Source organism: Arachis ipaensis, chromosome B5 (assembly GCF_059453495.1).
Source record: "Arachis ipaensis isolate K30076 ecotype BB chromosome B5, ASM5945349v1, whole genome shotgun sequence".
NCBI lineage: Eukaryota > Viridiplantae > Streptophyta > Magnoliopsida > Fabales > Fabaceae > Arachis > Arachis ipaensis.
Genome location: NC_142440.1, coordinates 14977748 through 15049836, shown reverse-complemented (window position 1 = coordinate 15049836; position 72089 = coordinate 14977748). Strand labels below are relative to the sequence as shown.

Below are 72089 nucleotides of genomic sequence, written 5' to 3'. Positions count from 1 at the left end.
AATTAAATTAATGGAAGATCAGATCAGATAGTGAAGCTTCTATGGGAGAAGTAAGGGGTGCTATGCCTCAGGATCCACCGGGCTCACCCCTTTATATACAACAAGGAAAGGGCCATAATGGAACAGTAGTATTATTCTTTTTATTATTATTATTATTGAATTTATGTTCCACCACCCTGCGCTTTAATTAACCCTACCTTACTTCTAGTTAATAATGATGACTGCCCATATAAATTTGTGAAAATGATAGTAATAATTTGATATAAGTATTAGTGCAATTGTTTTTATGTAATTTTAATATTTGAGTACTATTAGATAATAATTTAATTAAATATATTAAATTATTTAATGTTTTTTAATTATTTAAATTTATATAAAAATAACGTAAGTCTCTATCTTTAATATATTTGATAAAATTAATTATTTAATATAATATCTTTTATTTCTTAACTATAATTTTTATATAAAAATATTTGTATTGAATAATCAATTTATTTGTATTTCTACTATGGTGATAATAATTTATAAGAAGAGTTTTATATATATTGATATTCCAATTGTTTTAACGGTTAATCTAAATTATAAAAAATATATATAATATATATTAATTAAAATTAACGGTTAAAATAATTGAAATACCAATATTTTTAATACATTTATAATAACTTTCCTAACTTATATACAATTAGTTTTATATAAAATTAATAATTAAAAATTAATAAATAATAATTTAATTAAACATTTTAAATTATTTAACCATTTTTAACTATTAATTTTATACGAAAAAAACTCTATCTTAGTTTTCACCTTATATTATTTCTCTCTTTATGTTCCCACACGCTGCCTCCTTTCATTAGTTTCGCTTCTTCAATTTAACTATATTATTCTATAACTATTATATCCAATTTTCAAACTCCATCTATTTACGCTAATATATATTTCTCTTAAACAATAATAGTAATAATAAGGAGATAGACAAGAGCTAATAATGATTTCAGGAGGTGGCTTAGCTTACATATTCCCTTCAATCAAGTTGTGGGATTTCTTGATGACAACCATCAACTAACTGTGCAACGTAACATATAATAAATATATGTTAACTTCAGTAGATTTCCTTTTGTTGAATTTGTGTTTGGTAATAGTTTAATTTGTTTCTTTCAGTCAGAGAACCGATACAATTTGACATAAATTAATATGAAATATTTGAATAAATTGCTATAATTGTTGCTGAAAAAAGAAAAGAATGTATATGTACATACATATCAAGAAATTTTCAATTTTATATATCTTCATCTTGTAGTGACCTTCTTGTTTAATTTCCTACGCCCTCTTCTTTTCTTGTTGCACGTGACAACAACTAGGAAGAACTGTTGATCGAGACAAATTCCATGGCATAACGGAAGGTCTTAAAATATACATAGAAGATAGTGATTAGCATAATTTTTACCAATAATAATTTCCAAAACACTCTTATTTTCAATTGAATTTTTTAATATTTGTTTAATTTACACTAGGCAATTAGAGGAGAATAATGAATCAAATTTAAATAGCAAACACACACGTTGATGATTTCACCAATGTGGGAGTGGAAATGCAAAGTTGAGAACCTAATTAACTACTCATGCAAACGGGAGTTAATGTACCGAAATTTGAACTATTGCAAAGGTTTCCATATTATTCAAACTTAAATATTAGCAGAAGAGAGTAGCAGTTGCAGCTATAGTAAAACTAAATTTCATTACCTTCGTGGATTCATGTCTATTTAATATCCAAAATTTGGTTTGTGATAGATGGAAAAGTGAGAATTGGGTTATTTAATCTTGACTAGCTTTAGTCTTATATTTGTTAAGTTTAAATTAATTAAATAATTTTAATATTTTAAAAAATATTAGTTTCTATGAAAAATGACATATATGTCTAAACATTCTCTTTAACATTTTTAAACATAAAGAAAGTTTGGATATTTTTCTATGATTTTATAAATTAATAAATACATTTAAATTTAGTTTATTTAAAATTGAAAAAAGATGATTAAGAAAGCATATCATTATAAATGCATCTTTTATATATACCAACTTGACGGTTTTGTATTTACTGTGGCTTATTTCTATCTTTATCAACCACCTTATTTTTCTTGATTATGATGTACTAACAAGTAAGAATTGGCTAACCAATAACTTATAGTTCAAAATGATATAATTTTTTTAAGAAAAGTATAGGTAGACAATAAAAATATTAAACAATGTGAATAATGGATATATCGGATATTCATTTCTTTAAGTGTGTGGATGGTTATTCTAATATTAAGATTTAGGTGGATAATTTAAAAGTATAGTGTGTTTTGATTTAATTGGTGGTTATTCATGTTGTTCAAGAAAATTATTGGTTACCTAGCATTACCCATTTTTTTATATTCATCTAAAGGTTACGGATTTAAATCTCACTCCTAATTTTAGAAAAAAAAAAATGGTTACTTTTCTTATTTTTTTTTATCTCATTACTTATTACTAATTAACCATGCAAGTTAATTTTGACATTACTTTTAAACTTACATGTGATGCTTAATAATTTTTCTATAATCAGGTATAATTCTTTTAAATTCATTCGTATGCATGACCTTCTTATATCTGTTTAAATATTAAAAAATATTATACCGTGATATAAGAATAATAAAATGTACTCCAAGTTCAGTTTTGAAATTTTAGAATAATTCACATTCACAATGAGAAAATAAAAATAAAATTTGTTTTATTTTTTTGTCTTTGTGTTCTAATATTTGTTTTTATACCTGATAATCCATGACCATATCTTATAATTAGCGAAAAAAAAGAGTAAGAAGCGGTGTGGAAAACCATTCAAGTTATGACGCGCGTCTTCTTGCTGGTGGGAGTTAATTCGCACCACAACTTTATTCAAAAATATATTGATTGATTGATTGATACTAGTCATAGATAATATGTGTTCGTTGTCAATTTCTGTTTCATTATCATGCTATTTAAAAACCCTTTTTATAAAGGGAAAAAAAAAGTGAAAACGTTTATATATCGGAGTCGAATATTAACAAACAAAATACACTTTATTTGGATGGCGTTTGGCACCATATATCATTATTTGAATTTCATTTTTTTAAGGATTCTACAATTTTTTCACTAACTCAACATCTAATAAGGACTGACGTCAAACTCAATTTAGCAGATATATACAAAGTTTTAGCTAATAAATACTTGTAAAAGTTTAGAGCACTAGTAACTTTTTTTTAATTTTGGTCAGCATGTAATCAGTAAAAAAAAGTGAGCTATTGGATGAAATTTTACACTAATTTCACATCATTAAAATTATTATTGATGACTATTTAATGGATACAAATCACAAAAATTGCTGTCCCTAACACTCCTCTAAATACTTTGGACACTGTAAAGATGTTAAATATAATTTTTTTAAAAATAATAATAAATATGCTAAATTTTTAAAATATTTATTATATTAAATTTTACAAAAATATGAAAATACTTTAAATAAATAACTTTAATGAAAAAAGAACTCTAAGTACTTATAGGATACCAGTAAAATGCATGCTTTTCAGGGTTTATTTATATATATATATATATATATATATATATATATATATATATATATATATATATAAAAGTTATGCTACGTGTTTATTAAAATCAGCTACAAAAATTAACCATTCGTATAAAATGCATATTAGAATATAAATACACATTAAAAATAAATTAAACCACACATGTATTACATATAAATACATTATTGATGACTAATTTTAGTAACTAATTTTAATGTACAAATAGTATTTATATATATATATATATGCTTTTTGTGTGAATTAAAAATTATTAAGTTTTTTTGGATTTTACTAAAATATAGGGATAATTTGCAAAATAACAAAAATGTTAGTAATAATAATTTAATTTTAATGTATTAATGTGTAAAAGCACGTGTATCTAATTATGTATCACTATATAAATAAAAATAACTACTTTTAACAATCATGCATGAATGATCGTCTAAATGAATGAACATAATTGAAAGACAATGTTGCATCAAAATTAAATTTTTTATAAAAATAGTTAAAAATGAAAATGACTTTTTATTTGTTGAAAAATGAAATTATAAAAAGGTGACTAGTGATTTTTATTTTTTTAAATAAAAAAATTAAAAAATAAAATTTTTGTTGGCAATTTTACCAAAATACCGTATACTTATAAAATACTAAAATTACACTATTTTTCAAATAAACACCATTCTAACTATCTTAGAAAAAAAAAAGTTAATTCTCTAATATTTATTATTTAATGTCAATTTTTTTTTATCGAACTTACCTTTGATAGCAAACTTTAAATATTTGAAATTTATTAATTATTATTTTTAAATTCAATATTCACTCTTAATTTTTTTTTCCCGATTAACACCAAATCTTTAGCCCCATAATAAACACCCTAATAATTTGCGGCATATGAGAGTAAGGAAAAAACAAAACGGCATTAATACGTCAGAATTGTTCCTTGTACAAAGACGTCCAACCCTCTCTTCCTCAGAATTATCTGTAAGTGGCAGTTTTATTTCTATGAGAATGATTGTAATAAATAATCATTTTTAGTCAATAAATGACCTTTTTAGGAAGTCATAAATCGGCTTTTCGTGCAGTTCAAAGAGCCAATCCATTGATGACGTAACACGTGGTTCAATAATACACTTTAAAACTAGCATAATAAACTTCATCAACTTGTTTTATCAGTTAATCAAAATAAGAAAATTAAAAAGGACCATATAATGGAAGAGAGAGAAGTCTTACGTACCCACGCGTTAGATAACCTTAAGTTGGAAGGCACATGACATGATTAATTAAGTATAGAAAACATAATTAGGGCTGCCATCATCTTCTTTATATGATTGTTTAATCACAAAATTAATTTACAATAACATATGATTTTATCATAGACATTCTATACATTAAAGTCAATTAATGAGTGTTATATCATTTTCAATATACATTGATACACATGTATGTCTGTAACTTTGTATTTATATGAAAGTCTTATTTGATTATTGTAGGTATATGGCATGTATTCTATCTATATATACATGGGCGGCAAAAAACTTATTCCATATTATTAATTAGTTATCATATCAGAGACTTCAGCTTATTTCACTATTTATTTAAAAAAAAAATGCTTTGCAAATTGCAATGTTGAAATAAAAAGTGTCCATATTTATCTTTGATAAATTAATAATATATGGACATTCAGAAGAATATAATAATATATATGGACATTTGAAGTTTTGAACCTCTGACCAGGTATATGGTATTTTAAAAACAATAGAAAAGACTGCATAGGTGAAAATTGATTATCCAAAGTTGACTTCCGAATATGCAAATGATTCTAGCTATAATTTTTTGTCTTGAATAATTGTGAATTATTGCGTATATACTAGTATATACTAATGAAAGTATTATGGTGTGTGATGAGCGAGGGTCAATGGGTTTGGCCGACAACTACATACACCATGTTGCTTACTTGTAATGTGAAGCTTGAAGACGTGCTTTTGGATATACTCTATCCCTTTAACTAATAAGATGCATATTTTAAAAGATTAATATAATTATCCATTTTTATAAGTTAAATTAAGAAAGTGATTACTCACGTTATTAAGACGATATTTTTTTAAAAAAATAATAGTTAAAAATTGTTTTAATTTCATATATTTAATTAAATTATTTAATAAAAAACTGTTTTATGAGTTCTTTTTTTCTTTTTCCTTTGTTGTTTTACTAATCATATTATTGTATTAAAAAAGTTAACTTTATATGAAATCAGCTGCTTATAAATATGAAAAGATATCTTACATTTAAATTTAATAAGAAATTAAATCACATGTAGTGTACATTTAAAACAAAACATACAATAATTTTCTGTTTATTTATATTTTTGCCTAAATTTTTATATCTAAATTCTAAGTATTCTATATATTTCACGTTAAAGCTAAGACCAAGATATATAAAATATTCTGAAGTAGAAAAATGCATCTCATTATTAGCCCTAAAATATTTATAAACGCGGCGGATATATATTTGTATATATGAAGTAAAAAATAAAAAATTCAACTAGGCTTTTGATTTTTACTAGCAAATACTGCATGGATAATTAATTTAAATGTGAGAATTGCAAAAAATTGTCTTTTGAGATTGAAAGTTTCCAAATATACTAAACTAATTAAGAGTATATATATGTATATATTAAAAATTCATGTAGAAAGTCAACTATAATTTTTTGAGTTAATATTATCGAATTTTTTAAAATTATTTTTATTTAAATTCTAAATTTTAAATTCTAAATTTTAAATCTTCAATTATAATTTTAATTCCTAAATCTTTTAAAGAATAAAAATTAGAAAAATAATTTTACAATAAAAAATAACTAATATTAATTAATTAAAAATGAATTTCATATTCTTAAATAAGCATAAATTAATTGTTGATAGGCAGCGTTTGTGAATATTATTGTGACATGGATGGTTGAATGCGTCATTAATTAATTATTGTTTTCCCCTCAATTACTAAAAGCTAAGTGTAGGACAGATGCGGATGGAGGTGGCTTGGCATAAGGAAAATCTTTGTAGAATATACATTTGATACCATCATCATGTGGCTTCCCTCCATTTAGATTCTCAACAATTGGGGAAGTTCTCATCTAGTGTGGGGCCTTTCTTTTAGCATCTTCAAGTTCCACCGTAATAAAGCCAACTAATTTTTTTAAAGAAAATATCCACTGAACCTTGTCCATTGTCCCCCAAGGCTCCAACCCCTCTGCCTCGTAAACTTGATATCTTGGATTCCGGTTTTATTTCCATGCTCCTACTCCATAATGGAATTGGCAATATTTTTTAACATATTAAATAAATAAAATTAGAGTAGTGCTTAGGGAGCCAATGGCCTATACTATCTAGAATAACCATTCGGATACCAGGATAACCATCTCATATTATAAAAAGCTAATTTTGGGTTCACCAAGATTCGAACTCTTGACCTTCTAGATCTGGAACTCTAATACCATGTCTTGAAACCACTCATCCCAAAAGCGACAGAATAATGTAACACTAATAACCATATCTCTAATACTTTCTAAACCTTCATTGTACACATTGTACGCTTAGGTCATTGGCTTCCTATACTTTCTCATAAAATTAATATTTAATGTGATCACAAATCTTTTATTTTTGTTTATGGTTCTAAATTATCTTTCGTATTAACTAAAGTTGGTTTATGATGGCAAAGGTTTATTTTTAAAATTATTTTATTTAATTTAATAATTATAATTTTATATATATAATATTTAAATTATATATTTATTGAAAATAATTAATAAATATAAAATAAAATATTTTTGACTAATTTAAATTTATTTTTTAAATATTTCTGTTCAACTCTAAATGGATTGATTGAATTTAAAAGGTGATGTATATAATTTTTTACTCTAATTGTTATGGAAGGTCGATTATTTAGATGATTGATTTTAAAGGTTTTTTTTTTTTTTTGGGTCATGGATTGATTTTAAAGTTTAGCTATGAGCCCATGACTGTGGATTTAAACTGTGGGGATTACGTGGAATTTTGTTTTTCAATGATAGGCCAGATGTAGGTGTTGGCACTTACTTGTTTGTGTGTTTTTGGTCCGAGATTGGCATTTAATTTGTTACAACAATTTGTATGACCCATAAAAGAGAGATTGTTATTTAGCTTGGCTGATGTATATGTACACGTTCAATCCCTCAATGTGTTCCAACATAAGCAAGACCGATTCCTTTTCCAAATACATCAATAAATCAAACCTTGAAACTCATTCAATTCTTAATTATATGATCTTAAACCATAGACATTGTTACACTTTTTAACTATGAATAAAATAGAATTAGTGATTTCATCAATTATCTTGTATTCGATATTTTTAAAGATTACTATATAATCATTGTCACATAAATTGACTTATGCTAATGAGATTATGTGTTAATTTTTCAACAAAAAATATCTTGTCAATGCAAGATGAAAAATTTTTATCCATTTTTTTAATAGTTATGATTTTTTTTTACTATCATCTCCAAATGTTACAAATTTATCATCATATTATTTTTATTTAATTTGATAAAAAATGGGGAGTTTTCGATCATATACCTTGAACATTCATTAACAAAATACAACATGTCTTTGTTCTTCTTGAATACAAGACAAACTTACAAAATTTCATAAAGCTTTAGGTATTTAAACTAATTTAAATTCTTTGATGTTAATTTTTTTTTTGTTGTCCAAGTATATTATAATCACAAACAATATTATAAATATAATTGCTAATTTTTTTTTTTTTTGGGTAAATGAAGCATTAAGAAGAAGAATGATAAGATATGTTACAATTGAAACAAGTGTTGATTCTTAATGAAATTTTAGACTTGAAAGATGATTTCTTGTTATTGAAACAGGTGGCCCTTTAATTTTTAAACAAATATGGTTCGGCCTTTTTTTATTTGGAAGAGGAAGCTTTAAAATCATTTTCTAAAATAGGTTTTCTTTCATCCAAAAAGTCAAGGCCAGATTTTATAAAGAGAGGCATTTTATTAACAAAAACTTTGTCCAAGTTTTTGAAATTTTGGGTAAATTTCGCTAAATCTCAATGTTTCGGCTTTTAACTTTTTTTTTTTTTGTACTTTCTCATTTTCAACCAGAGCTTTACTTGTAGCAGCAGCGGAACATTTTAATTTTAATTCTTCTATTTTAGTTTTCTATAACTCATTTTCTTATTTCACAATGTTATGGGATTCATTTTTGCCTAATTGTTTTTTGAGTTTGGTATTCTCTAATTTCAAAGATTCAAGTTTTTTTTTTTTTTTTTTTTTGTATTTGCTATATTTTTCAAAAAGTTTAGATGATTTTTCAGTCAAGTATAGTCATCAATAATAATATGTAATTTATTAGTTAGGAGTTTAGTATAATCTACTTCTTCATTTTCGATTTTATTGGCCATAAGACAAAGTTGAACTTCATGGTCAGAATCATCATCTTCATTATCATTTTCGAGATCTTCTCATAATGTTATGGGAATCTTTTTCTTCTCTCTTTTATTATTGTTCTCTTTCTTTTTTTGTGGGTAGTCAAAATGGTAATGACTAGGTTCTCTGCAGTACTGGCAAATAACTTTGCTTTGATCTCTTTTAAAATTTCTTGAAGATGATCCCTTTTTCTTTTTTTTTTAGTATCTTATTATCCTTCTGAGCCTTCTAGTAAAGAACGCAAATTCATCGTCACTAAAATCATTTTTTGTTTCTTTTTCTTTGGAAGAGATCTTTGATTTCAGGGCCAAATCTTTTTTTTTTGGTTCATGCATGTTGGTTCGTATGTCAACAGTTTTTCTCTCATCCTGTCGTATGAGATATTTTTCAAATTGTTTCTTTTAGTGATAGCAATGCTATTATTTTTCCTTTCTTTGATGAGGTTTCTTAGAATCTTTCTTACAAGATATATTCTTCAGTATGTTTCTTTCCCATAACATCAAAATTGTTGATGATTATAAAGAATCTTTCAAACATCTCGTCTATGCCTTCACCTTTTTTTATGAGAAATATTTGGTACTCCTTCATAAGCTTGTTGATACGAGTTTTTCGAACCTGATTAGTTCTTTTGTGGGTGAGCTGTAAAACCCGGTTAATTAACGGCTAATTAACCCATAAATGAGAATTTATTCTAGAAAGCCAAAAATGTGATTTTTATGGCTAAAGATGATAGAGGATATTGAGACGAGAATTTCGGTACCAATTTTATAGAAATCGGACCAAGATTGGACCGAACGGGCCAAACCGGGCCAACCGGACCCAAAGTGGGCCCTTGGCCCAACTAAACTAAGCCAAAACCCTAGTTTTCAGCACTCTCTCTTAGGGATGTCAATGGGGCGGGGCGGGGGCGGGGGCGGGGGATGTCTCCCTGCTCCCCGTCCCCGCCCTCAAATTTTGTCCCCGTCCCCGCCCCATTCCCCGCCGTGGGGGGATAATTGCCCCCATCCCCATTCCCAACGTTCCCCGTGTTCCCCGCGGGTCCCCATTCCCCATCTGCTTATATTGAACATTTATATGAAAATTACCATAAAAAATTAAAAAAAAACATAGAAAAAACCACAAAATGAAAATTACAACACAAAATCAAGTTTAACATACTCCACAAAATGAAAATTACAACACAAAATCCAAGATTACAACTTACAAGTAAAGAAATATAAAATCAAGTTATCATAATCCATAAAATGAAATTTTAAAATATAACTTCCATTGTTAAAAAAAGCCATAAAACAAAGTCTTCAGCTTCCAACAAACAACTCCATATTCTCTGTTAAAATACGACACAAACATGAATATGTTAACATACATTATAAACAATACCATATATTTAATAAGAATTTGACATAATAAAAAAATAATTACCTAAACTCATAAATCTCCATATCCATCACATAGTCCCAAGGAATTGGAATTTTCGACCCTGATTTACCTATATTATATCAAAACCAACAATTCTAAGGATCTCACTTAGTATTTTTTGTTTTTCATAATCTCATTTTGGCCAGCTAACCTTTTAACCATTTCCAACTTCAGCTAATCAATCCAAATGCCAAGATAGCTTAATTTTGAGGAACCACTGGGAACAATATATTCCAATTTCAGAATTACAAGAAACAAAAAAAACCTATAGAGAAAATAATTAAAGACAAAACGCCCAAAAATAAAAAAAAAGATATGTGCTCTAACTTGGATTAAAACATAATTTCAAATTACTAATTACATCACTCTCAAAGATTGAAACTTATGTATTACTTTCTTCCAACCACATGCAATCAATCACATTTTGCACTGCAAGGGAAATTATTAGTCTGCAAAATTAAGCTAGTTTTCAATAGAAAATCCAAAACTGAAGTAGAACTGTAGAACCATTCATCTTCTACACCTGCAACAACCTCAAACTCCTTAAATCCTTCCAAACGTTTGTAAAAGGCCCTAGATTCCACTTAGTGAATCCTAATTGCAATCAAAACTCATAACTAACACTTACTACAACAAACAGAGAACCTGAAACTTGAGACCTGAAACACACTTAATCCTTGTACTAAAGTAGCTCAACCAATAAATTAAGCACAATAAGAAGGTGAATCAGCTTTATGTTTAGTCGATTCATGTATCACCGTTTTGGGTTATAATTCAATATATAAATGGTGCAGCAAATCAGAATTTTTCATTCTACAAAATATAAATTATTAATACAGAATAGCATAGCATAAACTCATCAACAGGCAACAACTAATAAAATCAGAATTCAGAATTAATGGAAAATAAAAAAAATTAAAGTATGAAAAAAATGAAAAAAAACAGCCACTAATTATCAGAAATTCATAGAACAAAATTCATGAAAAAAAGCAAAAACCTAAATTGAAATCCCAAAATACAAGAAGAAAAGGAGAGAGTAGTGAATCTTACCAGAGATAAGAGAGAAATGGCTGAAGAGGTCAGAAACGTCGGTGAAGAGAAGAGCAGCGAACGACAGGAAGAGAGCGAACGGAACAGGGCGCACGGGGCGGTGCGGTGATGATGCAGTGTGGGCCGGCTGAAACGGACAGTGACGAGTAGGGGTGTCGATGGTGGTCGGAGGTTGCTGGCTGGGACGACGGAGAGAATGCAGAGGAAGGGTGCAGAGAGAGACGAAGGGTTCGCGAGGAGAGGAGCACTGTTGAACAACAAATGCGGCGCTCAGTATTGGAAGTGGGAAGTGGGAACTGGGAAGAAGAGGGGTTAGGGTTAACTTTTCTATATATATATGCAAAGTGAAATTACTTAAAAACCAAAATAAAAATTAAATTCATAAGGATATTTAAGTAATTTACTATATTCGGGGATTATGGGGAATACGGGGATGGGGACGGGGATCCCCGCTCGGGTCCCCGCATCTGCTTCGAGGAAATTTTGTCCCCCATTCCCGTCCCCGCAGGGAAAATTCCCCGCTATCGGGGCCCCATTCGGGGCGGTCCCCGCGGGGATCCCCACTTCTTGGGGATTTTTGACTCTCTCTCCTCATTTGTTACACACACGCTGAAATGGAGTAAGGGAGGGGAAGAACACTCTCTCAAACTTCTATCTCTCACTTGATCTTCAAACCACCATAACTTTTGATCTACAGCTCCGATCGCCACACCATTTGCGGCCACACATTCATCACGGAGAGTTCTACAAAATCCATACAATCAATATTGATGTAAGCCACGTTTTTCTCTTCAAATTTCCAGCCTTGATTTCGAGTTTCATGAGCAAAAATGTTGAGATTTTGGACTCTTTGATGTTATAGGACCCAACTCTCTTGAAGGAGAAGGTTAATCTTGTCTCCTTGGACCTTGGGTGTGGTAAGATTCTCAAACATAGTGTAATTTTTTGTTCTATGATGTTTGGGTATTGAGATGTTGTGTATGGGTATGATGATTGTGGCTTAGGTTGTGTATATGTGAATATTGGAGCTTGATTGAGACATTGGAAAGCTTGAAAAGGAATTTGTGGTGGTAAAAATCTGTTCTTGGAGGTGTCGAGACCTAGAAGACTTGTGGACAAGTGATTTGGAAGTGCTCCGGTTGAGCTTGGGAAATCGGCTAAGATATGGTCTCGGTTTCTCGTATCTAATATGTAATGTGGTAGGAAATACTTAGGCTAGAGGCCCTAAGATAGGCATTGAATTGATGATGTTGTTGAATGGTTGAGATATATGATGTGATCATATATGTGATTATGAATATTGATGCCTTGATTGTGTGATATATGAGAAACTGCATGTTGTGATATATGCTTGATGAATGATTGAGGTTGAATTGGTGGGTGGTACCATGTTGATGGTGAGTATGATGATGATTATGTATAATGATGTTTGATTTGGAAATGGTATTATTGGAAATTGGGATGAGGAATGATGTGTGATATGATATTGTGTTTGCCCTGTAGCCATTTGATTGAGAAGTGTTAAAATGGTTGGACGGTGGTTTTGGAAATTTTGGTAAAGTGTCAATGTGTGAGTTGAGGATGGCTTGATGTTGATTTTGATACATTTTGATTGATTTCGAAAAAGGCGAAATTGGCATGTTTTGGTTGATTTTGAAAAGAGTTGAAAATGGTTTATTTTGAAAATAGCACCTTGTGGTTTTGTATGAAAATATGGTTTTCGGGCATGTTTTGACGGGACATAACATGGTCATGGACTACGGATCCCCGTTTTATACCAAACTTGTTTAGAAATAAAATTGGATCCGGGATGTCCACGCCGCTGGAAGAACGGGCAGAAAACGATTTAAAATGAGAAAATTATGTCCGTCGGAAGATTGGGGGTTGAATCTGTGAATTCTGCAGCTTTTAACTTAGAAAATTTTTAGCAGAATGACCCTCCGCGCGTAGGCACACTTGGCGCGTACGCACCGTTTTTCAAGAAAGCACCATCCACGCGTGCGCGTGGTGTGCGCGGGCGCGTCGATGCGCTGCACCAAATGCCCAGCTATTTTCCCGAGAGTTGTGCCAGAGTTGTGCCAGTTTTGTGCCTGGGGCGCAAGAGCACCCATGCGTACGCGTGGCTGACGCTTGCGCGTCGTTTGGCTATTTTTTAATCCGCGCGTATGACGCTTGCGCGTCGATGAGTTTTGTGGCCATCCACGCGTGCGCGTGGAGTGCGCGTACGCGTGGCCCTGTTTTCATCCCAAAGTTGATTTTTAGTTTTAAAGGCCAAATTTCATACTTCTAAGCCTCCGATCTCACCACTTATGTCTTAAATCATTATGATATGCCTAGCAATGAGACAAGGAGCTAGTGAATGTGGTAACTTGTGAGTGAAGCAAGGGAAAAATGAATGATCAATGAGGACCAAAGATGATTATGTGAGATGCGGAGGATGGCGGTGGAAGTGCTTGTTATGCCATGGGCCAAAGGGCCATAACTGTTAATGAATTGGCTGGTTATGGATTTAACTGTGAGCCGGATGGCTGGATCATTGCCGTGTTACGGCGGAGCCATGATTATGGCTAAGTATAAATGCATATATGCTATTGAATGAATTGTGAATGTTTGCACTTCCACTAGCGGAGATGAGGGTTTCCCTGGGAGTAAGCAGTGGCTAGCCACCACGTGCTCCAGGTTGAGACTCGAAGCTCTTTTGACCCTATGTCGTCAGGGTGGCCGGGCACTGTGAAAGCCCCGGATGAGCTCACCCCCATAAATATTCACCAGTGAGGGTGATGGATATGGATCATGATTATGATCATGATTTGTTGAGTATAACTTGAGTTGGGGAGACACGACAGAGGGATAGTCCAATAGTTAGCTACCAGGACTTGTCGGGTTGGTTCTATAACCGACAGATGATATCATCAGCCACTAGGGACAGTCATTCATCATATGCATATTATATGAATTGTTTGAGATTGCCTATTTGACTGCATATTACTTGCTAATTGTCTAAATGCCTTATATGTTCCTATTTGTATATCTCTTGTTTGATTTAGCTGTGTTTGCTACATTATACTCCTACTGGTGATTAGGAGGTCTGAAAGAATTGGAAAGGGAAGTATTAGTTAGACTGAAGGATCTTTAGTCAGTTGCCACTTATGGTTTAGCTTGTTTATAAGCTTTGATATTATCTGGAGGAAGTCCTAGGATTGCCTTCGGCTTTCCTCTATTATTACATGTTATATATGGGGAACTGTTACCATGCTGGGGACCTCTGGTTCTCACCCATGTAGATTTTGTGATTTTCAGATGCAGGACGCGAGGCTTCTCGTTGAGGCATGATGGAGACTTCTGGATTAGCGAAGATCCTTGTTCTCGGGACTCTGTTTTGATTTTATGATTTCTCTTAGATACTTTTATCTCCATTGAATAATACAAACTGTGATGACTCCTCTTAGAGGGGATTTTGGAGACTAGGTTCTCTGTTTTTGTGTTCCTTTGGGTTTCCTTTGGGGTTTCCTTATTTTATTATATGTATATATTACTATGCTCGGACCGGTTATCTTCGCATCCGGATTTGAGTTTTGATATTCCTGTTTTTGACACTCTTTTGTATATATATAATCTCGCGTTAGCTTATCCCTGTTCGTTACGTTATCGATCGGAGTGTTGCGCTTTCGAGTTACGGTTTTTGTTTACCCCTTTTTCTACAAAGGCTCCTAGTTATAATCAATCATTCATACTACTATACGTACTAAATTTTAATTCTAGAGGTCGTAATACCTTGCCATATCAGAATTATGACTTAAGCATAAGACTCTGTATGGTAGGGTGTTACATTATGGTATCAGAGCAGTTCGTTTCTGTAGAGCCTGAGGGACGGACTGACTATGCTTCTGTGCATTCTCTGTATGTGTGTTATGTGCTGTTAGTATATCTACTTGATACAGTTGGCATAAACATTCATGAGCATGCATTTGGGACTTTGAAGCACTAAACTTCCGATATTGAGACTGATCAACTTAATATCGATTGTTTGGTGTGTATAGGAACCAGATGGCGCCTCGTGGATGCGGTAGAGGCCGTGGGAGAGGTCACACGAACGCTCGTGCACCAGAGATTAACCCTAATGACCCGGTGAACTTTATGACTGCGTTGGAGAACATGACTGCTGCTATGCAAGCCACTGCTGAGGCTCTTGGTCAACAGATGAACAACCATGGTAATGACAGAGGTGGAGTTCAGGGCCCGATGACACTGGCAAACTTTTTGAAGGTTAATCCACCTAAGTTCAAGGGAACCACTAGCCCGACTGAGGCCGATACATGGTTTCAAGCCATGGAACGAGCACTGCAAGCGCAGGTGGTACTTGAAGGGCAGCGTGTGGAGTTTGCTACCTATTTGCTCACTGGGGAAGCGTCGCATTGGTGGCAAGGAATCCGACGCCTCCTGCAGCAGGGTGACGATTATATCACCTGGGATGTCTTCCAAGAGGAGTTCTATAAGAAGTACTTTTCAACTTCTGCTAGGACGGCCAAGGAGCTTGAATTATTGCAGCTGAAGCAGGGTACTATGTCCGTATCTGAGTATACTGACAAGTTTGAGGAGCTGTTCAGATTCTCTCGTATGTGTCAAGGGACTCCGGTGGAATATGAGGAATGGAAGTGCGTTAAGTATGAAGGAGGACTCCGGAGTGATATTTTTAGCTTAGTGGGACCAATGGAGATCAAAACTTTCTCCGAGTTGGTGAACAAGTGTAGAGTTGCTGAAGAGTGCGTGAAGAAGGCGGCTGCTGAGAGAGGGAGTCACAAAGAATCATTCCCACAAAACCGAGGGAAGAGCTTTGCACCTAGAGGTCCACCTTTCAAGAGGGGAGGTTCTTTTAGGAGGTCCAACAACAACAACTCCCAAGGAGAAAGGTTTGGGAAACAGCCTCAGAATGATCAAGCTTGTACTAGGTGTGGAAGTCACCATCCGGAAGCACCATGCAAGGCCGGATGAGGTTTGTGCTACAATTGTGGAAAGGCGGGGCATAAAGCCGCAAATTGTCCGGAGAAGCAGAAACAAGGTGCTGGGAAAGCACAGTAGACTGGTCGGGTGTTCACCACTTCAGCTATAGGTGCTGAGGGATCTGAGGCACTTATCCGAGGTAAATGTGAAATAGCTGGTCAAACTTTAAATGCTTTATTTGATTTGGGAGCATCGCATTCATTCATTGCATTTGAGAAAGCCCATGAGTTAGGATTGAAGATCGTAACCTTAGGTTATGACCTAAAAGTGTAAAATGCTACCCATGAGGCCATGGTAACTAGGCTAGGATGCCTGAAAGTTTTATTTAGGTTCAAGCAGCGTGATTTTGTCCATAATTTAATCTGCTTATCGATGATTGGTCTTGACCTTATCTTGGAATTGGACTGGTTATCTGAGAACCATGTCCTGCTTGATTGTTCTACAAAGTCGGTGTACTTTATGCCGAAAGATACATGAGGATCGGTCATGGTGAATAATTATTACTTGAATTCAATGATGGTGAACTGTTCCAGAATCAAATGTCAGGGTATCCTGTTGTTAACCGCGGGTGTTTCGAGTGATGATCAAAGGTTGGAAAAGATTCTGGTGGTGTGTGAGTTTCCGGAAGTGTTTTTCGATGACATTGATGAATTTCTACCTAACCGAGAGGTCGAGTTTGCTATTGAATTGGTGCCTGGGGCGGGACCAATCTCAAGTGCTCCTTATAGAATGTCACCGTTAGAGATGGCCGAGCTAAAGTCTCAGTTAGAGGATTTGTTGGGTAAGAACTTTATCCGACCAAGTGTTTCCCCGTGGGATGCTCCAGTGTTACTGGTAAAGAAGAAAGATGGGAGTATGCGGCTCTGTGTGGATTACAGGTAGCTGAACAAGGTCACGATAAAGAATAAGTGCCCATTTCCGAGAATTGATGATCTCATGGATCAGTTACAAGGAGCTGGGATTTTCTCCAAGATCGATTTGCGATCCGGTTATCACCAGATAAGGGTGAGAGGTGAGGATATCCCTAAGACCGCCTTCAGGACTCGTTATGGTCATTACGAGTACACTGTAATGTCTTTTGGGTTGACGAACGCTCCTGTAGTATTCATGGATTATATGAACAGAGTGTTCCGTCCGTTTCTGGATAAATTCGTTGTTGTCTTCATTGACGACATACTAATTTATTCCAAGACTAAAGAAGAGCATGCGGAACACTTGAGGATCGTGTTGCAGATCCTAAGGGAGAAGAAACTCTATGCGAAACTGTCTAAGTGTGAGTTTTGGCAGAGTGAGGTGAAGTTTTTGGGTCACGTGGTGAGTAAGAAGGGGATAGCTGTAGATCCAGCTAAGGTGGAGGCTGTGATAGATTGGAAGCAACCAACCACAGTAACTGAGATAAGGAGTTTTTTGGGCTTAGCTGGCTATTATCGAAGGTTCATCAAAGGCTTTTCACAATTAGCCTTGCTGTTGACAAAGTTAACCTACAAAGACACTCCATTTGTTTGGACTCCTGAGTGCGAGGAGAGCTTTCAGGCATTGAAGAAAAAGTTGACCACTGCACCTGTGTTAGTGTTACCTGAGCCGAACGAGCCTTTTGAGGTGTACTGTGATGCCTTATTAAAGGGTCTAGGGTGCGTGCTGATGCAGCATCATAATGTGGTGGCGTATGCCTCACGACAGTTGAGACCTCATGAAGTTAGTTACCCTACGCACGATTTGGAACTCGCTGCGATCGTGTTTGCCTTGAAGGTGTGGAGGCATTATCTCTATGGGGTTAAGTTCCAAGTCTTCTCCGATCACAAGAGCTTGAAATATCTCTTTGATCAGAAAGAGCTTAATATGAGGCAGAGAAAGTGGATGGAATTATTGAAGGACTATGATTTTGAGTTGAATTACCATCCGGGAAAGGCGAATGTAGCGGTGGATGCGTTAAGTCAGAAGTCGTTATATGCGGCTTGGATGATGCTTCAAGAGGAGAAGTTGCTCAAGGGATTCGAGAGTCTAAACATTGGTGCTCAAGAAGTATCTGGAACTTTGTGTTTGAGCCGATTAGAAGTCTCAAGTGACTTTAAGTCCGAACTCCTAAGGGCCCATGAGAATGATGAAGCGTTATGGAAGGTGTTACCGGCTATTGAGCAAGGGAAACAGTGGAGAGTGTCGGAAGAAAAAAATGGGTTATGGAGATTCAAGGGTAAGATCATTGTGCCGGATATTGGCACTTTGAGGCAAGATATCTTAAAGGAGGCACACAAAAGCGGATTCTCTATTCACCCGGGAAGTACTAAGATGTACCATGATTTAAAGGCGATGTTTTGGTGGCTGGGTATGAAGAATGATGTGGTGGAACATGTTTCAAAGTGCTTAACCTGTCAAAAGGTAAAGATTGAACATCAAAGACCTTCCAGAATGTTGCAACCTTTAGAGGTTCCGCAATGGAAGTGGGAAAGTATTGCAATGGACTTTGTGTCAGGATTGCCAAGGACTAGGACTGGTTTCGATGCTATCTGGGTGATTGTGGACCGACTGACGAAATCAGCCCACTTTTTACCCATTCGGATGACTTACACCCTTGAGGAACTAGCACGGTTGTACATAAAGGAGATTGTGAGACTTCATGGCGTACCGGCTACTATAATCTCTGATAGAGATCCTCGCTTCACTTCGAGGTTTTGGGGTGCATTTCAGAAAGCTTTCGGAACCCGACTAAGCTTGAGTACGACTTACCATCCTCAAACAGATGGTCAATCCGAGAGGACAATCCAAACACTAGAGGATATGTTGAGAGCTTGTGTTCTGGACCAGCCGGCGAGTTGGGATCGATATATGCCGTTAGTGGAGTTTGCATACAATAATAGTTACCATGCGAGTATCGGAATGGCTTCGTATGAGGCTTTGTATGGGAGAAAATGTCAATCTCCGCTATGTTGGTATGAATCTGGAGAGAAAGGCTTGTTGGGGCCGGAGATGATAGCTGAGACCACTGAACAAGTCAAGAAAATCCGAGATAGGATGCTTACGGCGCAGAGTCGCTAGAAGAGTTACACCGATCAGAGGTGGAAGCCCTTGGAATTTGAGGAAGGAGATCATGTTTTCCTTAAGGTTACTCCAACCACGGGAGTAGGTAGGGCGATTAAAGCAAATAAGTTGAATCCTCGGTACATCGGTCCATTTCAGATCCTGGAAAGGGTTGGACTGGTGGCATATCGGATGGCTCTACCACCTCATCTTTCGAACCTGCACGACGTGTTTCGCGTGTTGCATCTTCGGAAGTACACTCCTGATGATAGCCATGTGTTAGAACCTGAATTGGTTCAGTTAAGGGAAGATTTGACGCTTCCAGTGGCTTCAGTCAGAATTAATGATACTAGTATCAAACGGTTGCGTGGAAAAGAGGTTTCATTAGTCAAAGTGGCATGGAGTCAAAGCGGGGTTAAGGAACACACTTTGGAACTTGAGTCGGAGATGCGATCGGATTATCCGCACTTATTCTCAGGTAATTGAATTTGAATTTTGTGGGCAAAATTTCCAATTAGGTGGGTAGAATGTAAAACCCGGTTAATTAACGGCTAATTAACCCATAAATAAGAATTTATTCTAGAAATCCAAAAATGTGATTTTTATGGCTAAATATGATAGAGGAGATTGAGACGAGAATTTCGGTACCAATTTTATAGAAATCCGACCAAGATTGGACCGAACGGGCCAAACCGGGCCAACCGGACCCAAAGTGGGCCCTTGGCCCAACTAAACTAAGCCAAAACCCTAGTTTTCAGCACTCTCTCTCCTCATTTGTTATACACACACGCTGAAATGGAGTAAGGGAGGGGAAGAACACTCTCTCAAACTTCTATCTCTCACTTGATCTTCAAACCACCATAACTTTTGATCTACAGCTCCGATCGCCACACCATTTGCGGCCACACATTCATCACGGAGAGTTCTACAAAATCCATACAATCAATATTGATGTAAGCCACGTTTTTCTCTTCAAATTTCCAGCCTTGATTTCGAGTTTCATGAGCAAAAATGTTGAGATTTTGGACTCTTTGATGTTATAGGACCCAACTCTCTTGAAGGAGAAGGTTAATCTTGTCTCCTTGGACCTTGGGTGTGGTAAGATTCTCAAACATAGTGTAATTTTTTGTTCTATGATGTTTGGGTATTGAGATGTTGTGTATGGGTATGATGATTGTGGCTTAGGTTGTGTATATGTGAATATTGGAGCTTGATTGAGACATTGGAAAGCTTGAAAAGGAATTTGTGGTGGTAAAAATCTGTTCTTGGAGGTGTCGAGACCTAGAAGACTTGTGGACAAGTGATTTGGAAGTGCTCCGGTTGAGCTTGGGAAATCGGCTAAGATATGGTCTCGGTTTCTCGTATCTAATATGTAATGTGGTAGGAAATACTTAGGCTAGAGGCCCTAAGATAGGCATTGAATTGATGATGTTGTTGAATGGTTGAGATATATGATGTGATCATATATGTGATTATGAATATTGATGCCTTGATTGTGTGATATATGAGAAACTGCATGTTGTGATATATGCTTGATGAATGATTGAGGTTGAATTGGTGGGTGGTACCATGTTGATGGTGAGTATGATGATGATTATGTATAATGATGTTTGATTTGGAAATGGTATTATCGGAAATTGGGATGAGGAAGGATGTGTGATATGATATTGTGTTTGCCCTGTAGCCATTTGATTGAGAAGTGTTAAAATGATTGGACGGTGGTTTTGAAAATTTTGGTAAAGTGTCAATGTGTGAGTTGAGGATGGCTTGATGTTGATTTTGATACATTTTGATTGATTTCGAAAAAGGCGAAATTGACATATTTTGGTTGATTTTGAAAAGAGTTGAAAATGGTTTGTTTTGAAAATGGCACATTGTGGTTTTGTATGAAAACATGGTTTTTGGGCATGTTTTGACGGGACATAACTTGGACTACGGATCCCGATTTTGTACCAAACTTATTTAGAAATGAAATTGGATCCGGGATGTCCACGCCGCTGGAAGAACGGGTGGAAAATGATTTAAAATGAGAAAGTTATGTCCGTCGGAAGATTGGGGGTTGAATTTGTGAATTCTGCAGCGTTTAACTTAGAAAATTTTTAGCAGAATGACCCTCCGCGCGTAGGCGCACTTGGCGCGTACGCGCCGTTCTTCAAGAAAGCACCATCCACGCGTGCGCGTAGTGTGCGCGGGTGCGTCGATGCGCTGCACCAAATGCCCAGCTATTTTCCCGAGAGTTGTGCCAGTTTTGTGCCTGGGGCGCAAGAGCACCCACGCGTACGCGTGGCTGACGCTTGCGCGTCGTTTGGCTATTTTTCAATCCGCGCGTCCGCGCGTATGACGCTTGCGGGTCGATGAGTTTTGTGGCCATCCACGCGTGCGCGTGGAGTGCGCGTACGCGTGGCCCTGTTTTCATCCCAAAGTTGATTTTTGAGTTTTAAAGGCCAAATTTCATACTTCTAAGCCTCCGATCTCACCACTTATGCTTAAATCATTATGATATGCCTAGCAATGAGACAAGGAGCTAGTGAATGTGGTAATTTGCGAGTGAAGCAAGGGAAAAATGAATGATCATTGAGGATCAAAGATGATTATGTGAGATGCGGAGGATGGCGGTGGAAGTGCTTGTTATGCCATGGGCCGAAGGGCTGTAATTGTTAATGAATTGGCTGGTTATGGATTTAACCGTGAGCCGGATGGCTGGATCATTGCCGTGTTACGGCGGAGCCATGATTATGGCTAAGTATAAATGCATATATGTTGTTGAATGAATTGTGAATGTTTGCACTTCCACTATCGGAGATGAGGGTTTCCCTGGGAGGAAGCAGTGGCTAGCCACCACGTGCTCCAGGTTGAGATTCGAAGCTCTTTTGACCCTATGTCGTCAGAGTGGCCGGGCACTGTGAAAGCCCCGGATGAGCTCACCCCCATAAATATTCACCAGTGAGGGTGATGGATATGGATCATGATTATGATCACGATTTGTTGAGTATAACTCGAGTTGGGGAGACACGACAGAGGGACAGTCCAATGGTTAGCTACCAGGACTTGTCGGGTTAGCTCTATAACCGATAGATGATATCATCAGCCACTAGGGACAAGCATTCATCATATGCATACTATATGAATTGTTTGAGATTGCCTATTTGATTGCATATTACTTGCTAATTGTCTAAATGCCTTATCTGTTCCTATTTGTATATCTCTTGTTTGATTTAGCTGTGTTTGCTACATTATACTCCTGCTGGTGATTGGGAGGTCTGAAGGAATTAGAAAGGAAAGTATTAGTTAGACTGAATGATCTTTAGTCAGTTGCCACTTATGGTTTAGCTTGTTTATAAGCTTTGATATTATCTGGAGGAAGTCCTAGGATTGCCTTCGGCTTTCCTCTATTATTACATGTTATATATGGGGAACTGTTACCATGCTGGGGACCTCTGGTTCTCACCCATGCAGATTTTGTGGTTTTCAGATGCAGGATGCGAGGCTTCTCGTTGAGGCATGCTGGAGACTTCTGGATTAGCGAAGATCCTTGTTCTCGGGACTCTGTTTTGATTTTATGATTTCTCTTAGATACTTTTATCTCCATTGAATAATACAAACTGTGATGACTCCTCTTAGAGGGGATTTTGGAGACTAGGTTCTCTGTTTTTGTGTCCCTTTGGGTTTCCTTATTTTATTATATTTATATATTGCTATGCTCGGACCGGTTATCTTCGCATCCGGATTTGAGTTTTGATATTCCCGTTTTTGACACTCTTTTGTATATATATATATATATATATATATATATATATATATATATATATATATATATAATCTCGCGTTAGCTTATCTCTGTTCGTTACGTTATCGATCGGAGTGTTGCGCTTTCGAGTTACGATTTTTGTTTACCCTTTTTTCTACAAAGGCTCCTAGTTATAATCAATCATTCATACTACTATACGTACTAAATTTTAATTCTAGAGGTCGTAATACCTTGCCATCTCGGAATTATGACTTAAGCATAAGACTCTGTATGGTAGGGTATTACATGAGCAGTAGTCTATCCCATATTTCTTTTGTAATTTTGCACTTTGAGACATTTTTGAATTTTTCAAAATTAATTGCGCAATGCATTAAATTGATGGCTTTAGCATTTAGCTCTATTTTCTTTTTGTCTTTATCGTTCCACTCAATATCTTCTTTTGGAACAACATCTCCTTTCTCCTTGAGTTTGGTAGGAATGTTTGGTCCATTGAGAATGATTTTTCAGATATTGTAATCAATGAATTGCACGAAAATTATTATCATTTCTTTCCAATAGGCATAGTTAGTACCATTGAAGAATGGCGGCCTATTGTTGGATTGTCCTTCCGTCAAAGTAAATGCAACAATATTGTTTGTCATGGATCGTTAACTCCAAGCTGTAAAACTTGCTCCTTAAACCTAAACTCTGATGCCAATTAAAAGTTTCCAAGTGAATTGAGAAGGGAGATTGAATTAAGGAACCATTTTTAATGCTAAAAACAAATTGTGCACAAATTTGATTTTAGGAGATAGTATGTGATTTTGTCTCGTGTTTAGCAGAATAAAATATGAAGAGAGTAGAAAGAAAGAAGATTAGGACTATAATAATGATGATATATCTTGGTTCTGCCACAAAGTATAATATGACCTTGTCTAATTTTCACCACAACTATAATAAAATTTTACTATAATTAAATTGAATTACAAACACTAATACCAAGAATTTCACACTTTTGTAAGTTCACCTAAGCAAATCAAAACTTAGTCACTCATTTAAATGCTAATCCAACTTAATTAAGAAAAACTTAGTACACTTAATCTAGTACACCTTTTTGGAAATCAGACCTTCAATCAGAAAATAAATTGGCTTTTGTATGTTTTTTTTTTTTTGTCTTTTGTATCACTCAAAGAAGCTTAATTTTAGACAAAAATGAATAAAAACACATAAAATAAAAGAATAATGATAGAATGTATCAGATCTGATGTGATTTTAAATTCCTGCCCTTCCTTTCATCTGAACTCCTTTTATATTTCTTGATATGCTTTCTTCAAGTAGAAAAAAATTTTCTTTTGTGTTTAACTAGCCGTTGCACTCATCAAGGTTCTCAATCTTAGCTATCAATGAAAAAACTTTCCTTCTTTGTTCTTTGAACTTTTGTGCAACAGCTCTCCAAAAGATGGATAAGATATGCTATACATTGATTAGGAGAGAAGGAATCTTTTCTTCTTTAAATAAAAATATACATCATTTATTCAATCTTTTACTATTGAAAAGCATGTATATTTTCTTGATATGCAATATCTTTTCTATCTTGATATGATCATCCTTAATTGATTCTTATAATGTTTTATTATAAAGTTAATTATAATAGAAAATAGTTAAATATATTTATCATCATAAGGTACAACTCAAATCGTAAATCAACAGGAACCGTAAAAATAGATATGTTCATAGTTTAGAAAAGCTTATGCCAATTTTTTTTTAAAATTGTGAGTAAAATTAATTAGTAAAAGTTAAAACAACTAAATTTAAGTATTCCCTTCTTAAGAATCTTAATGATGTAATATCAATGATGAGAGTGACTTGTTTGAGGTATTATGACCCTTGGACTTAAAATATAGGTTGTTGATCGATTGGAGATAAAGTAATTTAGAGAGTATATTTATTTAGTTAAAATTAAAGGGGACTAATTTGACAATTAGTTTATACCCATACTTAGAGTAAAACTAAACTTACAATTTGATGTTCGAAATATATATTTTTATTGATTTGGCAACTAAATTATAATATAGTTATATTGTTTCAGTAGACATAATAGGTAATAGAAATGTCACAAGTTGATTTCGTGGTTGAGATAGAGAGAGGATAACTATCAGGATTCATAATGATTAGGATTTTGTTTTGTTTTATTTTATTATATCTTATTTATTTGACTTTTGATTCTGTATTTAATAAAATTTTTATTTAATTTTTATTATATATTTAAAATTTGATTACTAATTGTATTAAAAAAATTTAAAAATAAAAAAGTTGAATTTATTGTTGGATTTATTGAAAAAAATCTCTGACGATAAATCAGCGTGAAATAATATAGTGTGGCGCTAAAGTCATCGGTAAAATTTTTCGCCAATAATCACCTTTTTTAGCTACTCTCTCTACACAATCCATTGTAGAATTTAATGGTAATAAATTTATCAGCAGATTTTTTTTTGTTATTTTACTGATAAATTCAATAATATTCTGTATTTTTTTAAGTGTATGATCATCACAAATTTTTTATTTTTGTTTATGATCCTAAATTTTCTTTCGTATTAGTTAAAGTTGGTTATGATGGCTAAATTTTATTCTTAAAATTATTTTATTTAATTTAATAATTATAATTTTATATATATAATATTTAAAATAATATATTTATTATATATAATATTATATATTTTTTAAAAATAATTAATAAATATAAAATAAAATATTTTTGACTAATTTAAACTTATTTTTATTGGTTTTGTTCTTGTATGGATACCTAGAGGGAGAGCTCGGTCTCTGGGAATCGACGCCGAGTTGTTATCTTCGGTGCCGGCCTTTGAGCTTTGTGGTAATCCGAGCTTTACTCCAAGAGGATGTCCAATCGCGTAGAGCTTTGAGCAAGAAACAGGGGGGAGTGTACCTGCAAAGGCACCCCGAAGCTTTAGTCAGTATTGAGAATTCAATGTATTCTTTGACGATAAAATATCATACCTTTATAGGTGAGATAAAATAGGTCGGTTACGTTTCTATTGATCATCTGAATTGAAGAGCAATTAATAGATTTTAATAAGTGATAATGTCTGGTCGGACGTTTTTATTCCAGGATGTAGTCCGTTGAATCTGATTGTAACGTATAACGCCGAGTTATAACGTAAAGTGCCGAGTTATAGTGCATAATGCCGAGTTATTGTATATAATGCTGAATTATGACATCAGATTTGTAACGGCTGTATCATAGCCCCCAAGCTTAGCCTGACTATATTTTGATAAAGCAGGTTGAGCTTTTTTAATTATAACTCGGCGATTTGAGTTATAGGTATGGAGCCCCCAGATCAACTTACTTTATTAAAATAATGAATACTTTGAATTTCAGACGTGATTTGAAGTTAACGTGTATTGGAAAGTGTAGTAGTCTTGTTATTGATTGTGCCTTTGATTTTTTCAATGTAATTTTGAACCGTTGATTGAATAGATGCAACGGTTGGATTTTTTCATGGAACTGAATAGTTAATTTGAATAGTTGCTGAGGAGATTTTGATAAAAGTGAATTGGTTGGGCGAGAATATTGAGTTAGTTCACCGTTGTTTGGTGATTTGATTGAGTTTGATTGCGCATGTGTAAATGGTGCGACTTTGAATTGAAGAATTGTCGCGAATGGATCAGTGTTTGTACTTGTATGATATGGGATTGAGTTTGTTGACTGTTGATAGTCATAGTTCGGAATTGAAGATTGAGTTTGATTGCGCATGTGTAAACGATGCGACTATGAATTGAAGAATTATCGCGAATGGATAATTGATTAAAGATTGTGTTTGATTGCGCATGTGTAAACGATGCGACTTTGAATTGAAGAATTATCGCGAATGGATAATTGATTGAAGATCGTTGATATAGATCTGATGATAGTTGATATAGATTTGACAATGACTGATAATGATTGATATAGCTCGGATAATGATTGATATAAATCTGAAAACTGAGATAATAGATATAGACTTGAAAATAGAAAAACAGATATAGGTCGGCAAATAGAAATAACAGATATAGGTTAGCAAATAGAGATGACAGATATAGATCGGCAAATAGAGATAACATGTAGATCGACAAATAGAGATAACAGATATAAATATAGAAATAGAGATTACAGATATAGATCGGCAAATAGATATAACAGATGTAGATCGAAAAATCAGATATAGATCGGCAAATAGAGATATCAGATATAATTTGGCAAATAGAGATAACTGATAAAGATCGACAAATAGAGATAACTGATAAAGATCGGCAAATAGAGATAACTGATATAAATTGGAAAGTAGAGATGATAGATATAGATCAGCAAATAGATATAACAGATGTAGATCGAAAAATCAGATATAGATCGGCAAATAGAGATATCAGATATAAATTGGCAACTAGAGATAACTGATAAAGATCGGCAAATAGAGATAACATATGTAAATCAGAAAGTAGAGATGACAGACATAGATCAGAAAATCAGATAACAGATATAGATTGGCAAATAGGGATAACAGATATAAGTTGAAAAATAGAGATGACAGATATAGATCGGAAAAATAGATATATCATATATAAGTTAAAAAATAGATATGACAGATATAGATCGGTAAATAGATATAACAGATATAGATTGGCAAATAGGGATAACAGATATAAATCGGAATATTGAGATGATTGATATAAATCGGAAAATAGAGATGACTAATATAAATCAGATAATAGAGATGACTGTTATAGATCGGCGAATAGAGATTTTTTATATAAATCGGCAGTTAGAGATGATTGATATAAATCGGAAAATAGAGATGACTGATATAAATAGGATAATAGAGGTGACTGTTATAGATCGACGAATAGAGATTTTTTATATAAATCGGCAGTTAGAGATGATTTTTATAAGTCGGACAATAGATATAACTGATATAAATTGGCAAATACGGATAACAAATATAAATCGGAATATAGAGATGATTGATATAAATCAGAAAATAGAGATGACTGATATAAATCGGATAATAGAGATGACTGTTATAGATCAGCGAATAGAGATTTTTTTTATATAAATCAGCAGTTAGAGATGATTGATATTAATCGGAAAATAGAGATGACTGATATAAATCGGATAATAGAGATTTTTTTATATAAATCGGCAGTTAGAGATGATTGATATAAATCGGACAATAGATATGACAGATATAAATTGGCAAATAGGGATAACAGATATAAATCGAAATATAGAGATGATTGACATAAATCAGAAAATAGAGATGACTGATATAAATCAGATAATAGAGATGACTGTTATAGATCGGCGAATAGAGATTTTTTATATAAATCGGCAGTTAGAGATGATTGATATAAATCGGACAATAGATATAACAGATATAAATCGGAATATAGAGATGATTGATATAAATCAGAAAATAGAGATGACTGATATAAATTGGATAATAGAGATGACTGTTATAGATCGGCGAATAGAGATTTTTTATATAAATCGTCAGTTAGAGATGATTGATATAAATCGGACAATAGATATAACAGATATAAATTGGCAAACAGGGATAACAGATATAAATCGGAATATAGAGATGATTGATATAAATCAGAAAATAGAGATGACTGATATAAATCGGATAATAGAGATGACTGTTATAGATCGGCGAATAGAGATTTTTTATATAAATCGGCAGTTAGAGATTATTGATATAAATCGGACAATAGATATAGATCGACAAATAATTATACCAGAGATGATTTGAAAAATAGAGATGACAGATTTTTTATCGAAAAAACAGATATAGATTGACAAATAAATATAACATATAAATTGAAAAATCGAGATGACAGATATAGATCGGAAAAACAGATATAGATCGGCAAATAGATATACTAGAGTTGAATTGAAAAATAGAGATGACAGATAGTGATCGAAAAAACAGATATAGATCGGCCTTTTTCGGGCCTTAATGATTTACTATATGACCTTTGTTTACAAAGGTGTAGGTAAGTTTGAAACCATTGGAAGGAAATGGGGCCTATAGAAAGAAGGGTGTTTATTTCGAGGCCCCACGGTGGGCGCCAATTGTTCTTGTATGGATACCTGGAGGGAGAGCTCGGTCTCTGGGAATCGACGCCGAGTTGTTATCTTCGGTGCCGACCTTTGAACTTTGTGGTAATCCGAGCTTTACTCCAAGAGGATGTTCAATCGCGTAGAGCTTTGAGCAAGAAACAGGGGGGAGTGTACCTGTAAAGGCACTCCGAAGCTTCAGTCAGTATTGAGAATTCAATGTATCCTTTGACGATAAAATATCATACCTTTATAGGTGAGATAAAATAGGTCGGTTACGTTTCTATTGATCATCTGAATTGAAGAGCAATTAATAGGTTTTAATAAGTGATAATGTTTGGTCGGACGTTTTTATTCCAGGATGTAGTCCGTTGAGTCTGATTGTAACGTATAACACCGAGTTATAACGTAAAGTGTCGAGTTATAGTGCATAATGCCGAGTTATTGTATATAATGCCGAATTATGACATCGAATTTGTAACGGCCGTATCAGGTTTTTTTTTAAATATTTCTATTCAACTCTAAATGGATTGGTTGAATTTAAAAGGTGATGTTTATAATTTTTTACTCTAATTGTTATGGAAGGTCCATTATATAGATGATTGATTTAAAGTGTTTTTTTTTTTTTTTTTGGTCAGGATTGATTTTAAAGTTTAGCTATGAGCCTATGACTATGGATTTAAACTGTGGGGATTAGGTGGAATTTTATTGTTCAATGATAGGGCAGATGTAGGTGTTGGCACTTACTTGTTAGTGTGTTTTTGGTTCGATATTGGCATTTAATTTGTTACAACAATTTGTATGACCCATAAAAGAGAGATTGTTATTTAGCTTGGCTGATGTATGTATACACACGTTCAATCCCTCAATGTATTCCAACATAAGCAAGACCGATTCCTTTTCCAAAATCTTGAAAGTCATTCAATTCTTAATTATTTGATCTTATATGGCGTAAATTCTTACAACTCATCAACGTAACTCCCCAATCAACCTTATAAAAAGCCACCATTCCATGCAAACACAGTCAATCATTGCTCTTTAATTCATTTATAAGAGATTAAGAAAGCTAGGCATGGCTCCCAAAACACTCTCCTTGATTTCTGTTTTGATCGGGATCAACGTTCTGTTGATTGCGCAACATGTCTGCGGAACAGGTGAATGTGAGAAGGGTCTTTTGGAAAGCCAGGAATTGGATTGTCTTCACCCAAAGCCAAAGCCGCAGCCGAAGCCGCAGCCAAAGCCCACACCAAGCCCAACGCCAAAGCCCAAGAAAGGAGGATGCCCAAGGGACACATTGAAGCTGGGTGTATGCTCGAGCGTTCTGGACAACCGCGCAAACTTCTCATCGGGTGTACCAAACACTCCTTGCTGCAATTTCTTCTTCGGTCTTTATAACTTTGACGCTGCCTTGTGCCTCTGCACCGCCCTCAAGGGTAACATCCTCGGCATTCATATCAATATTCCCTTCGCCTATTCCTTCCTCTTCAACTTCTGCCACATCCAACAACCACAGGACTTCAAGTGTTTGCCTGACTAATCATGCATCCATGCATACATCAGAGATCAGATCCATCGACATGACGATCTCTCCAATTTTTGCTTCTTTTTGAATTTCCATAAGTAGGTAGGTGCGGGAACTGCGTCGATATCAACTGCTACTGCTCCTTCTTCTCCTCTTTCTTTATTTTATTTACATCTTCGCTATGTAATGAATTGTAAGGAACCAAAGTGGTAGTTGATCAACCATCGACCTTTTTTTTTGTTTCACTGAGTAATGAATCAAGTTTTTTTCTCTTTTTAACTCTTTTCTTCTTTTACTCTCTGGAGCTTAGATAGAGAATAATCTTGTCTTGTTAATAACCTTACAACCACTTAAAACCAATTATTAGATCCAAACACATAGTATATAATAGAAATGCTGAAAATAGCTAGAAATATGGGACATACATTATTATGGATATGTAACCAATCAATATTATTCACGATGGGAAAGTGAGACAAGAGTTGGACCTATATATCACTACAGTATCTTTCGCATAAGATAACCGTTATTCAAAGTAATATTTAATAGAAGTTATCTTAAATTGGCAAAAGACAACATTTTTAATGTTATTTTTAAGTAATGCAAAGATAACAAAATTTTTAATCACCCACAAAAATAATTATCTTTGATTTTTAAAACAACATTTATAAAATGTTACAATATAAAAATTTTAGGATAACATTTTTAAATAAAAATATAATATTTTATAAGAATTGTTAAAAAACTGATGAATAAATAACATTTATAAAAAGTTGTCTAAAATTATTCATAATTAAAAATTTTAAAAAAAAATTTTAATCATATTCCCACCAATTATTTTTCCAATCAAATAACTTAAAAAACAAAAACAAATGTATTATGTATGTGCTTCAGTTCACTATCCTAAGCCTTAACACTTCAGTAATCCATTACTAACGGCGACACACCCTTCCTTGCCAGTCAAAGTCCTAACAGCGATAATAGCTCTCGATCGCAGTGCTTTCCTCCACGGGCGACAACGCGGTACTCTCTTCAATGGGCAATGGCGCAGTGCTCTCCTCTACGCACGCACGCTGCCCCCACGGCGACAGTGCGGTGCAATTCTCGTTCTGCATTGAACCACCACCATCAAGAAACCCCTCTTCTTTCTCTTCTTCTCTTCTTCTTCTTCCTCTTCTTTCCCTGTCTCGCCTCCTCCTCTTCGCGAGCTCTGACAACACTACACGCTGCAACCTCGTCACCCCATCCTTCTTATTTCTCTCATAACTGTGAATAATAATATATTTTTTGGTGATAGCAGTGCTTTGGTTCTTAGAGGAGTGCGTATTAATAAAAAGCTTCTAAATTTTATTATGGGAATGAAATTTTTAAATGCATTGATTTTGAATTTTACTATAAAAATGGAATGCATGTTTAGAGTAGGAATTTTAAAAAGTTCTTTTAACTCTTCGCATAATGTTTGTTTTAATTTATTTTTTTATTGTACTAATTTAATAATCAAGAACTATACACTATCTAAGAATATGTTATACGCAGGTATACCTTTGTAAGCAATGACCACTACATTTTGTAATCAAAATCTCTATGTGTGCTAATAAATAATATAATGTGCGTAAATAACAGCTTTTTATTAAGGGAAAGTATGAGGAGACAATATACTTTTTGTACAATACATACAATGGGGTTTAATTGAAATTAAGATTAAATTATAGGTAATTAATTAATTTTGATTTCTTTCTAATTTAAATTTTGAAACAAATTAGGGTTACCGTCAGTTATAAAATCAGAAAAAGGAACTCCCTCCCTCAAGACGGCTGCGCCTCCATTCTCTCGATTAATCGGAGAAACTCGCCGCTTCAGCCTTGCAAGATAACTCACCGCTGCCTCTCTTCCCACCGCCCTGTCGTTCGAACTGCGTCCAGGTGGTTTGCGGGGTCTTCGCACTAGCGCAGCAACCCAGACATACAGCAAGGAGAACTGAGCAGCCGGAAGGCCTTCTTCCCAATGGCCAGCAAGCAAGATGAACGTGATTCAAGTGAGGGTCATCCTTCATGCACATCACCGGACAAAGATACATTAATGGAGTGCGATATGGTTGAACCCTTAGGCTGTGATATATCTGCTGTTGAAGAGATTTTTTCAAAACAACCTCAAAACATATCCGGCGATGTTGTCGCCGACGGTGAGAAGTCAAACAAGGTGAGCAATTTTGAGCAACAAATTCTGCCATGGATGTTTATTTTTCGAGAAATTCAGATTTTTAAATGTCACATTGTAAATGAGGTGTTTGTTTTAATGATAAGAGCGGTATCCAGATGTGATGCATGAATTGAGATTGAACTAAATGTGATTGTTCTATATTGAATGGTATGATTAAATCTATGCAGAATTTGCATAAATTAATTAATCATTTTTATGCGTATATGATTTTTTATAAAGGTGTGGTATACTTATGTGTACGAAGAATTTTTTATGCTTATTTTTGTATATGAATGTATGCTGCTTGCATATTATATGGCATGTTATATATACTAGCCATCCTTTTCTTTTTTTTATTTGTCATGCAGATGGCCATATATTTAATAGGCATGTTGAAATAGCCTAAATTAATTAGTTGATATGCATTATAATGTATGGTATGCGTATATTGTTATTACATGATGGTCATTCAATGAGTTTAAAAAAATAACTATAAGGTGATGCATGGGTTGAAAAACAGGTCTAATTTAAAGTGTATGATACTTGAATTTGCTGTTAATCATGATATACTTATTTTAGTGTTATGTAGTGGCATAGTATCCTTATATGATACTTGCATATTTTTTAGTTATATTCTTATTTGCTTTCTGCATATTATGTGGTTTATATGGTTATGGAGTTTTTGTGGTTTATATGGTTGTGTGGTTTATATGGCATGGTATCATTATATGACTATTTTTTATGTATATGATACCTACACATTATGCTTGCTTGCATATTTTTTATTTATATTTTTTATTTTTATTTTTTATGTGTAGAAAATATGTTTTGTATCTAATTCTACATGATGGTCATTGAATTAAAAAAGAAGCAACTAAAGAGTGGTGCAGGCCCTTAAATAATAGATAAAATGGAATAAATAATTCTATTGGCATGATTTCTAACTGTTGCTGTGCTTTTGGTGATTGTGTTTGAGATTTTATTTACATGAGTTTTAATAAGGATTTTTTCCCTTTTGGTTACTGTGTTTGTTTCGGAATTATAGGCCATGCAGCTTTTGGATGTTAATGAGGTTGGAAGTGAAGAGATTGAGCTTGGTGATGAGATTTTGGAATCTAGTTTAATTTTGTGTATTCATAATGTGCATGTTTGATTTGATAACTAATGGTAATTATTTTTTCTTTCGGATTAATATAAAATGTAGTTACCAGATCATGGTTCCATACAAGAAGACGAGATACCGAGATACTGAGGTGGATGTTCATTTCTGTACTTGATCAGATGTTCATTTTCACTGTAAGCATGGATGGTTATCCGTTTGTAGTTGTGTGTGCTTCGATTTGTTATGTTTTAATTTTGACCAAGTTATACTGGATGTTCATTACAGTAACGTATAGGATGTTTAGTTTAGCTATATTGGTGGATGGTTATTGATCACCTATTTCAATATGAACAGATATGGCTAATTTACCAAACAACTTTGATAAATCCGGAATTCTAAGCTGCAAAAATTCATAGATCCTTTTAAGAGTAACAAAATCAATAAATCATTGTAATGTTGGCAAGAAAAAAAAAATACATCATGGAATCAAATCTTTTTAATGTGGCATAAACAAATACCTAAGCATATCAGCAGTAAGTAAAATAATTATAATATGGTAGTTCAATTCACTGTAGCTAAACCTAAGTAAGCAATTTCTTCCTCCCTTTGCGCATTGTCCCTTCGGTAATCCTTCCGCACATTCAATCAATGACCTCGTGCTAGGTGCAGTGTATGGTGAACTAACTTTCTTCTTCTTGTTCCGTGGTGCATTGCGCCGAACAGGTTTAACCTTATCCTTCAATAATGAAATAAGCTGGTGAACCAATGCATTGTGTGGGTTACAGATAATGTCTAGCATCAAATATTGGCCTAAAAGATAATAAAATATTATGATGATGTATTGAGTCTCATAATAAAATATTGGCCTAAAAGATTATAGCCTTTTTCTTATATCTGCTATGTTATGGACGATATATAAAGATCAAACCTCAAAAATTCTCTTTTGTCACCATCCATAATTAAGATAAAAAAAACAAATTCATGAAGTCATAGCAGCGAATACGAAATCCAACTGTCCAACCACAAAAATTAAGTAATGATCCAAATAAATAAGGTCAATGTCTATGATATACACCAACCATCCATTACCCTATTAAAGCGACCATCCAAAATGCGTACGAATATTACAAACATAAAAAGAGGAGGAGCACAGCCATCTATTACAACCTCAACAATCATCAATGTTAACTACTTTCACACAATCCATCAACTAGGCATAAAAATTAGAAGAAAGAGATATAATGTAACGAAGATATAATAACAGGTTTGCACAAATTAAAATAAACAATTGGGGAGAGATATAGATAGATGATCCTACTGAATTTTTTAGTGTGAATCAATCTATGCGCCCCAAAAGAAACAAGTTAGTGAAGAGGGTGGAAGCGTGCTCAAATCCTAAAAGAGAAGAGATGTTTGCATTATTTTCAGGAATCTTTGCCTATATGTTGGCTCTTTTCTTTGCTCAATTAAATTAAATACATCTAATTCATATAAACACAATATTATTCTTTCTTAACTAATATATATACATATATACATGAATGAGCAAGGGAATTAAAAGAAGATAAAGGCAGCGAAGAATTAAGGGGTTGTTAAGAAATTAAATAAACTAAAGGAATTCCATGGGAATGGCAATAATTAGAAGGGCATATATACTTCTAGTGGTCCTCAATAATCTTGATTGTATCAACGCAAAGGAGAAATCCTTCACCAAATGGCATGCGATTAAATGACACAAAAGACACATTCAAGAATTCATTCCTCTTCAGCGACTGGGAGGGTTGCAGGTTGCGGCGCTCACGGTTCTTTGGGGATGTTCAGCGACGGGGAGGGTTTTGACGGGGGAGGGAAACGGCGTCAACCAGCGTCCTTGGGATTTTGGGGAGAAATTGAAAATATCAAAAAATTGAGTGGTATGGTAAATTAAACAGGTATAAGAGAATTAGGGTTATTGATGGGTTAATTTTCTGTTTTAATTTTAATTGGGCTTAATAAACAGCCCATTGTAGCTATTGTATACATATTTCATTGTTTCCCTAGCGGGATCCTTTTATTAAACCTCGTCTTTAATTTGGCTTGGCTTTTCGGTATTTTTGGGAAAAAAATTTCTTATGTTGATACTTATAAATGACACCTCTAACTTTAATTTTATTGTTGTTATAGGGTTTGTTTCGGCGCCATTCTCGCAAAATTAAGATCTTTTTTTTAAATGATATTCTTTTAAAAGATTTTTTATAAAAATAAAAGTGATTTTATGTTTGAATATCTCATGTAAAAAGATCTTTTTATCTATCAACTATATTTAGGTAAATTAAGATAAAAGTACTTTTTGTTAATTTATTATGTGAAAAATATCTTTTTTAAGAAAAAAATATATTTTAAAAAAGATGTAAATTTTAGTTTCTCAAAAAAGTTTTTTTTCTATTGTTTTTACTTTTACTATTAGAAATTTGCCAAACACGATAAAAAATAAAAAGATATTTTTTCATCGATTTAATAGCACCCAAACAAGCACATAGCCTCACATGCATTTTCGATGATTCAGTCGCTCTAATTTACTACTTTTATAATGTATTATGTTTAGAGGCATTTTAGAAAGTTGTTTGAAAGGAGTAAGGTGTTAAATTGATTTTTTTTAACTTTGTTTGTGTCTGATATTGCTGCTAGTTTTTTATTCTGGTTCTGCATTTTGTATGAGTACTTGACATGATTTTCATTTTTTTGTAACAAGTACCCTTGTCATGACTTCTAGTTTACAGGATTTTTGAAAAAACTCAGGTTAGTGGAGTTCTTAGAATTCATCATCGATCTGTTCTCAAAAATTGAAAAAGGCATTAGAATTTATATGTATAACTTTTGAAATTAAAGTAGCCATCATTTGCAGTTTCTAACGTACTTCCAATTAGAATAATAATTTCGTAAAAGGACAGCACTAATAATTATTATGATCTTTTTTTTCTTTAATTTCTTCATTTTTAATGTAAATTATAAAATGGTTAATTTTCGTAATTTGCTGAGTTAACCAGTTCATATAGAATCGATTATTTTTTTTGTTTGTTTATTCTGTTGGCCACTTTGATTGAGTTAAATAGTTCATAAAAAATAATATAAATTTTATTCTTTATTCTTTTATAGAGAAAGATTGCTTCAGAAGAGTTTGAAGAATATTGGTGGACATTCTAGAACTTGAAGATTGCAATTTGTTGAGCCATGATCCCGTAAGTTTTTTATCTTGTTTATACATGTATGCTTTCATATGTATATTATGTATCTTTGTGTAGTTTTTCTTTTCATATTGAATGTCTTTTGATATTTACTCTATTTTTGGATAAGCAACATAATTCTTTTTTAATTTTAATAATAATATTGTTGTGTGCCATTTGATGAATTTATATACTTAATATGCATGAACATTATTATTTACATGCTTGGTTAAATAGTAGTAACAATATATGAATAATTAGATTTTTTCAAGACTTAGAAAAAGATTGGATGAGTTTATCGAGAGATAAAATTGAGTTTAGTAATGGTGTCAATGACTTTTTAGATTAAGCTTACTCTATCGGAAACTTGCAAGGAGAGAAAATCTTATGCCCTTGTGCAAAGTGTTATAATTTCTTGTGGCACTAAAGAAAAATAATTTATATCCATTTAATTGCCTTTGGATTTGTTAATGGTTATACAAGATGGATTCATCGTGGGAAAAGCGTAGTCGGCATGGATGTTGATAGCAATAGCGATAGTGATAGTGATAGTGAGAGTAAGAGTAACTCGTATGACGACATGGACGCCTTGTTGAATGATAGATTTAGGAATGTGGCACAAGTGGAAGGAATAAAAGAAGGTATGAATAGAGATGTAAAGAAATTCTATAACTTGGTTGAAGAGGCTAGCAAAGAACTATATCTCGATTGCAAGAGACTTTCTACGCTGTCTTTCACCATCCGATTATACTTGTTAAAGTGTCAACATGGGTGGGGTAATGCCTCTTTTAATTCTCCCTTGGAGTTGCTAAAAGAGGCTATTCCTAACTTGAATATTTATCACTATAAGAAAAATACCCATTCAGCCATAATTTTTTTAAGCTACATTTGAAAAGCGTAGCCTATTCATAGAATAGGCTACGCTTTTCTCCATGTTGCCTTTTTATAAGAGAAAAGAATACACAATTGTGGCATCATTTAAAAAGTGTAGCCTTAGGTATTATAGAAATCACTTATAAAGCGTAGCCGTAGGTTGATATCTATGAGTTCACTTTTTGTATCAAAGGGAACGCTTTTAAAGAGTAACTTATTTATTATGTTTTGGGTGCGCTTCAAAAGTAATGCCTAATGTATGTAGGGCCAAATCCTAACACTTAGTGAAATTTTTATTCTCCTTTCAATTCCCTCCAACGTAATCCTCTCACCTTCAATTTACGCGCACGACTTAACCCTCTCACCTTCAATACGCGCACAACCTCATCAGCTCACCTTCGCCAACCTTTTCTTGCTCAACAACCCTCATCTTCGCCATTCTCACCTTCAACACTCATCACCTACGACACTCATCCTCACTTTCGCCTTCTCACCACGCCGTTGACTGTCGCCACCCAGTCACCACTCACCACTCATCACATCGCTGCGCTGACCAGCTCACCACTCACCACTCACCGCTAGTCACCGCTTACCATTCACCATCGACACTCATCACCTTTGCCATTGTCACCACTGCACTGACCATTTCTCTTCTCCAGTAATCGTCGCTGTGCCGTTCTCCAGTAATCGTCGCTGCGCCGCCCTCACCATTGTCATCTCCGTGCTTCTCATCATTGTCTTCTCTGTGTTCACATCATTGAATATGTATGTATTGATTTCTATTTGGTTCTGAAATTTCAGAGGTTTAGGGTTCCGATTTTAGGGGTTTTAATTTGGGGGTTTTAATATGTGAAATATGGGTTTGTGAACTGTGATTTGATAACATGCATGATGTTGTTGATGAAGATGTGTGGTATTTTAGGGTTTGTGAATTCTGATTTAATATACAACTTGTCTATTTTCTCATTACGTAGCTCAACTTAGCCCTGAAAGGGAGATATGCTTGAATGGGCTAAGATCAAATCCCTTCCTTTTTCACCTTACGTAGCTCAACTTCAGTGATGATGACCACAAAAAGAAAAAAGAATTACGAAACTTTGAAAGTGTTCAATGGTGAATTGGGGTTTCAATTACGAAAGCCCTTTTTTTTTCCTTCTGATCTTAGCTTGAATCGAATTTTAGTTCGAACTCTTTCTTCTTCATTTTTTCCCTTAAGATTTTAGTTATTGGATTTTTGTGGATTGTTTTGATCACTCTCTCTCTCTCTCTGTGGCTCTTTGATCTCAACAGAAAATATAGCGTTTGCTCAGTAAGCCAGGTAACTTCTCATTTCTCAGCTCCATTATCGTGGTTGCATGCATAATTTGAAGTTTCCCCTCTTGTGTGTAATGATTTGAAAGCCCTTACCCTATTAAATTGGTAGTACTTGTTTAATTTGTTTGATGGTGTGAGTTGAATGTTACCTTGGTGATAGTGATCTGTTCAAGGTTTTATAATTATGTATTCATTTGAGTTTGACTAGAATTAATCAATTATGTTTTTCATTGTGCAACCAAATATAACTTAGTTGTGCTTTGAAAGAAATCTTGTTCTATTTTTTTCCATGAAATTTCTTTCATATTACTCTCAATATATATGTATATTGGTAGAATGGTAACTGTCATATTCTATATGTGGCCTACTTAATGAAAGGATGTTAGTTATTTGAGTGATGAGGTGGAATTTTATGCTGCCCATTATAGCCTTATTTGAATAATGAGTATACATTGTAAATTTTGTGCATATGTCTTGTTTTATTAACTTATATTTAGGTCATTTTCTATACCTGTGTTTCTGACTATTTAGGCCTTATTTTGATGATCACATTTTTTTGTTATGTTTATCAATAAGCTGATTGTTTTTCGTACTGTTGACATTATATGCCAAACTTATGAATAGTCAATTTTCATAGGTTGTGAATCTCATCTCATGAATAAACTGCTTTATGTTTTTTGTTAGATTATTTTAATTGAGTTCTTAGGTGTATACATATTTTAAATTATTTAATTTTTCGTTTAGTTATTTTTTTTAGTACTTTATATTTGCTTTCTCAGATTTTACCTATGATTCAGTTTCGTCTTTTAAATTTCAATTCATGAAAATTAATTTCTATGAGTAAATTTGGTTTCTTTCGCATTAGAATGTGAAACCAGTTTCTGCAAATTGGTTTATAAATATACACATTGAAAAATAATGGTTTTGCAGAATCTTGTATCTTTCAAGTGGGATTGATTAAAAATTTTTGGTACCCTTTCAAGCAGAATCTTAATTACATCTCTAATTTATGTTGTTATTACTTGAGTTTTCTTTTTTAATTATCATAGTTAACTTGTTATTACTGTGATTCTATTCTGTTGGTTGATTCTATTAGTTGATTCATGTTTCTGTTATTTTTCTTTTTCTATTTTTTTGTTTTTACTATGATTTTCTATTTAGGTTGTTACTATGATTTCTATACTGTGATTTTTCTATTGTCATCATCTTCTAACTGCTTCTTACTGCTCACCCAGCACCACCAGCGTCTGCTGTCTTTGCCGCCACTCCTCTGTTTCGCAGCCTCTGAGCTGTGAACTCCATCGCCGGTTCCAAGTTCACCTGGCTGTTGAACACCCTTAACTTACACCACGAGGACCACAACTTGCCTTTTGCCTTCTTCAATTCCGCCTGCTGCTCTTCTGCCCTATGCTATCCGGTTCTGCCCTAATTTCTACCTCCTTTTAGGTTGTCTTTTCTTTTACTTGCCCTATTTTGTTGTTTTGCTGTTATCTCTTGAATGATTTAGTTGTTGCTGCTGTTGCTGGATCCCAAATTTGTTTGATTATATCAATTTAATTCTTGCTAAATGATGATTGTACTGAATTTATGGTTAAATGGTTGCATATGGCAATTACAATTTTTTTTTATCTGTAATTTTTACAGTTATTTTGGTTTAGTTGTTTGAGCTAGTAGCAATGTTGTGCTAACTGTTAAGAATAATTTAATACATGGATTAATTCTAGAATCTCGATAAACAAACCTAAAATGCTTTTACTTTCATGCTTCTAGTAATAATTTTAATTTTTAACTTACTATTCATTTGTAAAATGCTTTTACTTAAATCTGATAATAAAATTTTTTGATTAAATATTTATATTTTTTATTTTAAAAAACTCCCTCCTAAAATTTTATATAGCAACTGCAGGATTGCAAAAATATTATTATAATTTGCGTTTGAGTTTCTTATGAATGGTTGCAAAAATATTATTAAAAAATTGACTTTGTTTTTTGTTTGCATTGAGCAAGATTGAAGGTGGAAGTTTTTGGTTAAGGTCTTCCAAGCAGATTTTGTCAAAACGTTGATCTTGTCATGGCAAGGTACAATGCATACTTTAATTCTTTTGTTTTGTAAGTTTTTGAAGTTCCAATTTAACTTATTATATTTGTACTATAAATTATATGTTTCTCTTTATTTTTTTTTACCTCAATGGGTTTCTAGAGAATTACTTCTAAGACTAGAAACTATTTCCTAACCTAATTACAAGGCTTTGAAAGTCCTTTTCATTGCCCATTCCCTTTATAGCGAATAACACCCTTCCTCCTCTATTCTTGTTATCTTCACTCTGCGACCCTTATAAATTTTCCTCCTAAAAAATTTAATAATTATCGATTAGGTTTTGTGATATGCCAAAGGATTGGATGGATCTACTGAGGTATAGCGAAGAGTATATCAATGGTGTTATTAGTTTTTTAGACTTTACATACTCCGAGGGAGAACTGGACGAACGACAAATTCAATGTCCTTGTAAGAGGTGTTGTAACATTAATTGGTATAGAAGAGATGTGGTATTTGACCATTTAGTAGCCGACGGATTTGTTAAGGGAATTAAAACATGGATTAATCATGGGGATGGACAATCCTGATGGTGGTTGACGATGACACGGATGATGAAGAAGGTGCACGCGATGACATCGAAAGACTGCTTAATGATGCATTTGGAGATGTATCTCATGCTGAGGGTGTTACTGTAGGTCAAAATGAAGAGGCTAAAAAGTTTTACAATTTAATAGATGGGGCAAGTCAATAATTATACCCGGGTTGCAAGAAATTTTTTACATTATCTTTTACCATCCATCTGTACTTGTTAAAGTGTTTGCATGGTTAGAGCAATGCCTCCTTCACTTTACTTCTTGAGCTATTGAAAGAGGCAATGCCTGACATTAACTTACCTTCATCTTTCCATAAGACAAAGGTTATGATAAGAGATTTAGGTCTGGATTATTAAAAAATTGATGATTGTCCTAATGATTGGCTCCTGTATAAAAAAGAACTAAAGGATGAAAAACAATGTCATGTGTGTGAAACTTCTCGATATACTGAAGATTCTAGTGATAATAGCGAGAACCAACCTGACAAGAAAGGTCATCCTATTCCTGCAAAGACTCTGAGATACTTTCCTATAATTCCAAGACTTCAGAGATTATTTATGTGCTCAAAGACGGCAGCTAGTCTGAGGTGGCATGATGAGGAGCGCGTAAAAGATGGGACGTTAAAGCATCCTGCTGATGGCTTGGCATGGAAGAACCTTGATGAAATGGATGAAAAATTTGAAAAAGAATCACGCAATATTAGACTAGGCTTGTCAAGTGATGGGTTCAATCCATTTCGTAGCATAAACATTTCATGGAGCACGTGGCCCGTGATGTTGATGGTATACAACTTGCCTCCGTAGATGTGCATGAAACCCAAATATTGTATGCTTTCTTTGCCTATTCCTGGGCCACAGTCACCTGGTAAAGACATTGATGTGTATCTACAACCATTGATCGAAGACTTGAAGTTGTTGTGGGAAATAGAGGTCGAAACTTATGATGCGTTAAAGAATGAGACCTTTCAAATGCGAGCAGCTCTTTTGTGGACAATCAACGATTTTCCTGCTTATGCTATGTTGTCTGGGTGGAGTACAAAGAGAAAATTGGCTTGCCCTTGTTGCAACAAAAATACCTGTAGCTTACAACTAAAACATAGTCGGAAGATAGTTTATATGGACCATCGTGTCTTTTTACCCATGGATCATCCATGGAGAACTAATACTAGGTCTTTTAATGGGAAGCAGGAATTAAGACTCCCTCCACCTGTTATAGAAGGAATTGAAATTTTTGAGATGCTACAAAATAGTGAGAATGTCTTTGGGAAGAAGCAAAGTACATGAAATAGTTTCCCATGGAATTGGAAAAAAGGATCAATTTTCTTTGAATTGCCTTACTGGCACAAGAATCCGCTGCATCACAACTTAGATGTCATGCACATAGAGAAGAACATACTTGACAGTGTAATTGGAACTCTCTTGGATATCCCAGGCAAGACAAAGGACCATTTGAATGCTCGATATGACTTAAAAGATTTGGGTATCTGGAAAAATCTTCAACCAAAGGAGGTGAATAATGGCAACAGAACAAAGTTGGCAAAGGCATGATTTTCTATGACTGCTGCAGAGAAGTCAGTTTTTTGTGGTGTTTTGAAAACAACAAAACTACTTGATGGTAGTGCTTCGAATATATCATGTTGTGTACATCTAAGAGAAAAAAAAGTTTCTGGGTATAAGACCCACGATGCTCACTTTATGCTTCACTATTTACTACCAATACCGATTAAAAGTATCCTTCTTGATCATCATGTGGCCATTCCGTTGATTCGACTAAGTTCCTTTTTTTTGTCACTTATGCAAAAAGTTTATCACACTGGAAGAGATAGATCTACTGGAGTTAGAGATTGTGGAGACATTATGCCACCTTGAGAGGATCTTTCCCCCTAGTTTTTGTGACATAATGGTTCATTTCCCATTCATTTAGCAAATGAGGTGAGATTGGGTGGTCCGATGCAGTTTCATTGGATGTATCCTCCAGAAAGGTATATGTGTATATTAAAGTCATATGTTCGCAATAAAAGTCGTCCCGAAGGTTCTATTGCAGAGGCATATCTAGCTGAAGAGTGCTTAACTTTCTGCTCAAGATACTTGCATGGAGGTGTGCAAACAAGACTTAATAAGCGGCCTCGGAATGATGATGATCCTAGCGAAGACGAAGTTGTGCCATCAAAGTTGTTTTCTAACAAAGGTCGTTCATTAGGCATGGGAAATGCTGAACCAATTAATCTAGATGACATATCAAGTGCTCAAGCCCATGTGTATGTATACACAATTGTGAAGAAGTCACAAATTATGTTAGGTAACTTAATCAAACTTATTTTTATTCCGATCAAGTTCACTCATATTTTTTAGATCAAACCTAACTATTATTAATTATAGAGAGCATGAGGAAGAGGTTAACAATTAGCAGGGAACGAAATGGAGAAAAGCAAAAGTTCACAACCAAACGTTCGTGCAGTGGTTTGAAACTCGTGCGAGGGATCCAAATGTGCCTTTTTGGCTAAAAGAATTATCTTGAGGTCCAAGCTCTGTTGCAAGAAGATTTTCTGGATATGTAATTAATGGATACAGGTTTCACACTGTGGAGCGTGAGGCAAGGAGAAAAACACAAAATAGTGGTGTCACATTAACTGCTTTAACTTCAAGCTTTGCAAGTGTTAAAGATAAAAGTCCAATAATCCAAGACAATGTAGCTTATTATGGCAGGTTGTTTGAGATCGTAGAGTTAGACTATTTTGGGCGTTTTAAGGTTGTCTTATTTCGGTGTAAGTGGTATGATGCTGGGAAAGATAAGTATGGTCTTACATTTGTTCACTTCTATAAGAAATGCTTCCAGAATGAACATTTCATACTAGCATCTCAAGCACATCAGTGTTTTTATGTGTAAGATCCATATGAACACAACAAACATTATGTATGGAAACTGTCCCAAGAGACTTATTTAAATCAAGCGACGAATCTGAGTTTGAGGCCCGTCAAACACACTATAATGAACAACACGAGCGTATAATGAGCCCTGCCATACCAGCTGATGATGGTGAACTTATTCTGGAGAGGACTAATTTACGACCCACAGTTATTGAAACAATTCCCCAAGTGACTTCTGCCCAAGAATATGAGGCAGACTTCATTGGAGATTCTGATTCTGATGGGTCATCCTAAGCAATTTATTACTTAATATGTACATATGTATACTTAAGTTTTCTTCTTCACCTTTTTATTTGTAAGTAATACTTATTTTTTTGTTAATTTGTCAGTCTCTTACATTTTTTTTATATTGATTTTGATGGGTATATTGACTCTACTTAACTAATTTATTTGTGTAGGAATAAGGAATTTATTGATCTTAAAGCTACATCAAGCAAGAATTTGCTTAGACAATTTGAGGCTAAGAGACAAAGGATTGTAATTGAACGCAAGAAATATGAAATGGAAGCTGCAGGTGCTAATGACAAGGAGAAATCTGAGTGAAGGGTGGATGAACCAGAAAGTCAATTGGAGATGCATGCAACCGAAGGGCAGAAGAAATCCATTTCAAAGAATTTGGATTTTAGTCATTTGCAAAGCACATTCTATTCTATTAGCAAAGGGACTAATTTCATGCCTACTGCCTTGGAAGTACAGCCAAAGATTTCTTCGCAACAGTCAGAAAATAAAAAAAGAAAGGAGCTATTGAATGTGCCTACTGCTGAGAAAGTCAAGAATGGAGTGCAGGGTGGAAAATCAACACAAGGCTTGAAGAAGTCTAAGCCTACAAACATGGAGGCAGATGAACTTACAAGGAAGCTCAAAGCAATTCGTAAAAGGAACAGCAACGTGCCAACAAGTGTAAGCCAAGAGCGGAGTTGTCCAAGTTCTATTCAACTCACAATCAACCAAGGGCAGCAGCAGAATATTCAACTCACAGATGAGGAGACTCAAACAGGGCAAGATGACACAACTTTGCCTACTCTTGAAACTACCCCACAAAATGAAAGTGCAATGTTGGAGCAAGGAATATCAAGAAAGGGTAAGAGGATGCCAGGAGTAAAGGCTACAACAATTGGCGAATTCTTAAAGGAAAATGGGATAGACGTGGAAATTGAAGGACCGAGCACTGAACTAAGTGAGGACGGGGAAGAAAGCATGGCACTTGATAAAGACTATTATCAACATGTGATGGAGGACATTGATGATGAAGAAGGTACTGTTTTGCTATTTTTCTATCTTCTCTTGTAAATTATAATGCTTCTTTTTTCAATTAGCATCACTAATTAGTCCTTAATCTCTTTCCTAATGAATGAAACTAGAAGAAACAAAGAAGAAGAAAACTCATGGAAAAACAACTTGCAAGGACTATGGAACAGCGGGAAGAAGTCACTTTTGATATTGGACAGCCCGTAGGACCAACCGACCAAAGTGTTTCTAATTTAACTAGTTTTGTTGGCACTATTGGAAGAAATAAAAGATTTGTCAGTCTTTTGTACACTAGTTGGCATGCTGTTCCTCCTAAAGCTAAGAAGTTCATGTGGGACTATGTTAACATAAGACACTTGGTAATTATTGACTTCGATTTTTTTATTCAGCACAAGAGCATATAACAATTACTTATAATCATGCAGACCAAGTTTATCCTCCCAGACAATGGAGAAAAGTGGGTAATGCAAGCGATTCGAGATGCTTGGAAGCGGTTCAAAGGAAAGATTAAGCAGAAGCACTTCGTTCCCTATGATACTATTGAAGATATGGTGAAGAATCGACCCCCACAAGTACCAGAAAGTGGATTCATAAAATTGATCTATTATTGGAGTCATCCTCTAATCCAGGTAAAAGACTGTATATGTTGAATTTTCATGTGTATGCTTTGTTTCTAACATGTGGTTCGACTCCTTCATCTTTCTTCTCTTTGGTTTCTTTGATGTTTAGCATTTTATAGCTGCCAAACGGTTGTTGTCTGTTTTACTAAATGGACTACGATGGTTACAGATCTGAATTTTATCCATGCTTTATTTTTTTTATCGGTTTTTGTTTTCTGTGCTTTTGACTGCTGTCGTTTTGTGGCTCTGCGATGTCATTTTGGAAGTTGAACTACACATGCTTATTTCGGTTTGTGCTCGTAATTCACGTTTCTTTTTTATGAAGCTTCATCTTCTGTCGAGATAGATGAATAGATCTGATGCTTGAATCTTTTAATCGTTCATCTCTGGTTGCTAATCTGATGAAGTTCATTTGCATTTCTTGCTTAGTGATTTCAATTTGCGCTGTTACCATGAATATTTTGTGAACTTGTTTGTTTGAAGTCTAAGATTCTATCCAATTTTCGTCACTGGTTTCACGGGAATCTTATATGATATTCTTTGTTATTGTCTTGGCTGCACTAGTTTTTTTTATATAATTTTTAAAGGCAGGGATAATATTCTACGAGTGAATGTCACATATTTTTCAGTGCTTTAGCTTAATAATGCAGCCTTGCTAGTAGATTTTCCCAATTCATTATGCTACACGTGTTAGTAATTGTATGCTAACTTTTTATTCACTTCCAGTCAATAAGTCAAAGAAACAAGCAACACAAGAAAAAACAGAAGTTTCCACATCGCATGGGGCCAATTAATTTCGGAAGAGTACGAGTGGCTATGGTAAAATTCTTTAATATGAAAGAGCATATTTATATTTATTAAGATTTATGTTTGCATAAATTGAATGAAGATCTTGTTTCGCAGCGAGCGACAAAGGAAACAAACGAGAAACCAAAAAGGTTTGAGATGTTCATTGCTACCCGAACAGGTTGGAAGAGGAAAGAAGTGGATGAGGAAACACAAACTGCTGTTGTAAGAGTTCATTGAATCATTCATAATTACATTTCAAATTTAGGATATGGTAACTAATTCAATTTTAAATGTTTCTTCTATGCAAAAAGACATCCAACACTGCCAAGCTGCTGGTGAAACAGAAGAGGAAGCATTTGAGGCCTTATTCGGGAAAGAACAACCAGGTCGGGTAAGGTTGTATGGAAGATCTTTGACAAAAAGTGATGTAAAAAACATGCTGAAATTAATGAAATCAAGAATCAGCACAAAGAGGAAATGTCCAATCTGAAGGATAAACTTGGACATATGGAGGCCAAACAGAAAAAACAAGAGGAAGAGATTCATGGGTTGCGAAATATGGTCAAGTTAATACTACAGCGATCGGAACCTGGAATGAGGCCAGAAGAACTAGAAGCTTTATTATAAGACGCCCAACCGTCTCCGATTGATGTGAATAGCGGCCATGGATCAACTCATTTTCCGAACTTAGATGTGGTATGTCCTTATCTATTCCTTGTTCCATAGTTTTTTGCTTTCATTTACATTAACTGCTATGGCTGAAAATCATATGTTTGTTGGCTTTATTAACACCGAAGTTGTATTGTTATGGCTGAAATTTGTTTGTGCAATTTTGGTTGTTGTATTTCTGATTTTGTGCACTTGGTACATATGAATTTGTCCCTATATCTAATTTAAGTGTGAAAGTTTGGTTAATTAGTGCATGAACAGTGCTATAGGGACATATCAGGATTGTGTTAAAGGAAATGGAAGAAAGAAACACCTGTATATTTTCATGGTTTGAATGAAACAAGATAATGCATAATTCCTTGAATTCACCTCTTTTGCCGTGACCATGTTATTTTTTTTTTGGTATATGCTTTCCTGGTTTACTATGTCTACGTGTTCCCTTCATTGCAAGCTCAAGTGGGAAAATCTTGTGAAATATTGCTTTCGATTTGAACAAAATAACATTACTGTTTTCTAATCTCACCATGCATGTTAGTCAGAAACTTTAAATTCTTACATTTTGTTTCTCAAACGCTCTTGCTGCACTGAAAAAAACTTTTATAATTTTTGCATACTAAAATCTTGATATAACAAAAATTTCATTTAATTTTTATAATTACGAATGTCATTATGAATATTTTTCTAACTATTTTTCTATATAATTATGCAGGGTAACAATGAAGATTAAGCAATAAAGATTAAGCTGATTATTATTGTGGTTTATTGGCTAAGATAGAGTACTGTTTAGAATCTTTACATGTATGGTTGACTAATGACTTTTATTAGAAGATACTTATGTATGTAGGATATATTTTTTTTGTAGAGTATTAGTAGTAAATTCTAAGTGATATTATGGTTATTTTGATATGGCTATGCTTACTTTAGTGGGATATGTATAAATTTTTACAATTTACTTCATTCTAGTACTTTTGGATCATTATTATAAATATATTTTGGTTAGAGATAATTTTTATTATTTAAAAAAATTATTTAGTATAATTATGTATTTATTTTTATTTTATAATATTCAACTCATTTAAATAAAAATGCAAAATTATTATACATGTAATCATATTAACTATTATGTTGTATTAATATATATATATATATATATAAAAGAAACTTAAGGCTATACTTATATATAGTAGATATAGTTTACAAAAAAAATGAGGGACCTAAGGCTACACTTATAAAATGTAGGCATGGAATACAATGTGGCTACGATTTACAGGTGATGTAGTAGCGTTGAAAAGCGTAGCCTATTCTGGTAAAACTGGAAGCTAAAAAGCGTAGCCTTTGGTCCTGGACAGCATCACTTGAAAAACGCATCCTATTTCCAAATGCCAAAAGCGTAGCCCTTGGTACAGAAAAGCGTAGCCTTCGAGAATAGACAACGGCTAAATAGGAATCACCCTAAAAAGCGTAGCTGTATCCCAGAAAGCGTAGCTGTAGCCTAAGGCATCATTTTTTTTTATTTTTGGCTACACTTTTCAAGTGTACTTGAATGAGTGTTTTTCTTGTAGTTTCTACTTCTTTCAATAAAGCCAAAACTATGGTGAGAGACTTAGGTCTTTACTATAAGAAGATTGATGCAAGTCCGAAGATTGTATGCTATACTGGAAAGAGCACGAGAATGACACATCTTGTCATAAATGTGGCGCTTCTTGTTGGATTGTGCATCCTATAGTTAAAGTTGATGTTTTGCCTTAAAAAAAAAATCTCACATTGTTCTTGTGAAGAAGTTGCGACACTTTCTCCTATCCTAGGCTTCAAAGATTATTCATATGCTTAGCAACAACTAAAAGCATGAGGTGACATGACGAAGAACACAGAAAGGATGAGAAGTTAAGGCATCCCACGGACGGCCAGTCATGGAAGAACTTTGACAATCGTCATACAAACTTTACTCTCGATCCTCGTAATGTGAGACTTGGCTTGTCAAGTGACAGATTCAATCCATATCGAACCATGAGCATATCTCATAACACGTGGCCTGTTGTTTTAATGGCTTATAATTTGCGGCCATAGATGTCTATGAAACAGGAGTACTTTATGTTGTCATTGCTAATCACTGGACCAAAGTTACCAGGAAATGATATAGACATTTACTTGCAACCTTTGATTGAGGAGTTGAAGGAGTTGTAGGAGGTCGGGGTGGAAACATATGATACATCAAAAACTGAAACCTTCCAAATGTACAGCTCTCATGTGGACAATAAGTAATTTTTCAGCTTACGCAATGTTATCTGGTTGGAGTACAAAAAAAAAAAGCTAGCTTGTGCTTGTTGTAACCATGGGGCTGTTCTAACTATCTTACATATAGTCGCAAAATATGCTACATGAGTCATCGTGCCATTTAGCCTGAGGATCATCCATGGAGAGCCAACAAGAGATCTTTTAATGGAAAAGTAGAACATAGGCAAGCTCCACCATTATTGTCGGGTATTGAAGCTTTAAGTCAGTTAGAGTCTATCGAGAATTCATTTGGAAAACTAAAACCAAAGAAAGATGGTCCATGAAAAAAGAGGTAAAAAAAAGTGCCTAAGTAATGGAAAAGAATAGTGATTTTATTACCTTGATGTACACTAATTGAAAAGCTGTGCCTAAGCAAATCAAAAAGCACATATAGAAGTATATTAATGTAAGCTCCATTTATCTTTATATTTATAATCTTTTTATTCATATGATATGATGAAATCAATGTGTTTACAGTCAAAGTTCATTCTTCCAAAATCCTCAAAATTATGGGTGATGACTGGTGTTAATTTTTCTGCTGCACAATTCAAACAGAAATCAAGATTAAAGTTGGGTATAAAGGTATAATCTAATCAAAATAAAAAAAAAGTCATAGATTCAACCCCCTTTTAAAACTTTTTATAACCTTCAGAGAATAATAAAAAAATCAACATATTCACTTTTTCTTTCTAGCCGTTACATTTGTTAATCCCGTTACATAATTAATAAGAATTTAATCAATAATAAACTAACAAATATTTTTAAATTATATTTTATATTAATTAATTGTTATAAATAAATAATTATTTAAATTTTATTTTTTAAAATATAAAAATAATAATTATTAATTACAGTAATTTAAAATTCACTGATTAAAAATTATTTATCTATACTTTTTCTTCCTATACCAATTTAATAGGTAGGTGAGAACCCATCTTTTCTTATTACATAGTAAAACAAAATATCATATAAAATAATAGAGAGATAACTACAGAAGTCATTATTGAATCCAAGAACAACGAAAATAATTGGAATGAATTCAATCATCTATTATTGTACTGTATATGTGATATTTATATATATAAGGGTGTGAGTGCTGGGTGTATTTGCTGGTCTAACAATACTACAATACAGGGGATTTTATTCACTTGTGAACTATATAAATAACAACCTAACAACCTAACACTAACATCCCCCCTCAAGTTAGGAACATACAATTCCTAACTTGGACATAAGAAAGTGAAATTGAGGCGGAGGGAGAGCTTTAGTTAGAATATCAGCTAGTTGATGTTTAGTAGGTACATGAATCAATCTGATGGTGCCAGCTTCAATCTTCTCACGGATGAAGTGGCAGTCAATTTCAACATGCTTGGATCACTCATGAAGGGTGGGGTTCGATGCCAATTGAAGAGCAGAGATGTTGTCACAAAATAACCTGACCGAATTGACTTGGACTCAAAAAAACTGAAGTAAGCCAATTAACCAAACAACCTCACAGCTAGCATGCGCCATGGACCTATATTCGGCTTCGGTGGAGCTCCTAGAAACTACTGTCTGCTTCTTGCTCTTCCAAGTAATGAGAGAGTCACCGAGAAAGGCACAGTAGCCTGTAGTTGATCGCCTTGTGTCGAGGCAACTACCCCAATCAGCATCAGAATATATGGACAAGGTAAGTTGGGAAGCAGCTGAAAACAGAATCCCTTGGCCTGGTGCATTCTTAAGGTACCTTAATACTTGGTGAGCAGCTTGTAAATGAGGCATCTGCGGATCAGACATGAATTGGGCCAGTTTAGTGACAACAAAGGTGATGTCTGACCGGGAGATAGTGAGATACATGAGGCGACCAATGAGCCTTCTATAAGCAGAAGCATCAGGGATCAGGTCATCTTCTTTAGCTCTTAATTTGAGATTGGCATCCATAGGAACTGTTGCCGGCTTGCAGTCTAAGAGGTTGGTGTCGTCGAGTAAAGAGAGTGTATACTTGCGCTGTGTGAGTGAAATTCCTTGAGAAGATTTGGCGAGTTCCAAGCCTAGAAAGAATTTCAAGTCCCCCAATATTTTGAGTTTAAAAATGGATTGCAGCTTTAATTGAACTTTTGTCATCATATCAAGGTTAGCTCCCGCAATTATGATGTCGTCTACGTATACTAATAGGAAGGTTTCAGAATCACCAGAACCTGTTGAGAACAAGGAGTAGTCACTCTTGCATTGAGTGAAACCATTTTGCTTAAGAGTTGAGCAGAATTTGTGAAACCATTGTCTCGAAGCCTGTGGGAGCCCATAAAGTGACTTTGTAAGCCTACATACAAGGCCTTTCTTGCGTTCGGGATGCCCCATTGGAGCTTCCATATATACCTCTTCATCCAAATCCCCCTTGAGAAATGCATTAGTGATGTCCAATTGGATTAAATGCCATTTACGCACTGCTGCAATGCCTAGCAGAACTCGTACAGTGGTGACTTTAGCTACAGGGCTAAAGGTATCTTTAAAATCGATTCCTGCTTGCTGTGTGTATCCCTTGGCTACTAACCTTGCTTTGTACTTTTCTAAACTGCCATCAGCTTTTAGTTTGGCTTTGTAAATCCATCTGCATCCTATGGCAACTTTGGTGGGTGGTAAAGGAACCAATTTCCAAGTGTTGTTGGCCTCCAAAGCTTCAAGTTCTTCTTTCATTGTAGCCCTCCATTCCTCATGTTTACTGCTTGATAGTAAAATTGTGGTTCAGGAATAAAGTTGGCTTGGTAAATGGAATTATGATAAGTGTGGTTCAATCTATGGTTGCTAATGAAGTTTGAAATCGGGTAAGAAGATTTAGTATGACAAATGTAGTCATGAAGGTAGGGAGGAATACGTTTAGTCCTGGTGGATCTTCTAGGTTGGATGGAAGTAGAAGGTGTGATTTGGTTTTCTATAAGAGAGAGAATTCGGGATTGATTATTGGTTGTGGTTGATGGTTGAGGTATCTCATGTACGGTTGGAATTGTTGGAGCATTAGGCAACAGTTCAGAATCTAATATTGGATTGGGGAGGACAAAGTCATAGAAGATGTCATTGCTGAGTTGAGTATGAGGGCTTTGAGCAAAAGGCATGGTGTCCTCATGAAATATCACATCCCTTGATATGAAGAATTGTTTGGTTCGTACATTGTAAAGCTTATAACCCTTGTAGCCAAGTGGATAACCCAAGAATACGGCTGGATCTGCTCTAGGGTCAAATTTTGATCTAGAACTGGTATTTGTGGCAGCATAGGCAAGACATCCAAAAATCTTCATTGCCTTGTAATTTGGGGAATTTTCAAATAACAACTCAAATGGAGATTTCATCTTGAGGAGTGGACTCGGTGTTCTATTGATTAGAAAGACCGTAGTGGACACACATTTTCACACAAGAAAAATGGATCTGCCATGGATAAATTTGTTCTTGAGTAAAGAACGGTCTCTCACACTCGATCTCGTGATCGGAACCCTAACTTCTTCAAATAATGAAATTTGATTTAGAGAAATTAGGTTCTCATCAACTCTATTGGGAGAGTTCGAGAGTGAGGAAAAAAAGAAATGGAAGAAGAGAAAGAATCAGAGGAAATGAAAGAAAATGAAAGAAAATTGAAGGAGGAAGAAAACGGAAGGTGAGAAAAAAATGATAGCGTCTAATACCATATTGAATCCAAGAACAACGAAAATAATTGAAATGAATTCAATCATCTATTATTGTACTGTATATGTGATATTTATATATACAAGGGTGTGAGTGCTGGGTGTATTTGCTGGTCTAGCAATATTACAATACAGGAAATTTTATTCACTTGTAAACTATATAAATAACAACCTAATAACCTAACACTAACAGTCACCAAATAAAGAAGCTAATTGAGCTGCCTCGACTATTGAATATAATGAGGAGCAGTTCAAATTGGAAGTTGATTTTGGACCTCAAGGATGGCGGTGGCAGAGTCTCTGAGGTGTTGTGCCTCTTTGGGAGTCAGATGGATGTTGGTAACACCAATGACCCCTCCCCTACCAAGCTGCGACGGCAAGCTCAGAAACACTTCCCCTCCATGGATACCATGAAACCCCTTTGCAAGAACCGAAACGGGGTGCACCTTCCTCTGGTCCCTCAGAATGCTTCGAGCCAAGTTAGCCACAGAGTACCCTATGGCCCACGATGTGTACCCTTTCAGACGGATCACTTCATCGGCGCTCCCTATCACTGCCTTGTGTATCTTCTCCAGCGTCACTTTCTCGTACGCTATCTCTTGTTTCTCAAGAAAGCTTAGCACCGGAACTTCGCCCACGCTGATGCTTGACCACAGGGCCACCGAGCTGTCGCCGTGTTCCCCTACAATGTATGCCTGAACGTCGTGAGCGTTGACGTCAAGATGATCGGCAATCAGGAAACGGAAACGGGAAGAGTCCAGGTTGGTGCCGGAGCCGATGACGCGGTTCGCCGGAAACCCTGACAGCTTCCAGGCAACATATGTTAGCACGTCCACCGGATTCGAAACCACAAGAATAACACATGCCGGCGAGTGCTGAACCAGAGGGGGAATGATGCTTCTGAACAGGGACACGTTCCTCTGCACCAGGTTCAGCCTTGACTCTCCGCTCACCTGCCGTGCCCCTGCCGTCACGATGCACAGGTCAGACCCAGCCGTGACGGAGTACTCCGTGGACGCGTGGATCTTGGTGCGTGGAAGGAACGCGGCAGCGTGCTGCAGGTCCAGCATCTCTCCGCGGAGCTTGTCGGGGAGGGCATCGATGAGGACGAGTTCGTCGACGAGGTCCTGAGTGAGGATGGTTTGGGCTACGGCCATTCCGACGTTTCCTGCGCCAACTACAGTGACCTTGTTGTGGCGCTTAGTGGGAGAGGGTGGTGCAGAGTTGAGTATGGAGGTGAAGAAGGAGTGTGTTAGGTCTAAGCCTCCTGGGCCCAGCAATGACACCCCTGATGAAGCGCTCTTCTGCATCTTTTCAATTTCTTCACTTTTCTGATTGTGTTTGCTTCAACGATACTTGCTTATGCTCTTGTTTCCTAGTGTTGGTGCATTTATAATAACCCAATGGGATTGGGATTTGTGGAATGTTCGAAATCCGGGTACAAGTTTGGGGCTGCTTTTTCCTTGGGGACAAAGGTAGAGGGAGCTACTTTTCAGCGTCTTAGGTGGGATCATATTCCATGCATTATTCTAGGTCTCCTTTAATTTCCATAATGGAAAAGTTTAGGGTCCAGTAACTTTTTCAAATTCTGGCCAGCATGTAACCAGTAAGAAAAAGTGAGCTATTGGATTAAATTTCACACCAATCTTACACCATTAAATCCATCATTGATGACTATTTGATGGCTACAAATACCAAAAGTTACTGACCCCTAGCACTCCTCTTCCATAATAAGTGCTATTACTTTTGAGTTTTGAATACTTTCACTTTTCTCTTCCCATGCATGGTTCCCACTTTTGATACAATTCTCTTGCACTACAAATATTTTGTGTTTTTAATTAGGGGATGGTCCCATAAATGCGTAAAATGTCTTTTTGTAAAGATATTTACATGTCGTATTATTATTGGATGTATTAATGAATCGGTTATTTTTGAATTTTAAGAAAAGGACAAATAGGTTCCTAACCTTTTGTCTCGCGAATATTTTTGTCATTGACCATTGAAAAATATTTTTAAGTCCTTAACTTTCACAAAACTTGGACGGATCAGTCCCTCCGTCCAAATGCCTCGGTCAGGGACTGATCCGTCCAAGTTTTGTGAAGGTCAGGGACTTAAAAGTATTTTTCAATGGTCAAGTACAAAATTGTCCGCGGGACAAAAGGTTAGGGACCTATTTATCCTTTTCTCTTGAAATTTTTAACAAATTAGAATAAAATCGATTTTTTTTATAACAATAACAATAAACCCAATTTTTTTAGGGATTTAATTATATTTTTAAATTTTTAAGAATTTAAATGTTCGAAAAACAAAAAGTCAGGGATATAATTGTCTTTTTATCAAAAAATTTAAAAATATTCGGTTTAGATGGTATAATTCGATCGGATCAAATCGGGTCTAATAATTATAATGCAGATAATTGGGTTTATTATTGTTGCTATAATAAACCGATTTTATTCTGATTTATAATAAAAAATAAATTATTAACCGATTTAATAAGAATGTCCAATAATAACATGACATATGTAAATGTCTTTAAAAAAAGATATTTTTAGTGTCTTTATTAAAGTGGTCATCTTTTAATTAAGCAATAAAAAATATAAGTAACCAACTCTATTTACGTAGTTAATTTGAACTAATTTTTTAAATTAAAAAAATATAATCTCTTTTATGAATATTTGCATATTGTGCACATTCACCTTCTTTCTTTCCTTTTTTTTTTCTATTTTTCGTCAAATCTGCGCTGCTCATCGCCGTTCGTTGCGCGCATTGCTCATCTCCAGCATACCAGTCGTCCGTTGGCAAAATTAAAATTTGTTGACAATTTTAAATTAAAAATATTTATAATTATGAATAAATTATTAAAATATTCATAATTATAAATGACTTATTAAAATGTAACGAATATCATCGTTGATTTTTTTTTTTTACTGTTTTTGGTCATCGTATGACCGTCACTCTCACTCGGGCAACCAAAAGAATCTAGAATATATTCGTAGTGAGAAATTTCAAAGCCAACAAAACATAACATACATGTCCCGGATGATTTACGATATGCTTACGGAATATGTTGTCATTGATGATGGTCTTCTTTTTCTTTTGCCGCTTCCTTGCAAGCTATAGAGAAACATCATCAAAGGCATATAAATGGACCAAAATAATTCAGTTTTGGTCAACGGAACGTTTTATCAGGAAATCTGTGTATGCTGAGGACCGAGGGTTAGAGATATAATTATTAGTCTTATATTTTTCTATTAGCTGAAATTTTTGGGATGAGTGATATCATGATATGGTATTAAAACTCTAGATTCGAAAAGTCAAGAGTTCTATCCTCGATGAATCCCAAAGTCAATTTAAGTTAAGATGCCGATGTGTCACGTATTGATTGGTCTATTTATAAAATCGGTTAATTTATTCTTTATGTCACAGCCCAAAATGAGCTATGACCAACGCTTAGGAAAATAATCCCATAGCAAGCCTAATATACTTAAATATAAATTGAATAAGAAAGTTACAAATATTTTACAAGTTCTAAAATAAATAGTTATACATTTTTAACAAAAATTAAAATAATTAAGAATGGTTGGACCCTGCCTGTGTCATATGGAGCATATATACATCTAAGAATTCGTCAACAAATAAGTATTCATTGCAGATCGTTACATCTTGAATAGAAAGTCTCCCAGAGACAAGTAATTATTCCTGAAAAATGTTTTTAGAAAAACGGGGTGAGTTTTGCAACTCAATGATTAGACATTACATTTATAATCGACATGCGACCATATAAACATTATATCAAAATAATTTTAATTAGAAAATAATAGTTGATAATAATAAGTGAATCAATAAGGGAGTTCTCATACAGAAATCAAATAAAAAATCCACACTTGGGCGGCTCCACCTCTATGGGTAGCCCTTTCCTCTCGTGTGTCCTAACAGAATAGCAGATCTAACGCGTGGCCTACACATTAGGCTAGCAACACCCCTGATAGTTGGGGTCTGAGTTAGATGCATCTAAGTTAACGGCATAACCGCCGTTAATTACAGTTTTCTAATACGAGCCTCCCGAACCAATTCAAAACATATAATTTCAAATACAACAAATCTTTGATCTTCCAAATATACAAGGTATCGAATCAAATCAAATCGTATTATACTTTCTCATCAGAAATTTTTCCCAATCATACTTTCTCAATTATAAGAAGTTCAAACATATTTCACAATCTTTAAAGTAAGTGAGTACCAACAAATACTTCAATGCTTCAAAATAAATATTCAAATAAAATCAAACATTTCAGAATATGCAAAACTTCATCAAAAATATATATGGTCTCATGTTTAGTTCGGAAAGTATAAACTTCATAAAAATAAATTATTTAATTCTAATAAATCAATTATTCTAATCAATTTAAAATCGTTCAAGGCAAATATAGTGAGTATAATTCAAAGATCATAATAGATATATGTCAAAATAATTATACATGCACAATCAAGCAATTATAAATGTAAAGCCTACTCACAACTTGGTCCCAAGAGACCGAAGATACCGAACCCGGAATGCCAAAATCCAAGGTGAGGAGGATTGAAGTAGAATGGAACGAATGAGCGTATGATTTGGATTAAGGCAGCGACAAGGTGGAGCTGGCGATAGTTTGGGTTAGTGACAGGAACGGTTCAGCTCCGGCGGCACCAACGGCTCTAGTAGCAACCAAGGTTCACCCGAACGGCGACACAAGAGCGGTGACAGAACAACCCTCTATTCACGGCGGTTCCTCTTCCGCATCTTGTTTCTCTCTCTTCAAGCTCTCTCTTCTCTCTCAACAATGGCGATGGTGACTTGGCATGGTAGCGGTTGAAGCTAAGCGACGACGGAGACAAGGCGCGGCGGCTGTAGCAATTCGACGGCGGCGAGGCAGAATGGCGGTAGTCCTTCTTCCGCGTCTCCTCTCTTGTGCTTGTCTCCTCTCTCGGATGCATCTCTCTCGGTTCTGGCCCCTGATGGCGATGCGACGGGAGACGAACGGCGGGCTCTCGGCCGGCGGTGATGAGGCGCAGCTCTCTCTCTCTCCTCGCGTGGTGACTTGGTGTGGACAGCTCCCTCCTTCCTCTTCCCTTCTCTTCTCGTGATCTCCCCTCTTCTCTCTTTTCCTTTTCTTTCTTTCTTTTTCCGTCAAGTTTGGGTGTGTGTGCTGTGGGGAAGAGAGTGAGTGAGAAAGTGTGTGGCTAGGGTTAGAGAAAGAAGAAAGTAAAATCTAGAAGTGGGTCCCACTGGCTTATCTATTTATTTATTTTTTTCTGGCTATTACATTCTTCCCTCCTTTAGAAATTCGGTCCTTGAATTTCAAACCAATATACTATGTAATATTGTGTGAGCAGTACAAGTTACACATATTTACACATATTTTATAGAATTAGACATTGATGCAACGAATAACAAATTTAGAAATTAGAGAAAAAGTAATATGGTGACAATTTCAATCGAAATAAATACAATCACGTTTTGAAACCATAAGTTTAATAATGTGTACAAATATTATGCAAAAATAATGATATGCATTAGAATGAAAAAAAAATTCTTTCAAGAGTAATGATTATAAGAAAGAGGGTCGTGACAATCATGGAATTAAAGGGAAACACGATGAATATATTGGCGACAAAACAAAATCATTTCACTGATGATCTTTTTCGGACCTAAAACATTGTTATGATAACTGTAAGGTCCCACATCGGTTGAGGAGTGGAACGAAGCATGCCTTATAAGGGTGTGGATACCTCTCCCTAGCATGACGCGTTTTGACGAGTGAGTGTGAGGAGCTTCGGCTATCATCCCTGTAGTCAAAGACAAAACTGTGAGGCTTTGTGGTGTACCAAAGCGGACAATATTGTGCTAGCGGGTGATCTGGGTTGTTACAATAACTTGCTTATCAATTACTATAGAAGTTCAACTAATTACAACATAATCAAACAATGCAACATATTTCTTTTAGTTAAAGAGATAAATACATTTAAATAGCTAATCTAAGACTCAAATCATATATCCATGCTTCATGAAAATCATATGATAAAGATAAATTTGTAAATTTTTATATAAGTTTTCTACTAAGATAAAAACAATTATCATTCATCATGAAAGGTTTTTTTTTCATCAAAGAAGTACTTTGGAATTTTTTTTATTTATTTAATTTTTGAAAATACCTTTTTAATATCAAAACTTATTAATTAGTTAGGAGACATGGCCTAGATAAATAAATACATACAAAGATCGCTTTTAATTTATTTCTAATTTGAAAAGACACAATTTTTCAGTATCAAAGAAGAGAAAGAAGATACAAGGCCTAAAGTCTATATTATGTACAGATCAAAATTGGAATATTAGGATAAAGAAAGTCACAAAAAAAAAAAAACAATAAGAAAGAGTAGCATCACAAGCAAGAAAACGAAGAGTAACACTCTTATAACCTAAATGGAATATCCACAACATTCATAAATCAAAACCACAAACAATAAGATAGAGATAATAACAGAGAAGCAAAGTAAGACAATAAATTTAAGGTTTGACACCACGTTTTAGAATATATAATTAGTCATAAAAATGAAAACATTAACTGTCACAGAAATTAACCTGCTCTTTTTTCCTAATTTAGAAATCTCTAACTAAGTCTCTTAGAAATTATTATTATTATTATTATCATGGCTTTAGTTATTAAGCATACTAATATAAAAATGGAAATTACTTGACTATAAATGAGAGATAGATAGTGTAAAACATGACAAGATGTTATTTATCTTCTTATTGTCCTTTATGCCAAAATTTACATGTACATTCAACTCATTTAAGTACAAAATCTTAGTTAAACCATCCAAGAAGAGGCCCTTCAATACTTCATATGCAAGAACAGTTTAAGGCCAGCACAACAATTCATAACAATTTTAACATAATTCAGACCCCTTACAGCATTCAAGCAAAATTCTCCAATTATGGTTAGTGTGACCAATTATGGCAAACACGTATAGAGAAATGCGAAGATAAGTGAAAGAAACAGCTTGTCAAACTTACATAAGACTAGATCAAACAAAAACACAAGGTGAGAACAAAGGCAAAGTTGAGTTGGAAACAAAATATGTGTAGACAAAATCTTGCTCCTGAACCCCCGAAGTTAAACCTCCAATACACTCGGTCGTTTTACTGCACAAAAGCATGTTCGCAATTCAATTCCAATACCTCATCCAAAGAGAAAACACCACCAAAAAGTTAAAACTAAAATCAAATCCTCTTATCCTTATTAGTGAGACTAAGAACTGATAACCCCCCACAACCGATGCATCGTGTGATTCTGGTCAGAGACAGCTGGAAGCATAAACTATACCATTCATGTGATCGAATCTAATAACTTCTATGTGCTCAGCCAACAATAAAAAGCGATAAAAAGAAAAATTGAGTATATATGATACAGTCAGCATATATGGCAAACGACGACCAATAAGTGCTCATTAAACGCTTACTCTTCTATCTTGAAAGTGTGTCAACAACTAGGATAGACGAACAACAAGTTGGGCCTATCATCATTCTCAAAGCTAACAGTCAAAATAATTAAGAACAAAACACAAACTGCTATACCGAGTTAGAAGTCACCATATGAATGAGTATGATAGCCAAAAGTATCGATTGGAAGACAACATTGCAAAGGAACAGGAATTGACATGTTCATACTAAATACATGGAAAGAAAATAGAAGAAACAAAAGACAGATCTAGGGCATTCAAACTCCAGGTCAAAGTCGCCAACTCCACATCTAAGTATCTAACTCGATTACATGGACAATGTTACTCAATCAACTCAACGAACATAACGCTGCGAAAAAATAAGTTCAAATTGAACTTTACACCAAGCATTAATACTAGAAAATAAATATTGCATGAAAATTCAATAGAGAAGACAAGTTTAATCTAGATCATGAGCTTGTATTATTTTTGTAGAGCTTCTCTTTTTTTTTTTCAAATCATATCTTTTGATCCAAAATTTTAAATCGTTGCAATCAATGAAAAGCATTGCAGGTCATAAAAAAAAGTGAAACAACTATATAATCAAGTTATTTTTATAATATTTAAAGGAGTAGAAAGAAAAAGAATAATATAACAAGGACATATCAACCTCGGAATCTTGAAAATATTCTTGGTGCAATCCCGTACCTTTCAATTGATTCCTAAGAAAAAGAGAAACAAAAACCGATTTCCAAGCACGAGAGAATAACAAAGGAAACAACACAAAGTAGCAAATTTAAAAATATATAAAAAAAAAGCAAAATTAAACAAATGAACCAGACAAGTGCAAAAGCATATCACTAGGATGCACTCAACACCCATGATTGAACAACACTACACGGGAAACCAACGACATTTAATTCAAATGCTGCTAGCACAGTAGGTTGGAATGACCAAAAAGGAAAGAAGAGTTTGGAAAAACTGTTTTAGGAAAATAGATTCAATCCACATTCCACTGTATACATCATGCTCAACAACCAGGCTACAATGTTGCATAGAATATAACTACATTTTGATTTACATGCACGATTTATAATTTATAATTGAATCTAAAAACAGGTAAAAGTAGAGAATTTGTTTTGTTTTAAGGAATTAGATATCTAGTCGTCCATGTCCAAAATAACAGAAAATTCTTTTTAATTTCTCCGATCTACAAATCTCAACCTCCCAAATGCATTATGAACCAAGTGAAACCGAAGCTAAATCCCTCTACATAATAATGATAAGAACAGTTGAAGAATAGAAGTTTCAAGGGAAAAGGCAAGGGTAAGGAGTTCTCGGTTTCTTCGGATCTAGGCAAAAGCAAAATTCATCATCCAATCTCCGACAAAAAGCAAGCATTCTGTGGAAAAAAAAAGCCATGTTCAATAGCATAGTACCGTAACAGAACAGATTATCAAATAAAGAAAAAAAACTCAACCAAACTTTCAGATAAAAAAAGATTCAATTCAGCTAACAGATCATCCAAAAAATTAGCCACACCAAAGCAAAAAGAAATCACAATTCCAATAAAAAAAGAAACAAGAATGACACTTCGTTCAAATGTTCATCGCGTAGTTCTTCTCCATGAACAACCGAATAACAGTTCATTGTTTCAAAAGAAAGAATCACGAGTGGTTCAAAATTATGTTAGCTTCAAAGATCATCCACATAAGAAGAACAAACTCCTCGTTTATCGAAATCCAAAAGAAAGCATCTCAATTCAACAGCTAAGCAAATCCACAATTCACAAATCCAAATACAGTTTTACAAAAGGAATCAGATAGTAATTCACAGCAAGAACATATTGAATCTTCTAGATCATGAATGAAATCTTGAAATCGAGAACCATAGAGAAGATTAAAGCAAATATTCACAAAAGTGAGAAAGAGCAGAACCTGCTAAAAGATAAAAGAGTCGTAATTTGGAACCGGAACCGGAACCGAAACTGAAGTCATTGGAAAAGCAAGTTCAAGATTCAAGATTCCAAAGGATAACTCAAAGTTGGGTACAAAAAAGATGAAAGGAGTGGCAAAAACCGGCAAATGTCACATGATAACAACCAGATAACAACAACGACATCAAAGACGAAGATGACAATCCTATAGGCCTTTGATAGTGTCACAAATTGTACAAATAGGCACGCTTCTATTTAAACAATTGTGATCCTACCATAGGACACTTGCTCCATATTACACAGATTAAACCAGGCTCTGATACCAATTTGTCACAGCCCAAAATGAGCCATGACCGGCGCTCAGGAAAATAATCCCATAGCAAGCCTAATATACTCAAATATAAATTGAATAAGAAAGTTACAAATATTTTACGAGTTCTAAAATAAATAGTTATACATTTTTAAAAAAAATTAAAATAATTAAGAATGGTTGGACCCTGCCTTTGTCATATGGAGCATATATACATCTAAGAACTCGTCAACGAATAAGTACTCATTGCAGATCGTTACATCTTGAATAGAAAGTCTCACAGAGACAAGTAATTGTTCCTGAAAAATATTTTTAGAAAAACTAGGTGAGTTTTGTAACTCAGTGACTAGACAATACATCTATAATCGACATGAGACCATATAAACATTATATCAAAATAATTTTAATTAGAAAATAATAGTTGATAATAATAAGTGAATCAATAAGGGAGTTCTCATACAGAAATCAAATCAAAAATCCACACTGGGCGGCTCCACCTTTATGGGTAGCCCTTTCCTCTCGTGTGTCCTAATAGAATAGCAGATCTAACGTGTGACCTACACGTTAGGCCAGCAACACCCCTGCTAATTGGGTTCTGAGTTAGATGCATCTAAATTAACCTCATAACCGCTGTTAACTACGGTTTTCTAATACGAGCCTCCCAAACCAATTCAAAACATATAATTTCAAATACAACAAATCTTTGATCTTCCAAATATACAAGGTATCGAATCAAATCAAATCGTATTATACTTTCTCATCGAAAATTTTTCCCAATCATACTTTCTCAATTATAAGAAGTTCAAACATATTTCACAATCTTTAAAGTAAGGAGTACCAACAAATACTTCAATACTTCAAAAACAAATATTCAAATAAAATCAAACATTTCAGAATATGCAAAACTTCATCAAAAACATATATGGTCTCATGTATAGTTCGAAAAGTATAAACTTCATAAAAATAAATTATTTAATTCTAATAAATCAATTATTCTAATCAATTTAAAATCGTTCAAGGTAAATATAGTGAGTATAATTAAAAGATCATAATAGATATATGTCAAAATAATTATAGATGCATAATCAAGCAATTATAAATGTAAAGCCTACTCACAACTTGGTCCCAAGGGACCGAAGATACCGAACCCGGAGTGCCAAAATCCAAGGTGAGGAGGATTGAAGTAGAATGGAACGAATGAGCGTAGGATTTGGATTAGGGTAGCGACAAGGTGGAGCTGGTGATAGTTTGGGTTAGTGACAGGAACGGTTCAGCTCCAGCGGCACCAACGGCTCCAGTAGCAACCAAGGTTCACCCGAACGACGACACAAGAGTGGTGACTGAGCAACCCTCTATTCACGGCGGCTCCTCTTGCACATCTTGTTTCTCTCTCTTCAAGCTCTCTCTTCTCTCTCAACAATGGCAATGGTGACTTGGCATGGTGGCGGTTGAAGCTCAGTGACGACGGAGACAAGGCGCGGCGACTGTAGCAATTCGACGGCGGCGAGGCAGAATGGCAGCAGTCCTTCTTCCGTGTCTCCTCTCTCACGCTCGTCTCCTCTCTCGGACGTATCTCTCTCGGTTCTGGCCCCTGATAGCGACGCGACGGGAGACGAACGGCGGGTTCCAGGCCGACGGTGATGAGGCGCGGCTCTCTCTCCTCGCGTGGTGACTCGGTGTGGACAACTCCCTCCTTCCTCCTCCCTTCTCTTCTTGTGGTCTCATCTCTTCTCTCTTTTCCTTTTCTTTCTTTCTTTTACTATCAAGTTTGGGTGTATGTGCTGTAGGGAAGAGAGTGAGGTGAGTGAGTGTGTGTGCAGCGGTGGGAAGTGAGTGAGAGAGTGTGTGGCTAGGGTTAGAGAAAAAAGAAAATAAAATCTAGGAGTGGGTCCCACCGGCTTATCTATTTATTTATTTTTTTCTCGATATTACAGTTTAAGTTTGATTCGATCCGTCCGATTTATATAACCTTGACCGGGTCATATTTTTTTCTTTTACTTTAATAAATGAAATCGTTCAAAACCCTACCCCTCACCCCTCACCCCTCACCATCTCCTCCCTCAACGTTACTTTCTCGCTAAAAATGAGCTCTCTCATCTCTGTCACCGTGGCTCAGTTGCTCTCGCACAAGCTCTCTCTCTCTCGGCTCCGGTCTCTCTACTGTCTCCGGTATCCCACTCAAGATCATCGTCCCTCTTTGTGTCGTCACTCATCACCATCTCATACTCAGTCGCGCTCACGCGCCTTTCCTGCCCTCGTCGTCGGCGGCGGCAGAAGCAGCAAGTCCCGGGACTAGTCATCGTCGTCGCTCCCTGTCTCGTCACCGTTTCACACTCAATCCCATGCCTTTGTTGCCATTGTTCTACTCGTCGCCCCCGCCGGCAGAAGCAGCAAGTCCCGGGGCTGATCGTCATTGTCGTCTTCTTACTTAGACTTTTGCCATCAGCTTCCTCTTCGCCATCAGCTTCCTTCGCACAACCAGAAGCTGGTCTCCAATTTGGTTAGTTCCAACAAATTCTCCTATTCTTTCTTTTTCAATTTTGTTGTTGTAATTCATCACTGCACTTTGATTTTGCTGCTGAAATTTATTGCTGAGAATATCATTGAACTAGATTTTTTATTGCTAAAAATCATCACTGAACCTTGAATAATTTGTTATTGAGCTGGAATTTTCTATTTACATTGTGTTTGGATTTAACCTAATTAGTTGTGACCATATGTATATATACTTCAGTCTAGAAATTGGATTAATAGTTTATTTAGATAGATATGTCTTGGGGATGCTAAACAATACTTGTAAAAGTTGTTGCTGCAAGCATAAAATTTAATATTAATTTGTTACTCGTTTATATTCTTATATAAAAAATTACAATGGTAGAATTAGCATTGTGTGAGCATACCATGTATTGTAAGATATTTTGGTGATTAGCTAACATATTATTTGGAGTCCATCTAAAGGTAGACGAGGCAGGATAACTATTTTTGGAACTTTATCCATGCATGTTCTTTAGTTGTTGACATGATGACATTAGAGTTCTATCCATTAAGCTCTAATGGATTTTTATTTTTAATGGTTTATTACTTTGGTACACAATTAATTTAACATTATGTCAACATTTTCAAGAAATCAATTGCCTTTATCTTAAATAATGTGTTATGCTTTTGTTTTCCTGAATACACTAAGGGACAATACAAAGGCAACAAAGTATAGAAGTGCATTCAACAAATACAATATAAGGGGTCTGTCTCGATGTCTGAATTGGTTGAATTTGTTATTGATTATCGTCACTAAACCTTGAATTTGTTGCTGTTTTACTCAAATAATTAATTAGGTCAATCTTTTTGTTGCTGAAAGTCATCACTAAATTGAATTTGTTAGTGATTGAACTTTAAATTTGTGGTTGTTTTGTTGAATAATCACTGAGTTAATTTTTTTTGTTGTTAAAAATTATCTCAGTTGAATTTGTTATTGATTATCATGACCGGACTTTGAATTTGTTGCTGTCTTTGCTCAAATAATCACCTAGCTCCTATAAACTTTTACAGCATGACTTTGCAGTTAATGTATCTTGTACTGTGTTCCTTCATCATTGTAGCTTGTGCCTTTGAATCAAATGAAAAGATTTGTCAACGAAATCTCCCTGCAAAAATGAAGGTGGCAGAAGCTCCAAACAGATTGAAGATCCCTCACGTCCATTGCTGCAAGCCTGCAACACAGGCAAGCAGCTTTGAATAGAGTGAAAGGCTCACTTGACTGCTCTCAATTAAAGATTAACTGGTATTTAGATCCGTCGTGATTTCACCATTCAATGTATTTTAATGAATTAATAACAAAATATTGAAAAAATTGGCAAAACATAGGCCAAATATTTAATATCAACTATACTATAGCCATTGATTCATTGTTGTAGTAGAAGTTACCTATAATGTATTATCTTGAAGAAGCTTATTGATAAACCCCATTTTTAGGGTCAATCTTGTGTTGAATTTAGAGGGTTTTGTCAACTTTTCTCTCATTTATTCACTAAAATAGCATGGTTTTGTAAATTCTCCTTTAATTGTGCTTAAGAGTGAAAACATGCTTTTTAGGTCTTAAAATAGCTAAATTTAATTCACCTTGATTCCATTAGATGTCTTGATATGTTTGTTAAGTGATTTCAGGTCTAGGAAGCAAAGATTGGATTGAGAGAATGAAGAAAAAGCATGTAGAAATGGAGAACTCATGAAGAAATCAAAGAATCACAAAGCTGTCAATCCTGACCTCTTCGCACTTAAACGATCATAACTTGAGCTACAGAGGTCAAAATGAGGCGGTTCCAGTTACGTACGCGTGGGAAGCTGCACATGAATCACTAAAGGCAACTCGTGGCTAGTAATTTCTGAAGCATTTTGTGTCCAATTCAACTCATTTCTGATGCTATTTAACCCAAGGATTGAAGAGGGATGAGACACTTAGACACTTAGTTAGTGTTAGTTTAGTTTTCATGAGGCTTTAGTTAGTTTCTAGAGAGAGAAACTCTTACCTCTCTCTAGAATTAGAATTAGGTTTAGATCTAGATCTACTTCTCTCTTCTCTTGCTTAATTTTCCTTTTCCTCTTTAATTCTTCTCTTGTAGTTGTAGCATTCTACTTCTCTTGTAGTTTCTTTGTATTGTTAGTTGTAGTTTATGAATTCTTTTGTAGATCTATTTTTCCTTTCAATGCAATTTGTGATTTCTTTGTTGTTTCATAATTGCTTTGATTTTCTATTGTTGATCTCTTGCTTTTGTAGTTGTAGATTCTTTTAATTCTTGCAATTTATATGTTGTTTGTTTGTATTGCCCATTAGGTGTTTGATGAAATGCTTCTTTTAGTTATGAGTTAGATTTTCTTCTCTTAGCTTTGGTTGAGTAATTGGTGACTCTTGAGTTATCAAACTCTTTTGTTGATTGACAATTAGAAGTTGCTAATTGACTTGAATGCCACTAAAGCTAGTCTTTCCTTTGGGATTTGGCTAGGACTTGTGGACTCAAGTTAATCCATCCACTTGACTTTCCTCCATGGTTAGAGGTTAACTAAGTGGGAGTAATGAACAATTTTCATCACAATTGATAAGGATAGCTAGGATAGAACTTCTAGTTCTCATTCCTTGCCAAGAGCCTAGTCATTAGTTTAATTTCATTGTCATTTACTTTTCATGTCTATTATCTCAAAAACCCCAAAACACACCTCTAACCAATAACAAGTACACTTTATTGCAATTCCTAGGGAGAACAACCCGAGGTTTAATACTTCGGTTATTTTCATTAGGGGTTTGTTACTTGTGACAACCAAATTTTTGGATGAAAGAATTATTGTTAGTTTAGAAACTATACTTGCAACGAGATTCCATTAGTGAAATTCTATGCCATTAATTCTTCTATCATCAAAATGACGCCGTTACCAGAGATTTGCAATTGTATACCTTATTATTGGTTATTGTATATATGTGAATATTGTGAATATGTTTGTCTTTTTCTTGTTTGTTAGTTTTTGTTAGTTTTAGGACTCTATTAGTTTTGTTTCTATTTGTTACTATGAATTCTCATCCTTGTGGTTTTGGATATGGTTATGACAATGTTGTAGGTGATGAAAATTTTAATGATGGCTCACATTATGGGAGAGATGAATTCTTGAGAAGGGAGCCACATCCACATGAGCAATCACCATGGCAACCTCCTCATTCAAGCTACTATGATGGTAATCCCTCCTATAATGCATATCATTCCAATGGATATGATGGTTCTTATCATGATTATGCCACTCAACTACCATCATTCTATGCACCATACTCTCAACATAGTCCTCAAACACCATCATTCCAACCACCATATTTCCAATCCACATCCTATCCCCATCAATCATCTCCACACAATCCTAATCAATATCCTCCATATGCACACACTTATAACCATTATGAACAAGCACCCATGGAACCACCACCACTTCAACATCGTTACCCTCACAACCCTTCTTTTTCTTCCAACTAAGCTCCCAAAGATGATACACTTGATATTATTCTTCAAGAGCAAAAGGAGCTTCAAACCTCACTTAATACCACCTTCACCGATTTTGCTTCTACCCTCCTAGAGCTTATATCCCATATACCTCTACCTTTTACCAACAACCAAAGCACCTTCCAACCTCTAAGTTTTAGTGCATCTTCTCTTCAACCACATGATGAATGTGAGAAATCAACCGAGGAGAGGAGCATGAAGGAGATTTTGGATTCTCAACTTGAGAACAAGGAAAAGAAGTGTGTTTTGCAACAAGTGGAAGGGATGGAGATTGTTGAAGTAGAAGAAGTGGAAGAAGACCTTGGGGAGGTTGAACAAGAAGGAAACTCCATTATTGAAGACAACTCTACACCAAGTGACAACGGTGATCTTGTTGAAGCTTCTTCCATGAGATGTGAAACTGATGTTGAGGAGGGTGCGCAACCTCCAACACATGACTTGATCAATGAAAAAGAGTGGGAAGAAGTTAGCAAACAAGAGGAAATTGAAGGAAGTTGTCAAAAGATGGAAGTCATCAAGGAGGAGCCAAAGGAAGTAGAGCCTACAATGTCAAGATCATTGGATATCCTCCTTGCTAAGTCACCATCCAAATTACAAATTGAGTGGGTAATCATCTTATCCCTTAATTTTCTTGGCCCATATTAATATGCATTGTTAGAAACGGATGGTCAACTTAGAAATATTTGTGGGTTAGAAAGTAGAAAAGAATTGGATGTTGGTTGGCAACAAGAATCAAGGTACATAGTGGGTAGAAACTCAAACTTTAGGATTCAAAGGTAGAGTGGAACTCAAGTCAATGGAATTAGGATAATGAGTAGGAGTTACAAAGAGAATTCAATAAGTTTGTCACCCAAATGGAAGCATGAAGATCAAGAAGAAAGGGGGTTGACAAACAAAGTATGGGACCCCGGAATATACATAGACAATCACCAACTTTGGGGCCTTGTCACTTGCTTAAGCTTCCTTGAAGGCCTTATACGCCTAATTTGGGATCCCGGTGGTCATTGAAAATGCAAACATTGGTGGGGTTAAAGGATGAATTCAAACATAAGCCACCATAGCAAGGACCCCATCAATTGTCCAACTTAAGGACAATAAATAAAAGTGCTAGGTGGGAGACACCCTATCATGGTAAAATCTTTCCATTCTCTTGTATATATAATCAATGAATAAATTGAGTTGCCATTTTTAGGTAGTTTTCTTCTTTTCATACTTTTGCATATCTTGATTCGATTTCTAGGTTGCTTATTAGATTTATGTTTTGATTAGAATAGTTGTTTTTGAATTGCATTTTACTTGAAGTGCAAGTTTTGTTTGTTTTGTCTTTGAAATTTTTTCAAAAATTTAAAGATTTTTGTTAAATTTGAATTTAGGTTGCTCTAGAATGTTTATAGGTTAGGAGAGTGTTAAATTCTATTTTTATGCTTCTTAACAAAAAAAAAAGAGGGGGTATCTACGCGTGAGCGTACTAGACGCGTACACGTCGATGGATTTCGCAACTCCTGGTACAAAAAAACCAGAGAGTTATGCGAAAATTGAGCCAGCACTGAGCCCCACGCCTGCCCCCACTCATGCGTACACGTGCATGACGCATCCGCGTCGATGGTCCTGATCGCGCAACCCACACGTAAGCGTGGGCGACGTGTACGCGTCGACTGCGCCATCTACAACTCTGGGTACATTTTCTAGAGAGTTAGGCGAGATTTATGCTTATGTTGTGCCTCACGCCTAACTCTGCCCACGCGTATGCGCGCATGACGTGTACGCGTCCCTCTACTGATCTGCGCATCCACGCGTAAGCGTGAATGACGTATCCGCGTCGCCTCGCGCCCTTTTTTTGTCTTTTCTTCTTCTTTCTTATTCTCTCTTTCTTCTTTTCTTCTTCTTTCTTTCTACCTTTCTTCTTCTCTTCTTTT

The 72089-nt window shown here is 34.9% G+C and overlaps 3 protein-coding genes and 1 pseudogene across 3 annotated transcripts in view; 1 reads left to right on the top strand and 3 right to left on the bottom strand.

Moving 5' to 3' along the window:
• LOC107643029 (protein NRT1/ PTR FAMILY 6.3) overlaps window positions 1-67 on the bottom strand; it is a 3678-nt gene extending 3611 nt beyond the window's left edge. The window contains exon 1 of the mRNA XM_016346564.3: window positions 1-67. This exon is cut by the window's left edge and continues 124 nt beyond it. The gene's annotated coding sequence lies outside the window, so the exon portion shown is untranslated.
• A 42969-nt stretch (window positions 68-43036) lies between these two features.
• Window positions 43037-45119, top strand: LOC148563440 (uncharacterized). Its single transcript, XM_088486809.1, has 5 exons — window positions 43037-43508; window positions 43665-43774; window positions 44157-44164; window positions 44254-44490; window positions 44804-45119. Exons 1-5 carry the CDS (start codon window positions 43037-43039, stop codon window positions 45117-45119), a joined length of 1143 nt encoding a protein of 380 aa, XP_088342935.1.
• An 8310-nt stretch (window positions 45120-53429) lies between these two features.
• On the bottom strand, window positions 53430-54032 carry LOC148563439 (uncharacterized). The gene has a single exon (XM_088486808.1). The coding sequence runs from the start codon at window positions 54030-54032 to the stop codon at window positions 53430-53432; it is 603 nt and encodes a 200-aa protein (XP_088342934.1).
• A 443-nt stretch (window positions 54033-54475) lies between these two features.
• On the bottom strand, window positions 54476-55753 carry LOC107640213 (L-lactate dehydrogenase B pseudogene; annotated as a pseudogene).
• Between the last annotated feature and the right edge of the window lie 16336 nt (window positions 55754-72089).

Coding starts and splice junctions, on each gene's coding strand:
- LOC148563439 (XM_088486808.1), bottom strand. CDS start 54,032: ATGAAGATTTTTGGATGTCTTGCCTATGCTGCCACAAATACCAGTTCT.
- LOC148563440 (XM_088486809.1), top strand. CDS start 43,037: ATGTGCATGAAACCCAAATATTGTATGCTTTCTTTGCCTATTCCTGGG. Junction 43,509..43,664: donor TGTCTTTGGGAAGAAGCAAA/GTACATGAAATA, acceptor TGGATATCCCAG/GCAAGACAAAGGACCATTTG. Junction 44,491..44,803: donor TCAAGTGCTCAAGCCCATGT/GTATGTATACAC, acceptor TAATGGATACAG/GTTTCACACTGTGGAGCGTG.